This window comes from Astatotilapia calliptera, chromosome 12 (assembly GCF_900246225.1).
Source record: "Astatotilapia calliptera chromosome 12, fAstCal1.2, whole genome shotgun sequence".
NCBI lineage: Eukaryota > Metazoa > Chordata > Actinopteri > Cichliformes > Cichlidae > Astatotilapia > Astatotilapia calliptera.
In genome coordinates, this window is record NC_039313.1 from 20,945,280 (window position 1) to 21,006,227 (window position 60,948).

The 60,948-nt window shown below is 41.0% G+C and overlaps 2 protein-coding genes across 7 annotated transcripts in view; both read right to left on the reverse strand.

Annotated features, from left to right (window-relative positions):
• The window catches only part of LOC113033260 (drebrin-like protein A), a 38,134-nt gene extending 30,105 nt beyond the window's left edge, over positions 1-8,029 (reverse strand). Inside the window, exon 1 of the mRNA XM_026186894.1 lies at positions 7,657-8,029. Coding sequence (XP_026042679.1) covers positions 7,657-7,748 — 92 coding nt within the window. The 5' untranslated portion in view covers positions 7,749-8,029. The remainder of the gene's footprint in view (positions 1-7,656) is intronic.
• Positions 8,030-15,052: 7,023 nt separating this feature from the next.
• Positions 15,053-54,317, reverse strand: rhobtb4 (Rho related BTB domain containing 4). 6 transcript variants are annotated; one of them, XM_026186232.1, is made up of 12 exons: positions 54,077-54,139; positions 53,207-53,351; positions 32,753-32,954; positions 32,457-32,560; positions 28,678-28,863; positions 27,473-28,292; positions 27,073-27,292; positions 25,986-26,104; positions 21,512-21,662; positions 21,135-21,223; positions 20,879-20,984; positions 15,053-20,355 (listed from the first exon to the last, which is right to left on the reverse strand). In XM_026186232.1, the coding sequence occupies exons 3-12, from the start codon at positions 32,942-32,944 to the stop codon at positions 20,177-20,179; spliced, it is 2,166 nt and encodes a 721-aa protein (XP_026042017.1). In that variant the 5' UTR covers positions 32,945-32,954; positions 53,207-53,351; positions 54,077-54,139; the 3' UTR covers positions 15,053-20,176. The 6 variants fall into 6 exon arrangements, with proteins under 6 accessions (XP_026042017.1, XP_026042018.1, XP_026042016.1 ...); XM_026186233.1 differs by having other exon boundaries at positions 54,045-54,108; XM_026186231.1 differs by lacking the exon at positions 54,077-54,139 and adding an exon at positions 53,422-53,774.
• Between the last annotated feature and the right edge of the window lie 6,631 nt (positions 54,318-60,948).

The following is a 60,948-nucleotide window of genomic DNA, read 5'->3' on the forward strand; positions in this document are numbered from 1 at the left end:
GTCCTCTTTTCTTTTCTCCACTCTATTGCCTCTTTAAGTTTTATAATTTGATGGCTCTGCTTTTCAAAAGACTTTCATCCGGACCACCCTTCAGGGCTGATCTTCCATCTGCTGCAACTCTTGGTCCTTCCTCTCACATACTGTCCTTTATTTTCTTTTAACTTTACCTCATTCATTTGCAGTCCCTTCCCATCCTGCTTAGTCCCTCTTCACTCACCTCCCTCAATTCATTCACTCTCAGCAAACAACCTAGCTTTCCCACCAGGGTCGTCAGGACAACAGAGCCCCCCCCCCCCAACTTTCCACAAGGACGCACAGCTCAATCTCACCGCCAGCAAGTGAACAAACAGGGCAGGAGAAGGGAAAATAGAGTTCCCAGTCAAAGTCTTGCATTCTGTGTTGCTGCGAAATGCTAACATTTAACCCACACAATGCCATCACTATAAACAAGGAGCGCTTTTGTAACTGTGGTAAAGTAGGAGCAGTTGCTTGAACAAGTCGGCAAGCACAGCTCATGAAACCTGACAGTGTGACTGTAGGAATGAGAGCCCAGTGTGTCTTCATTAAACCTGTTTAATGTTGTTCTGTGTGTATATGCATTTGCATGTGTCAGAGAAGTAATCCTGAAGGAAAAAAGAATGAAGCTTTACTCCTTGATGTGGCATAAAAAGCCTAGCTACTATTGGAGTTACTACTAATGAATGAATAGTTACAGTTCTGTGCCTCTCAGTGTTGTGCGTAAAGTTAGAAAACAGTTCATAAAGAAGTTCAATTTAGAGATAATCATGAACGAATCACTACCTAATTACTCGATAATATAGTATCTCCTATGTGGTTATTTTAGTCATTTACTATAAAGTCCTGAATCAAGGTACTAATGAACACCTTTTCCGGATTAGAACCTTACTGGTTTGTTTCTCACCGAATAAAGATTTGTGTGGTAACCAACCTTTAACTAATAACCTGCACAATTTATCGCTATTATTTCCTTTCTCTTCCTTAATAAAGAATGTTTGAATGCAAAATCATGTATTATAGCAGGCATAGCTTAATTTAAAAAATTACAAGGTATAATAAGTAATAATATGTAACTCATTAGAATCAATATGGACCTAGACTTTTATGGCTTTAGACAGTCTAGGCCACACTGGGAAACTTCATAGTTCTCTTCAGACCTGGTGAGGTGAGTAATTTAAGCGCAGAGAGGATATTCCTTGTAAGAAGTTAAGACTCAGGGGTGGAATGGGTTAAGAAGAGGGCATCTGTATACTGTGTAAAGCCAAAAGTCAATACTGACTCATTTTTAGCTTGTACGAAGAACATGCATATACCTGTGCTTATTTGGTAGGTGGTGCTTAGAACAGAAAGGACAAAGAGGAACGCTGCCAGAGGAGGGCTGTCTATTTCGAAATTCTGTTTGTGTGTGTGTGCGTGTACTTGGTAGTTACTTTCTGGGACAGCCACTCTGCAAGCCTGAAGTGAAAATGGATGGATGGATAGATGGATGGATGGATGGATGGATGGATGGATGGATGGATGGATGGATGGATGGATGGATGGATGGATGGATGGATGGATGGATGGATGGATGGATGGATGGTTGGATGGCATACTTAAAAGCAAGGCAGGATAACATCAAAAACAATCACAGATAATAAGAGCCTGTCAGTAACAAAACCATGTGGACGGTTGCCCTTCTACAATTGTTTTTGCAATAATTTAGACCCAAAATTATGGGAAGAGAGGCGCCAGGGTTATTGTTTTAAATAATTCCATTTACAATAGGGACTTTGTAACCGTCTGACACTGCTTGTCGTGTTATGCTTGGCACACTCAAGTCAATGAGCCACAGGAACATGACAAATTGTCTCTCTGTGCACTTTTTTTTGCAAGATCCAAAGCAATGAACTTTAAAACACATTCTTACTTTTTAAAGAAGAACTGTTCTTTTTAGATATTACTTCCGATCATACAAACGGGATAATTTTCTTTTTGCTTTTTATTTCTCCAATAAGGCTCTGCAGGGGTGAATTTTTCTTTGCCTTCTTGCTTAGACCATCCTTAGTAGTTGAGGAAAACCATGTGGAAGCCCATCAGTTCTTTCAGCACTTCTCAATATAAGCATTGCAACATTATAATAGTTAGGTTACTCACATATCTTTAATTTTACTATATGACTGTGATTATACTTGTGAGTTGTGGTATATCACATCATTGCTTACACATACCCCTAAAAGTCCATCGGTTGGCTTAGGACACACACGCCACACTCTGTATTCATTCTCATCCCAATGTTTGAAGAAACACTAAAATACAGATGTCTTTAGACAGCTATCAGACACGCCCTTGAAAATAATACCCTGGCTATGTGCGAGGCCCATTAGCTGAACAGGCAGTCCTCCCTGATGTTGCTTCCATTTATCATAACATGTGCATGAAAAGAAATCATACTTCCACAAAGTTTTTCAGCAGAGTCCTGAAGACTTATATAAAACAATAAGTCATTTGTTGCCCCCACTGCTGTAGGCACAGAAAAGGACAGAGCTCCACTGGAAACAATGGGTGAAATGATGTGAGACACTTGAATGAACAAAAGGAGAATTTGAAAGAAAGGTCAGTTGTAAAGTAGGATTGACAAAATACTTCGAGAGCTTTGTTTACCATGATCTTAATACCAAACCTTTGCTGCAATGGAAAGAAAATCTGTGGGATACAATTTCTTTTATTAAGGTGAGAGCTCTTTACATTGTTCACAACTGACACCTGAAACCAAAATGAATGGCACGACAGTACCTTGAAACATTAATTACCAACATTTTCCATTTTCTGTGTGGCAGCTATGAGTCGCACTTCCAAACAAACAACAGTTTGCACACTTAGAGACCCAAACATGTGAGGCCAAACAGGTAGAATACACACATCCAGTGTCACGGTGTGTAGTCATGTCTCACCATGGCTAAACCCTACCATTACCCTGCAGCTTTGTCTCAGACCCTAGATGACTCTAAACAACATTTAAGGGAGAAGAAAGCAGTTGTTTAGTGATAACTGCTCAAATCATCCCCTAAGTTCATCTAAACAGGGATACATACAACAGCCATTATAGCTATCATTGTCATCATCTTCAAACATGCCACCCACAAACTTGCTCACACAAGCAAGCGACACAAGCTGAGGGTACTGCTCTGCAGAAGCTTCAGCCTACACAGTGCAGTGGAATTGTTTGTTTTTCTAACAAGACAGGAAATTCTGTTGGAATAACGTTAAACAAAAAGCTGATAGGTATGTGCCCCAACAGATCACTTGTGTGTATGATCTTTGTCCTAATGTCACACAAAAAGCACTTCACCGGCTCCAGTTGTGCTCTGATCAGCTTATGTTAGTGTTCAAGTGTCGCCCCCATGGAACCCACCGGATTGGGCCAAGTTGTAGTCTTAGTGTTAAAGGAAAAATAAGTGACAGGATGTGGGTTTCTTTTGATAAGATTCATGCCTCTATGTCACAAACAAAGCTACTCCAAGGTACGGTACAGGTCGCTGTGACAAAGATTATACTGTCACGGTCCAGTGTACTCACCTCTGATGTCCTATTTACAGTACGCTGCTATTTATATTTTAGATCAATGTGTCTTGTGTCAGTGAGCCTGGAAGCAACTGTGCAACCTTTGAAGCCTCATCCTGAACAGTGAAAGGAAAGGGAACCAATCAGACTGCTTGGGTTCCTTCTGTGGGATTTTACAGTAAGGTGACCAGCAGGTATTGTTTCAACATAGAAGGACGTGAGGTAACGTTGCACAATGGCATGTGTGTATGAAAAGCTTGAACTGCTGTGTTTTAGGGGGGTTTTGACAGGTGGGTCACTGTGGATAATTCAGGAACTGAACAAAAAGCAGAACGTGTACAAGGAAGTTTAAGCAGGGATTAGCTTCCTGATAACAGTGTTAACTGTACTTTATTACTATTTACAGGCAGAAGAACCGAAGTGTGCACGTTCACACACATGCAGCCCTGCAACACAGGTGTACTTCATCTAGAAAGTAACTTTAGACTCAGGGACTGTTTAGGTGTCAGTTAATCATACATGAGCCTGTGGAACTTTTGAAGCAACGCAAAAAGCCTATGTTGCAATAAAGGTAGTCCAAGTTATCATCAATAGGAGAATCCCTTCACAGGAGATTAGAGGCCTGGGGAGGAGGGATAATGTGTTGCTAAATGTAAATGGCTGATGCTGATTTCCTACATTTCCCACTGACTTTTGAAATCTTATTAAAGAAATGGTAAATGGACTGCTACTTATACAGCACTTTTTTTTCTAATCCATTTGAACGCTCAAAGCGCTTTCTTGCTACAATGCTCATTCACTTATTCACACTTTTTCTATGCTTACGAGCTTTTAACCTGACATCCACATAATCATACTCCAGATGATGCATCAGGGGCGACTCAGGGTTCAGTATCTTGCCTGAGGATAGCTTGACATGTAATCACAGGCTAGAGGAGCTAGGCATTATTAGAGTACTATCCTACTACTACACACTGCCCCAAAGTAGCAATACAAAGAAAATGATTAATGTAACAATAAGTAATATTCATTTAACAATTTACAAGCAGCAAAAACAGCACGCCAATTACAATTTGGGCAGTTTTCCTGACGAAACTGGATGCCTTTAAATAATAAACGTCACTTGTGGCAAATTTCTATTTCAAAGCAACAATGCTGAAACCTAACACCTGTAATTCTGTGACCATTAACATTTGATGACAGATCGCCTGGCTGTTACACTTCTGCCAAAAAACAGATCACAAATGAAGGTATTACATCACTCAACAATAAGTCATTTCAAACCAAAGAGGGAATTTTTTTTAGCAGCTTAGGAACAATTCCATACCACCTTAATGACAAATATCTCTTTAATGAATGTAAATATTGGATTATCTATAACTAGAAAAACAATCAAGAATCAGCCAAGATTGACTGCTGAATGCTCTAAGCACAATGACTCAGTTACTATGTCACTCTCAATGCTATTTATGCAGCACATTTAACTACATGAAAATTCAATGTATTTTCCATAACAGATAAAAACATAAAAAACAACTACTATAATGAACTCAGGTGTTTACTTTATGTGTCACTACCTAGCTGCAGTCATCCCCTGCAAGAGAATTAAGTGTGATCTGCAAGAATAATGTTGATAAAAAAAACAACAACAATGTGTTAATCTTGCCCAGGGCCACAGATGTCTAGATATAGCCCACACTTTTTCTGATGAAAACACTCCACAAGTTCATATGAATTCCTATCTTATATGATTTGCGTGGCTGAAACAAAAGCATAAACTTTATTTTACCTCCTGCTTGCATTCCGAGGTGCTAGAACAACAACTTTGTGTTGTACAACATGAAAAGCAAAGGTTAGTTATGTAAATTATGACTTCTTACAATTCATAAGATTGCACTGTTGTATTGTAAAAATAGATCTGAACTATTTTCTTTTATTTCTTCCTTTTAAAAGGCATGCAAACACAGCTTCTGAGTAACACAATTGGTAGTCTTGAGTGGTCCAGGAGACTAAGCACAGACCTCCAAGGCTGTCTGTTGAACAGAGAAGTCTGAATGATGGATGCATTGAAATTGCCCGTCTTTCCTTCAGAGTCTCGCCCACAAAGGGTCTGTTTCCCATTCAGGACACAAGGTCATTAGATAATACACACGAGGATCGCAAGGCCACACAGTGGGGCGGGATCATTCAGCACAACAAGCCTCCGCAAAAACTTCTTGACGCCTTAACTCAAGTAGTCTCTGCAGGAAGTATATGCCCATCCAGAAACAAATATACTGATGTGAAAGCTCACATACACATTGAAATTTCACAGATGGTTACACATGCACAAGGATGGGCTGAATAGTTTGACAGTGGGAATCATGACATCATCATGTTCCCCTCCCACCTCGCTATTCAGTCACAGCAGAATTATTTATCCTTTGAAAGCGGGTTAAATGAATGCTTAGGAATGCCCTTTTCTTTCTTTCTTTTTTCTATTTTTCCTCTGTTGTAATCACAGGCATATGCATCCACACATGTTTGTAGATTTGTTTTAGGCACCTGGTTGGCAGAGACCCAATCAAGATTTTGTTATTCAGCGAAGCTGTGGGGGAAATGTCCTCAAATGAGGAACTGCTGGTTCAGTGAAGTGTCAGCATGTCAGGACAAAAAGTTATTCTGAACATGGAAACTTTGAGAGGTTTGCCAAAATTAAGAAAGAGTGGAAACTGAGCAAGTTATGCTCTGGATGTGGAAAAGTGTTTCCACTCCATTCGTGAAGCTGTCAGATTTCAGCTTGTCATGGTTAACTCAAAGCGCTCTGAAACTCATTTCCTGAGTGGCGTTGTTAGTTCCAAATTGAAGCCAGGAAGAATGTAGGAAGAAAGTGGGCGGGGGAGAGAGGTTTGAGGCAGAGGGAGATGAAGCAGGGATGGACCAAGTCTGTCCTCTACTTCCACTTGGGCACATGCTCGAGCTGGGGTCTTGGATTTTTTTTTCTTCGTCAAAGTGAGTGGATGTAAAGCAAGAGAGGGGTAAATTTGCATGTATTTAATTTTAACTTTACTGAGTATAGCCTGCAACAACATGCTCATATCAGAGGATTACAAAATGCACAAGCACACACACAATGTGCATGAAATTTAGAAAAAAAAAAAAAAAAAAAAAAAAGAGGAAGGGGAGTACACAATAAGACTGACACTGTTTGTAAAAGAAGGGTAGATCACCATAGTGACAGATCAGCCAAACCCTATGGCAAAAACATGAGTCAATGAGTCAAGTGTCAGATGCTCAGGTTACATGGGCATGATCTCAGTCCAGCATTCTTAGAACCTAATAAATGTATTTCTTTCTCTTTTCATTAGTCTGTTAAATAATCTGAAAACTAGATCTGACATTAAAAACAACTGATTAAATGAAACTTTCCTAAACTGTGAAATTAGGTTGAATATTGGTTCTTCATCTAGCTACACCCCCCGGCCAGTAAGATTTCTCCTAAAACTTTGTTAGTCATCTTCGCTATTGCTCTACATTAATAAGTCTCGTTGCTCATGTGGAGTTACTCATGCATGCAGTGCTGCCTTTCAAATTAAGAGGCCTCTGCCTGAAAGACAGCCCATGTCATGGATCAGCACATCTGCAGAAAGACGATCCGGCAAAGCCTCACAATTCCTGGGGGAGAATAGCAAAGTCACGGAGATCCAGGTGCCGCGCACCGAGCCACACCAGCAGCCTGGCGTGCGTAATGAACGGCAATTAAAAGTGAGTGCATCCCTTTGGCAATAAACCACCCTGCGTGCACAGGACTTGCAAATACATAGCAGGCTGTGAGCTATCTCTGTGTTGGCCACCTCCATATCCGTCACTGGATTAGCTTAAATCTGCCCTCTTCTTACGCAAGAGGCTGTTTTCCATCTTACGCGCATGGAAAACAAGATGGAGAGCATGAAAGTTTGACTAAAGTTGCGAACTTTACTTGAATTTCTGACCGCGTTATAAAAAATATAAACGCTAACAGAACAACAAAGTCGGAGCTCGGTCTGCTCTTATGAAAAAGGATAAACTCAGGTGTGGCTGGCAGATGCAGATTTGTGTAAAAGCAATATGTGTTACCAGCTCGTGGAAGAACGGGGGTTGAGGATGTCCTCTTTGGCCGTGAACAGCGACAGGCTGTAGGTATCAAGGTTGACCGTTCGCTTGCTCATTGTGGCAAAAGTTTCCAGACCACTCCCGCAGCTTCTCTGTTCACGGGTCCCGATGCGTCTCGGGGTGGGGATTAGAGTATTTTCTGGAGAACAGTCGCAGCAGAAAACTGGGGTTCGGCCGAGACAAAACTGCAGCAAATGTGTCCACGTTCATTCAATGTGGCCCTTTTAGGTCCAAAAGGAGCGATCCGTGCAGCCGCTGCGCACTCACAGCGCGGAGGAGACTGGGACTGCACACGGTCTTTGTGCAGCTGGTTAAGAATACGTTTTTATGGGGAGCGCCCCACCTCCTGTTAAGAGAGTGGAAAGCCTAATGACTTCACTAGCTGGTCACTTGTGTGTGCAGCAGAGGAACACGGCCACTGAGCTGCACTGTTCGCGAAACAAAGAGACGTTTTCATTTCCCAAGTTAATAACTGGGCAACTTGACGAAATTTATTACTTAACTGATGGACCACAACTTGAGGCAATTCAATAAATATAATTATTTTGTTCTAATTGTCTTTTCTCCCTCACTATAATGTTTTTGATAGCAAAAATGGGAACAAAAACGAAACACAATGGGAATTTCTGATGTTTAGAGGGGCTATGGGAGAGTGCAGCAGCCTTGGATCTGTCACTCTCTCTTTGTCTCTGATTCTTGTGAATCGGACACCTCTGGTCCTTGGCAAACTCCGCAGAAGCATTTTACAGTGAAGGCAATCTCTCAATAAGCCAAAGAAGGAACAATTTCATGGGAGCCAAGTGTGAAGCAGGCTGTGGATTACACACACACAAAAAAGCAGAGGAGACTGTTTAAGTATTTAGCTGCTGGGGGCCTGTTCAGCTGCAGCTCAAGCAGGGACGCACACACTCACATACGCACATAAACTGTCCACGAGCTCGTAAATACACACACTGCCATGCATTCATGCACAGGCTCCCACATGCACACTTACACAAGCTGTGAACTCTAAGGCACTCCCTCTTAACATGCAAACACACAAATGGATGTGCACGCACACACATTCACACAGTGGTATTTGCCTTTGGGTCAGTGGCACAGGAGTTTAAGATCTTGGATTATGGGAATGTTCCTGAGCTCTTTAATTTACTTAGCAGTCATTCTTAAGTAATCCAGGACAGATGCAGAGGATAAAAGTCACAGGTTTTTATGTTCTGATGTGTCAGGCTCAGGTTAGGTATGACCACATAAATTTCAACTTTGTGTCATGTTTCCCCCCCTAACATTTAATATGCTTTGCAGTGTTATTCACTGCTAAGGTTAGACCTGGAATGGCTGAGTAATCCTTTTGAGAATACTGACACAGTCACTGCTATCACTGATGAAAAAACTTCCCTGTAAGGCAAAATGTTTCCAGTTTCATCTCTTGGGGTATAAACTTTGCTTTACAGTCAGAGAAGCAGTTAATAGGTCTATAACATTAAGCATATAGATGAGAGACAACTGCACACGTGTTTGATAGAGAATAGCTTTGTGATGTTGCCATCATTTGAATAAACGCTGAAGTACTGATACACAATAGATATGATACTTTTTAACTGTGAAATGTCACTCTGTCACTTTTTTTGAAATGATCTCCCTACAAACCCTGCGTCTGGTAAGCCCACAGCAAGCAGCACACTCAAACTCAGCTTTTTTGGCTAGAATTTGCATGACACAAGGACAGGGGCCGTGACATCGCTATACCACTATTATTGTTACAACTTCCTGCTATTAGAGGCTCTCCTGCCCGTCCAGCCTTTCAACTCTTCAGTGTGGATGTGAACTGCAATGCTGTTATGCTCCAGTTCAGAAAACCTTGGCATTTCCTCTGCTTGGGTGCGGAGGCAGCTGTTGTTGGAGATGATTCTATGTCCAGTGGGGATTTGTGTGTGTGTGTGTGTGTGTGTGTGTGTGTAACAGCTAATGGGGATTTTCTCTTCTTTTACTGAAACTTCTTATCCAGTTGTGACAGACCTTTTGTTCAGTTTCCTGCTTTCCTGACAAAGTTTAAACCCACTGGTTTCCTTAAACTAATAGTTTAAGTGTGAGTGACAAAGTGCTGAGTGGCCCAGTCAGAAAAACATCCTCTATGAGTTTCTTACATTAGTCTTTAATTCAGAATCCACTCATAGATGTGTCTCTTTCTTTTGTGAAATCAGTGATTCTTCCACTAGCTTATAATTGCATAACACAGAAAGCAAAACTAATTTCTGCCACGAAAAAGCAGAGTTTATTACACGTAGTCATGGATAGCTTCAAATCTCTCCTGGAGTGCATCAATGCTTGCGTGGCAGGTTTATGCGTCCTTCGACCCGATGGACGGTGTGAAAAGGTCAGAGATGCATTTAGAGTTAAGGGGTCACAGCTTGAGCTTTTTTCCACCCGTTTTTTTCTACACTTCAGGAGTAACATGTTTCGCATTAGTGGTGACGGAAGACTTTTAGAGGTAAGGACCTGCATGCCCACTCATGTGCGATAGCGTGCTGCCAGATTATTAGTGTCTGTACACTTGCAATGATTTTAAATCGTCTGTTCATGTCATAAATACAGCCTTGTGTTGTAAATTTACTTTTATACAATAAGAGCTGCAGGCATGTCTCCAACCTTTTAACTTCCCTATTGCACTATATTTCATACAAGTCAGACCTTGCTGAATATGATCCTATTTTCTATGCAAATCATTAAGTGTATTAAGCTTGTCCATGCAAAGTTGTTTAAGAAGTTCGTCTTCTTCTCTGACAAATGCTTCACATCTTCAAAGGATGTCTGATAAGTGTTCATCAGGTACTCGAATGTGCTTGAATTACTGCATTAATAGGTTATCATGTATTCTTATGCTTATTCCAATTCTACTTATTATTTTATTATTACAGCGGATCCACGACAATTTAGAATCTCTGTCTCACCTCTTCTTGCAATAGCAATGATCATTTCAGTATTTCGTTTCAGTTTTGCTCATTTTTGATACTGAGGTGAACATAGGTGAGGCTCACGAATTGCAGTGATGAGTGGAACTGAGTAAAAGTTACACAGGTCATACTAAGTGATATGTCAGTGAGGCACATGCATATATCTAAAAGCTGAACTCCAACATGGTGTAACATGAAAAGATAAGTGAGGTTGATTCAGGTTCCTGGCGAGTTTTACGAGCTAAGTAAATGACTGAGCCAGGTAGAAGTTGGAAACAAAAGAAAAGATGGAGTGTTTTCAGCAAATGCACTTGTTGTTTGTCTGAGAAGAAGCGAGAATAGTAGAGCCAGAGCTCGGCATGTGTTCTGTGAATCTGGACGTCTTCTCTTTGGGCTTCAAGCTGAGGTCACTACTCAACTATGCGCCTTCACAACAACCTTGAGATATCTTTCCCCTGGGCTTCAGTGTGAACACAAATGTGTGCATGAATCTAAATGTCCATGCACGTGTTTTGTTCAGTTCTAAATCACATTGTCACTTTTGCAAAGGCTTAAAACAAGCGATTTTCCATATTGACCTGCTATTTTCTCTTTACTTTGTCTCATTAGGAATAAGAGTCAGACTTCTTCGTCGGTTCAACATTACCTTACCTAACTGAAATACAGCACTGTGCAAAAATCATGTACCACAGCTTATTTCTTTTAATTTTGCAATGCAGCAATTTAATAAAACGTGTCTATGCATACATAAAAATATGGTATATATGAAGAAAAACAGAACTGATACAATTCTAACAAACTTGAAAGTCAATGTTTGATATGACCACTTTTATTTTTCACTTGAACTCTGAGCTCTCGTGTAGTTTCTTTGAGACGTGTTTGGGAATAGTTCTCCAGGCTGATGTTAATGAAGAATGGCTTCCTCAAAAATCCCCAAGAATGGCTTCTTGACACACGTCCTTCCAGCGAGACCATTTCACTGACCATACTTCAGTGAACAGCAGATGATTGAACTGAAGGGTTAGATGCAACTGTCTACTGCGGAAACTGTTCATCTGCTGTACATATATATATTTATTAGGGCTGCTACTTCTTCTGTTGTCCTCATTTACCAAGATAGCCCAAATTTCTGGATAATAGGTCTTTGTGAATCACCCTGTTAGTGCAAAAATGCGATTTTATTTCTCTGAAGCTGAGGTGTCTTTGTGTCAAGTTGCTACAAACAAAATGCCCAAAGATACAATTTCACAGTGGTTGTTTGCTAAGTTGTCTGCTATCCGTGGACACAGAACTGGTTCATCCCTTGAGTCAGGTGTCTTTTCTCACTTTGGATGAATCATAGATCATCAAAACAAACATTTTGGGACCAAAATCTAAAGAATCAACAGTGGCTTATGACTTTTGGACAGTACTGTATGTCAAGCCTAAACAAATGACAGGGCTTTGCAGGACTATATAGAGAACATACATTTGTGTTTAAAATTGATTTCCATGACTGCTTGCCGAAATAAAATAGCTCTTAAGTTCGTCGACAGTGTGAGAATGATATAGGTTTCATGAAATTTGCTTTGAGAGGCCCTGATTTGAAGATGTGTTTAGGAATTTGGGAGGGGGTGGGAGTTTTGTCTGAGAAGCAGACCTTGGGGAGAACTAGACAAACATCATATAAATGAAACATACTCTGAGGAGGGCAAAATAAGGAATGTGCCATCACTCAATCATTGTAAGTAAATTAAGTACATTTGGTTGTAAAGGTTTTCTGCATTAAAAAAAATAAAATCGTAATATAATGTAAGTGAGATAATAATGTAAGTGTGTCATTGAATATTTAAAAGCTTAAAAGCCCCAACACCCACATTTGATTCACAATAGAACATAAAAACATATCAAATGTTTCCACTGATGCATTTGACTTTTTCGTGAACCATATTAGCAGCAACATGTCTCAAAGAAGTTGACAAGGGGTCAACAAAAGACTGAAAAAGTGAAGTAACTTGTCTGCAAACTTTAGACACAGTTTGCATATGCATATGATCAGTTTATAAAAGTGGGTTTTAACCTTTGGTCCACTAGCAGTTGAGGTGAAGACCCAAGTCAATCAGTTTGTGCTCTTCTCCGCTGAACAACAAGGCATTGTGCTTTAAATACATCTCATCTTATCTGCTGCAAGAGAAGCCAAGGAAATGAGAGCCAGATGTGGTGATGTCAGCACACGTCTGTGACTCTAAAGTAGTGCTCAGTGATGCTGTGGTGCAAAAGCAGGGGCAAAGTTTGTGGGAAATATGAACACAGCCCACAACTGACACGGCATTAAAGGTCTGTAATCAGTGTTCAGATTGATGCTGGTGACCGTGGAGGTTGAGGTTGCTGCTACAAAAAGCTCATAAGTTCCTTCGTTTTATAAGGAGATGAAAGGAGAACTGATACACGTCATTGGCTGTTAAAATTTGTTGGTAGACAGCTTGACTGGTGAGTTTTAAAAGGCTGTGATTGTGACTTGCACGCACTCACGCAGGCACAGATCAGGAGTGCAAATGGATGTGGAAATTTCGCTCCCTGCAATCACCGCGTCGTCTTGTCACGAAAGTTAAAGATCATCAGCCAAATCGCTAAACGCGTTTCTGTGGCAGCCTCGAGTTTCTGTGGCTTACTGTGATCCCTAACCAGACGTTATTAAAAACCTCAGCTCGCATCATCTTGATCTTGATGATGCTTGTTCAGGGGTTCGCTTAATGACAACTGCTGATTCAGTCTTTCTTTCATAGAACACTTTAAAGACACAAAAAGACTTAAGATAATGATTGGATGTTGGACAGAATTTCAGGTATTTATTGGACTAAATTTAGCCGTGACATCATGAAGGTCTTGCTTCAGAAAGAGCTGGGATCAGCCGACACATGGAAGATTGTGCCAGAAACTCCAGACAGCAGCCACATCTTTTTTTCTTGATTATAAAGTTTACGGCTCATTCGAGACACAAAACTATTTTATTGCTTTTCGGTTGACTTCTTTTTAACACATACCTATTTCTTTTCGAGGTATTGTGTCTTCTTCTAATAAACCTGTGCATTTATTTCTTTCCACTAGGTGGCACATGTGCACCAAACTGACGTTCAAACAAAGCCAAAGATAATATAGAAAAGGTGAGAGAACGGCTTAAGGTTTGTTTTGTTTTGCTTTTTCAAATTTAATAATGCAAAATTCCTAGAATTTACTCTAGTGGTCATTTATCTATATCATAGCGCATTGGTTTTAAAATACAGGCAGGAAAGGTCTGAACACTTGGAAACAGAATACTGGAACTCTGCTTCCTCAAAATAAAGCTTTACAGTGGGAACATCACATCACAGAAAAGCGGAAAACCGTGTTACTCCAGCCCCAGCACTATTTATGTATTTAATAATACACTGGGCATCAGATTAGTTAATACTATGAGCACTATGACGTATTCCTCCTTGAAACAGATGATTGTAAAAATTTAAAAGAAATGGCCATCAGCTTGTTTTCAAATGATGTTTTTTTTATCACTCATTCTCATTTGAGGACAACTCTCACTGTTTAAATAAAGGCTTCAGTTATAGTGGTACCAGCCAGTTTATTTTTACTTTGTTGGTTCGGAGCTGAACCTCCATTTGCGGCATAGATTCAAAAAGTGTTGGAAACACGCAAACGGTTTGTGTGCAGCTTGTCGCGCTGTGTGTCTGCTAGCTGAAGGTCCAGCTGCTGTCCTGAATGTCATAGCAGAAACTGAAACTCACACCAGGCAACATTTTTATAAACTGCTATGAGCAGGTGCAAACTGTGGCAGCTCTTAGCCGAAAGGATTGACACTGGGTGTGGGCTTCTGCTGCCATAGCCCATCATATGTTTTGTGTTCAGAGATGCTCTCCTGTGTAACTTGGTTATAATTAGTGGTAATTTCAAAAATTACACTTTCCTTCCTATCAGTTCAAAGCAGCCTGTCCATTGTCCTCTGACTTCTGACATAAAGAGTTATGGGTGACAAATTAGTTTTTACCTAGAGAACTGCCACTGACTGGATATTTTCTCTTTCCGGGACAATTCTCTGAAGATATGGTTTTTGGGAAAATCCCAATACACTATCTTTCTGTCAGTCTTGTTATTACAGACTCTTAATAGAAAAGAAATCCTCTTTATGTTGGAAATCCACTGAGGAGCTTTATCATGAGAACAAACAAACTAAAAAAAGAAAGACCCACAATGACGTCCATTCCAGGAAACAGCAAAAGATTAATAGTTTTAATAAAATTCATGTCAAACATTAAAATACTGAAATGGCAAAAAAGAAAAAAAAACCTTTTCTCTACATTTCTTTTTGAATTTATTTTTTATACAAATCACAGTGGTTCAAAAATATTACAAAATTTTCATTTCAAAACATTTTTTGCAAAAGCAGCAAAACATTCTGATTGTTGTAAAAAAAAATTTGAAAGCCCTTAATAGTTTGTGAGTGTGGTGTGCTCTTTCTTTTGCCTTTTATTGTAATAAACACAATAACGTACGCAGTACATGTTATTAAGTCGTTTGAGTCGATGGAAACAAAAGTGCATAACAATACTATACAGTATATATGATCCACAAGTTACAGTATAGACCAGGGGGTTAATTCACACCATGTCTCTCTATATGAACACCTCTCTTTTCTTATACATGAATCTAATGAAGAGATACAGTGTGATGAGTAGTTAGAAGATGACAGGTTATGTCCAGCTGGGACGTGTATTAAATTTACAACACTTTATTGTACTTTGGAGAGTACCTACCTTCATTAAAGCATAATGCAGAATAATACAGATGTCACAGCTAACATCTGCCTTCAATCCAAGCAATCATTCACAGATGCAGTTCCCCAAATAAAAGGATACTGAAATAGTGGAAGCAATAGAGTGCACTACAGAATTTGTCTTAAAGACAAAGATTAAGTAGAGAAATGGAAAATTAAATGATATTTTGATTTGGATCAATAAAAACTGGTGTGTATATATATATGGACAGCATACTCATCAGACACATAATAGTCGGCTACATAATAAAATGTGCAGGCACCTGAAAAGGAAACGTTACTCTAAATTGCTGGTTTGCTGGGTTTCTTGGTTTATTTATGTCATCCGCTGTGTAGCTTTTGATGACGTCACTTAGAGAACTTGAAAAGCTCTCTATGTAATCACTGGAAGAATTGACTCCAATAGACTGTAACTACTTTTTGCATGAATAATAACATTAAAGAAACATAGGTCACTCCACATAAGCTCTAAGATGCTGCATATCAACCTACATTTATTTCTGCGTTCACATGTGTGTTACTTCTTGGCTTAACTGACTTTACTTTGTGCCCGGGAGGCTGTAAGTGCTGTGCCGTCAGCCTGAACAGAGCTAAAAGAGTGAAAATTCACTAAAGGCACAGGAGGAGAGAGACACCAGACACCAAAAACAACAACAACAACAACAACAACAACAACAAAACCCCAATCCCCCCCAAAAAGTGTTCTCTCCATCACCAGGTGTTACATTAAAATAGGGAGCTCAGGTCTCCAAGGAGGGAAGAACTGCTCCATCTCAAATAGCAGAGGAAAATGTGACAGTAAATACACTGTGATCAAGATAGATAGAGAGATCACGACAATACAAAGGAACTCTACCGCCAGTGTGACAACACATAACTTTTGCCTGTAGGAGTCAGTGTTGGGCAAATGTTGAGCTAAATAAAATGAACAAAGCTTACAGTTTTGGCTCTCCATCACTCCCTCTCTCAACTGCCTCTGGCCTGATGCTCCCTTTCTCGATGCCCTGTCACCCCAAATTAGCTTTCAAATATAATTACTGTTATCAATATTAGTGTTTTTTATGATTTCTATTTTATACATTTCCCACAACCCTGTCAACCTTCAGCGTTGTGATCCCCAAACAGAGTGACAACAACAAAAATTAAGAAACTGCTGTATATGTAACATATATCTAACTGCTGAAACATGCATCATGCCTTATACAATTCCTCTGTCATTACATGCAAACTAAATCCAAACATTACTCTTGGCTTTCAGCCGTTTAGCATCATATTCTTACACTGGATTATAAATCCTTGATTTCAACTGCTCTCTTTGTTTTTTTCAAGATTAAAGAAAAAAAAATGACAGAAACAAGCTTCATTAAGTTTAGTAACTACAGTAACAGCACACATGGAGAGCTGTAACACTGCACCACAGGAACAGATCCTCTGCATTATTTTATCACGCTAACCTGTGTAGTGTATCATTTAGAGCTGGATGCTACCTTCAGCTGTGCAGAGCTAATTTAGCCAAAAGGGCATGTGCATAAAGCCACATAGCGAGGAAAAGAGCTACTGTGGAGTTCAATGCGTACAAGACCTTAAAGAAGCTGAAGAAGTTGTGTCGTCCATCTCGTCACTGAGATGTGGAGGATTTGAAAGACTTGAGTGGAAAAGTCATGCTACAATCTTCAGGTTTACAAACAATCTTACACAAGGATCAATCCATGCTAAGTGCAGAAAAAAGAGGTATAGTATAGACACACGAAAAAGTGCATTCCAACTCAAATGTCATTGTAATGACAAGGGTAGGCCAGAAATTAACTTCACTCCAAAAGTGGTTGCACCCTCCCAGCGCACAGGCCAGCCAGCGCTAATTAATAAAAAGCTTTGCTTTCTCAAAAACAGTGGTTTGGAAGTTATAATGCAATTGGTGTTGTTGCTACCACTCAGTCATCTGGTCAGTGGAAAAAAACGTAACCATGACGTGAGTCCCGATTCAGAGAAAACACCTTACTCTAAGGCCAGCATATTCTACTATACTAAAAAAAACGTTTAAAAGGCCATTTGTCTGCATGAAGTAAACAGAAGGCCAAAGGATTTTGCACAGGCAATCGTCTTAAAAATCCTTCAATAAGAATAATAGCTGAAGATGCATGAAGGATCACCACAGAAAATTTTACAGTTATGATCATGGCCATTGTCTACAGTGTCCTTCATGTCGCTGACTGCAGAACCAGTCTGCAGCTTTAAACTAAGAAGCTGCTAAAATCCCACTTTAGTTTCCAGTTTTGTCCATCTATAAGGCACCTGGACCAAGATAGGCTTAATGGGGACATACTAACCATTAACACCATTAAGACAAAAAGATTCTATGAGAAACTTAAAAGTAAGTTAATCAAAAACAGTCTTTCCTCTTCTTCAGGTCTCTTTTCTAAGTTCTCAAAGCCATGCATTGGGATATTTTTAACTATCTATGCATTTATTCAGGATATGTGTAATCCTGACTGAAATATGCTCACTTTCACTCTTTCTGGAGATGAAACAGCTCAGTTTGCACTTGAGTCTCATGAGGTCCTACTCAACTTCTACTTCAGGAGCTGACAATGACTTTGCACGGTAGAACAGACCAGATGTCTCACACAATCTATCTATCTAGTGCCTGGGTAAAGCTGAGGGGCGCAAACCCACAAATAGAACAACGTGCTAATAGAAATTCATCAACACATCTTTTTTCTTTTTTTCCCTCCAAAATCAGTACGAAAGCCTGACAAAATTAGCACCCTCAACAGGAAAATCAGATTTGCTCTCATACGCAGCAATATACTGACAAGTTTCTTGAAACAACGATCACGCCTCCGAATTCAATCTTGATTAACGAAGCAACGTAGATCACGTTGTTTTTGAATCAGAAAGCAGCAAAAAAAAAGGTTTGTAACTGCTGTGGGTTAAATCAGACAAACCACACAATCTAAATATCAATGACCTATTATGACCTCTTACAGACTGTTAGTAAAGGAAGAAGAAACAATAAGGGTTAAAATGCTCCTATGTCAAAATTTAAAACCCCTCCTTAAATTTCTCCATTCTCTTTGCAGGTAAACACAAAAAAAATACACAGGTTCTTGAGTGTGTTCTTCCGAACACCGTCTTACTGTGTCTTCAACACCATTTTCAAATTGAGCAGCAGAAACGAAGGCAATGTTCAGAAGTGACGGTTTTTCTCCTGACACCACAGATTAGAAACACCACCCATCCAAAGGATTCAAATATTTTTCTGCCTTCTTCTTCTCCTACAATCACTTTCACTTCTCTCTTACATCCCTTCTTCCTGAAAAATAAAAATAAAAAAGAAAGAAAGGCAGGAAGGAGGCAGAAATAAATAGAAGAAGAAGAATCACAGCTTTGGTATTAATAAATCTGGTGATATATAGTTGTTGTTTTGTTATAAATGCACTAATAACACTGCAGGTGCTGAAGTTTTGTTTTTTTTAACACTGCAAGGATTGAAGTTATACTGGCAATCTCATCAAATGAAAGTATAGTGCAGAAGACACAGGCCTAAAATCCATTAGTGTGAAAGATAGTGTCAGGGCCCTGAGCAGTGCTGCCCCTAGTGGTGTAGGGGTATAAAGGCAGGCTGGCTGAGGTGCTTCAGTGTAACATAGTGGTCGTGGACGTTACAAGCGCAGTTGTTTAATACTGAATCCATCATTCCTCCATGGCGGAGGTATCAAGTAAGGCTGGCCCTCTTTGCCCCCTATTGCTGTGGTCATTCGAGGGTTTCGAGCTTTTTGTTTAGTTTTTGTTGTTTTTTTGTGGCTTGGTGTGCGCAGCAAAGGATTGGGAAGTGCACGGGTGGGTGATAAACACCAAGAACCACCACTTCGGGATCACCGAAGGCTATGATCAATCCTCTTGACAGGAGCATTTTAACGTACTAATTGTTTTAGAGTTCCCCCTTGCCAGCAAACCTCGGCTCTAGATTTACAATCACATCTCGTGTGGTTGTGACGGCAATCATCAGCTTCCTGGAAGTAGTATGCGCCATTTCACCTGATAAAAGTTTCCTAGAAGGCGCCAAACATAAAAAAACAAAACAAAAAAAAAACAATGTTGGAATAATAATTACATTGTCAGTGTCAATTCCTGGGAATACAGTGCTGGTTTTTTTAAGGGGGTGGAAAATGGGCATAGGTCTGTGTGTGCATGCTAACAGTCTGTATAGAAGTGAAGGCAGAGGTAAGCTCCCCCAAGAGAAGCCGCAGTGGTCAATGTGTAATAGTCATTAAGGTCAATGTGAAGGATGGAGACTGAGAGAAATAGAGAGCCCTTGCTCCCAGTCCAATCACTCACGCGGCTTAGACACTGTGAGTGCTGGTGGAGGGACCGAGCTCTTCTGGAGGGACAAAAGGGGCTGCACTGCAACCTCAGGCCATTATCAAACAGGGCGTTTGGGAAGCACTCAACTTGGAAGCATCACTCGATCACAATATACCGCACACATACAATCACACCTCCATGCACATACCCATGAGTTGAATCCACACGTGTCACACAGGATAGCAAAATGCATTTGTGTGGTCACCCACACTTATAAAGAGGCACATACATTCCCCCAAACATGCTGACATCCAGGCATATTAGCTCTGAGGGTCATTTATCCACTAATAGAGGGGTTCGGGGTAATTCTCCTCTATATGTGTGGAGTTGGATGGGGAGGTGCAACTTTCCAGGTTGGGGCGCTTTAAGAGACATGTGGAGAGGAGGATGGATGCCTCCAGAAACACCAGCCCCTTTTGGTGTGTTGCTTGCGCAAGATCTCTTCTTCACGTTCACGTTCCTTCTGGGAGCGCAGGTAGCGATCCTCTTCCTTCAGGAACCACACGGGTGGCCAGCGCTGCTTCTCAAAGTGCCTCTGGTTTTCTGCAGAGAGCAGAGCAAAAAAAAAAAAAGGCATGAAAAGAAAAAGTCACTGCAGAAAAAAAGCAACATGAAAACTCTCTGTGTCATTTCAAGATGTGCGCTGATGGAATTAAAGAGTGGTCGAGATCACCTTTTCTGAATAAATGGACATTGTTTCATTTAATTGGTTTCATTTATTCAGTACGGAAATAACACAAAACTTTGGTTTGGAATTCAAATCCTTTTAAAAAGAAATTATTTTAATTGTGATATAACTGACTGAAAACGTTTTCTTCGTCAAAAAAAAACAGTAGGTATGCAGCCTCAGTGCTTATCCAGAAAAAAAAAATATTTCAGCCCTCCCACTCCAACCAAATGTTTGTGATGATCAAGTCACACTGTGTTGCAGTCCATTAGCAGTGTGTTTAACCCAGAAAATGTACATTCTTGTAGCACTGCAAAGCAAAATAAGGTCCCTACTTTTTTCACTGAGAGAAAAGCTACGTGTCTAAAAGGGATTTGAGGGAGGCAGTTTATTCTTTACCTGGAGATATGGCCTTCATATCTTTGGGAAACTTGCGGCAGATGCTGTTATAATTAGTACAGATGTGATGGAGACACCAAGCTGATAGCTGCTTTGCGTTGTGGAACTGCAAAAAGAGAAGCAGAGAAGAAATGAGGAGTTACAGAGCTGAAAAAAATAGCATCACTATAAAAATATGGATTCCCCCTTTAGCAAAAATGAAAGTAATTCAGCGTCATTAATGAATTATAAATAATTTGTTATTTAAAGGACAGACCTGTGCAAGTTCAAGGTAAGCCAACACCTGCCCATCAATGTCAATTCCTTTCACTGCCAGTCGGAGAAGCTCATCCACAGCGTGCTGCTCTGAAAATGCATAAAAATGGAAACAATCATGTCAGTATTTCCCATTTGCATGCAGCACTTGCACATGGATATCTTTTCTCCCAGTCCTAAATTCTTAGTCTTTAAATCTGCACTAGATGCAAACAGAAGGCTATACGTAAAAATGTTACAGAGTCACTGATAAAAGGAGCAAAGTGCAAGTGATAAAACACTATCAAACGCATGTTCTGTCACATGAAGTGAGAACATGATATTTAAATGAGAGGACGTTCCTTCCTGTGCTCTCAATATGACAGAAAGGATCCCTACCGGTGAGGGCGACGAGACGTGGCAAACAGAGACGGTTGGCCAGAACGATTAGTTCCATGGGCTCCAGACCAGGACAAGGCGTCAGGAGGCCACAGTACAGGAACTCCAGCACCCCTCGCATACAGGCTGTACTGGTGTTAGGGATGGAGACCTGGAAATTTATCATATAAAGGGTAAACAGATCAAAAACAAGGCATGAGATATAAAAAATGCATTGCAGACATTCATTTTCATTAGATATATCCCAGCGGTCCCCAACCCCAGTACCGGTCCGTGAGTCGTTTGGTACCGGGCCGCGAGAGCTGAGGCTCAGGTGTGAAATGTATAGTTTTTAGGGTTTTTATCGGTTTTCAGCGTTATTTTGTTATCGTTTTTATCGTTAACTCGGTTTTCCTGGGTCTTTTCACGTGTGTTATGAATAAATCTTCTTTTTTTCGGTACCGGTACTAGTTTTATTTTGTTGTATTTATCCGCGACACCTTAAAGGCCGGTCCGTGAAAATATTGTCGGGCATAAACCGGTCTGTGGCGCAAAAAAGGTTGGGGATATATCCTCACATGAGTGGTCCTTATGTCAAAAAACACTGCATATTTGTATGTGTCTTCTGAACTTACAATTTTTGTGTTACGACAAAAAAACATGTTGGCAAATTCTGACATGTGGATTGTAATGTTTAGTAAAGGGTAAGGTTTCAGTAATACCAATGAAAGCAGCGCTGTAGGTATCTGGAGGTAAAGGGCAGAGGACATACTGTTCGCATTCCCTTTGATCTTGGCTCAGATGAGGGCTCTATCTGGCTCGTGATGTAAGCAATAGGGCTAAATCCAGATAAACCCCACATACATACAACCGTGCAATGTGGTGCACAGGGAAAACACAAACCTAGCCTCAATGTGCAGACTAAGACACTGACACAGATGAGACAGACTGTGGCAGCGTTCGTCAAAGAGATATACTATGTAGTTCATCTCATTTAGCCACACTCTGTTCTAATGATAAAATAATCTATGACATTTTATCTACTAACTGTTATCAACAAGTTAAGCTAATAATGAGAAAAAATAGCACTCCAGATTCTCACACTTAAAAAGCAGCCTAAAAAACAAGATACTTTAGGCTAATGTTTATAGTTGGGATATGGAGTCTTTTTCTTAAGCTAATTCTTAAGTAAAATGTTCAGCCATATTGACACTGACGCTGCCATAACATCACTTAGACCGGACCATGCTCCTCCTCCACCACTTTTCGGTGGTAAACAAACACATAAAAGCAAAACATCTTAATTACTGCAAGGCTATAACCAGATCCACAAACTAGATGACCGTCTAAGCCTGGGAAGGACAGGAGGAAGGATTATGAGAGTGATAACCTGACCTCTTCAGGAGCACTCTGCCTCAGTGTACCCACTGAGGCACTCACCACCCTTCACTCCTATAGCCAATTAGGAGAATGTCAGCTTAGTGTGACCTGTCGTTATGATAAAAAAAGACACAACGTAGAGCTATGGGTGGCCTCCCAGCTGGATCAGGAAGAATTAATAGATGGACAAAGTCACAGGTTCCGAAAATGTATGAGTACGATCTGTCGGCTCTACTCTTGCCATCATAACTGTTCATTTGTAAGTTTAGTGAAATTTGCAATTACTTGCAAAGCTGCAATGACTAAAAATAAAAGTGCAAATGACACATTCAGGCATGATTTCAACCCTACTCTTCTTGTTATATACAAAAAGGTAGTCAGGAAAAAACAGCGTGCAGCATCACCATAAATGTGACAGAAAAGGGTTAAAAGGGAGAAATTTTTTTCTCACAGTTAAAAAAAAAGGAGTATGACAGAGCTGCAGAGGCTCTCACACTTGATAGACTAGTCTTTTCTCAACATGTAATACTCCACCAGGATACACACTCCCAGGGTGAACACAAAACCACAGACACACACCTAGTAAGTAATCCATGGGTGTACCATGACACAATCAGCGGTCTATCCACAGACACAGCAAACCACAAGAGGTGTCTTTTGACTTGTGCCTTTTGAACAGTACACAATAGAGAAAATTACACCCAGATCACCTTTGAATTCACAAAGAAAAGAAAATCCTTAATGTATGAAATCATTGTACCAATGTTATACTAAAACCAATGCCACAAAAAGTGATGGGGATTTTAAGCACATTTTTTTGTGAGACTCAACTTAATGCTGCTCTGCACAAGTCAAGAATAGCTGTGCAATCGCAGTGCAGCATGAACACCGAAATGTGTGAGCACAAAAATACAGAGAGGGAAGTGTGCCATGGGCATAAAAATAGAGAAACACATCTCTAATCACATGATGCTCTCCCACTTAGAGTTAGGGATTATTAATTTATATATATTTCACAAATATATAAAATACTTACTTCAAACTAATGTGATGGTAACATGATAAGGCTGTTTATTAGCAATGTATTGCCTGTATAAAATGTATCTAGTAGATGCTAATAAATGTGCATTGTGCATTACCTAAGTTTGAAATATAAGTTGTTTTTGGATAACGATAATGTATTATCACCAGATTAATCAGATTCTTTCTTGTCATATTCAGATTTTTAAATTCATTTTTATAAAAATATCACATCATGTTAATATGTATGTCAAATGTGCTCAATGTTCAGGACGATGTGACTAAAGCTAGATCATCTGCTGTTTTAGGGTTGAGCAGTTGTATTGTGTCATGCTCTTAAAGTTCTGCTTCTATTTAAAGACCAGTGTTTGGGGTTTTTAATAGTGTGGTTTAGCATTCACTTCATATGCGCAGCTCACAGGAAGTAAGACACATTAGAGCATGGTAACTTATGGTCTTGTAGCAAATTTGAAAGAAGCAACTTTAAAAGTCAGCAAGCAAAGCAAGAAGTGCACCATCCTGGTGAGATAAACAACAGCTTACAAATTAGGAGTAAAAAAACAACAACATGTATTTAAGATAAAGCAAATCAGCAAGCAAATAAAATAAAATAAAATAAAACAAAACAAAACAGCTGTTCATAAACAAAATTGCTGACAGCATCATTGTCCGGTCAGGCTTTGAATCTTTGTGTCCAGACCACCTGTCCTCTACGTGCTGCCAGCCTCATGCCATTAACATGAACTGTTTAGTGTAACCATAGACACCAGCAGCCCACCACCAGCAGCAAACACTGCGTCCCCTCACTGATCCCGATGTCCTGTTTTCACTAGTGAAAACAATAGCTGCAATGGTTGTTTTTGCACACAGACTCATGTGGTGTGTTCCAGAAAGAAATCCCATCCATCTGCATGTGCAAACAACAAAAAAAGCAATGCTTTTCTTGACCACAGCTTTATCTTTACCAATTGCTTCAGTTCCAGAAAACTTCCAGAACTTCCAGGGGATTGGGTAACCTAAACCTGCTGACCTTGAGAGTAACCATACCCAGTGGGATCTGGTTCAGCAACACTGTCCGAGGAGTATCAACTCAGTGACAGCCTTTAACTTCCTCTCTGGTTATGTCAGACACATCCTGCACCCAGTAACCTCCTGAAGCTAAACCTCGGGTGATTGCAGCATAAGAAGTCTGACTAAATTTTACTACCCAGAAAAATTTTATGAGAATTTCCCTGGGGCTCACATAACCAGAGAGGAAGTTAAAGGCTGTCACTGAGTTGATAGAAGATGAGAAGAGTTAGTGCAAAATGTGAGCCTTCAACCTATTGACACAACACGATACGCTGTGGTTCGCGTCAAACCACAAAAAACAGGAAGTCAGACTCAAAAAGTTCACGTCTGTGTCTTTGTATGACTGCATATTTGTTTTTATGTATACAGGCTATAGACATAAATAGCCAGCTCTAATATAATCAGTGCAAATCATTACATTTTATGGCAAATAATAATGCTTGTATATGAGTTGGGATAAGCCAAGCAGTACTCATGTGCAGGAAATTTGTGTATACGGAGGTGCGGACGTGTGAATTATTATGTAGGTCAATTCTCATGAGCCGTAAAGAGTTTCAACCACATCTACAAGTAAGTAAAAGGTTTGTAGGGCAATCTGATAGCATGGCTAAGATAGCATAATAAAGCTGGTTTTCAAAAGTTTCTAAAAAATAAAAGAAAAAGAAATATCTAATATAGCTCAAGTGTTCTTTGCATCTCTTTTCTAGAGAGCTTATCCATTTAAAGGTTGTTGGATCATATCTGCTACAAATGGGCTTTGGTACACACATAAATACCCTGTTATTATAAACATAAATTATTTAATATTAGTTAGGCTATTAGCCATAAACTGGCATTTACAACATTTCTAATCAATTTCATCTAAAAGGTTTTGGAACATTTCAAAGTGGCCTTAAAAACGTTTCTTGCTAGTTGTGAGTTACTACTGGGAATTTAGCAGGATTTAGGACACGGACACTCGATCCCTTCTCAAAACTTAAAGGTAACTCCATCCTCGACTTTTTCCCACTTTGTCTGAGCTCACCTCCTCAATGTAACTTTCCATGAAAGAGCCACGGAACATGGCCGCCATCCAGTCGCAGCTGGAGATAAGCAGGGGCTTGTGGCCTGGGAGACAACCATCATCCAGTCGGAACACCACATCTAAAACCGGGGCGGAAAAGAGCGTTCATCTCGTGGTATGCCACAGAAGCCCAAGCTACAGAGGGGGAAAGACGGACAAGGCAGACGCCCAGACACACACAAAGACACACGGAGACAGACAGGAGGCCAGACAGACACACACAAAGACACAGGTAGACAGACAGAGAGATAAATTGACGGGGGGACAGAACAGCTTTTGACATAGAGTAAGGGAAGGAGAGTAGATGCAAGGATCACAGAGAAAAATCCTGTGCAAACAAGAGCTTTGATAGAGGAAATGTTTAAGTGACATGAAAATACACTAGCTTCTCCACTGCGGTTCTTAACGTGCCACATGTTAAACTACACCTGTTTTTAATTGAACATTTAATAAGTCATGGGAACATTTCTGCAATTTTTAGATTATTGAAAACTTAGATCCACTAATGTTAATAACGAACACGACACAAACAGTATAGAAAGTAATGAAATTGAGCAAGGGTTTTTTTTTTTTTGTCAGAAATGTCAGATGTTCACCATTAGCTGGAAACACTGTGGCAACATGCATACACAACAGCTCAGGAGGGAGGGACGACAACACAACACAAATACAGGATACACATAACACCCAACACAAAACAATGTGAAGCAACGGTCAGTCATCAAAATGTTTTGACTGTGATTTTGAAAAACATATGAATGCATTTTGCATAGCAAGTACTACATGGAAAGAGAATGACCAAATGTAACACAGGGTGTACATTTTCAGAGAGTGAAAGAGAGTGCTGTTTCCTGTCTTCGTCACATGGTCTCCTCAACAACCTCTCGTAACCCTCATTCACTTCTCTTGCCCACACAGACATACGTATACCCAAACACAGACAGACACAAAAACACATACTGATGCATATATGGAAAGCATATACAGTACAAAAAGACCAGTGTTATTGAAAGCATCAAGCCAGTGAGCGGATGGCATTGTGGTTTACCAGCAAATGTCCCCTTATTGAGACACTCCTTGATGCGGTTGGCTCTGCGGACGTGGAAGGCCTTGGTGATCTCCTGGTTCATGAAGCTTTCTCTGTTCAAAACATTGGCCACCATCATTCGCAGGTCAAACACCTCAAGTAGCTCCGCGATGGTGGCGACCTGCATCAGATCTCCTCGACCCTCATCCAAACTGCCGGTGTATAGGTACTGAAGCACAGCCTAGAACAAAAACCAATCAGAGAGGTCAAATATACAGAGCTTTGGGAAGATGAAATCTTTGTTTGTTTCTTTGCTTCTTTTGATTATCTAAGGCTTTAGACTAAAATAATGGTGCAGAATATCTCACATATTCCGATCAATAAAATTATTTTCTCAGTAACAGTGTTTTAACTTTATCACCTTGAATGGCTCCTCCTGTATAAGTGCATCCATGGCTACCACAGTCATGAGTCGTGGGTGTCCAGTCACGGGATCATCTATGTGCTCCAAACAAACACTCAAGAACCCCCTTCCCCATCCTGAAAGTGCTCGCCCAGTCCCTAGTGCTCCCATGGAGTACTGGGCTCGAGAAGGAAGTGCATTATCACTCTGGGAAGTCCTCAAAGAGCCCTGCTGGCGCAGCTGGGGTTGATTCAGGCCTCTCACTCCTCCGTCAACCCCATCTTTATCAATATCTAGGCTCTTAGTACGTCCAGCTTGCTCCTTGGCTCCTCTCCGGCTCTGCTCGTCTTCCTCCCCGCTCTCCGATTTTTCCTTGCTCTCCTGTTCCTCCCCCCATGGCCCGGTACACGATCCACCGAGATCAAGGGTGAAGAGGTCATAGAACTTGGAGCAGGATGTAGCCAGATAGACTTTGTGTGCAAAAACTCGAGTAGTGCCACCTTGCAGAAGGAAAAGAACATCAGCACACAGTGGCTGACAGAAAAGGGAGTCGGGGCCCTCGCCGTCTGTTAGAGGCGGGTCTGGGATGCCCACTATGGGGCGTGGTGGCCGAGGAGGCAGGAATGGCGCCTGGAGGAGGGGCCTCTGGACCTTCTTCAGGTGCGACTTCCAGAACTGCAGATGTCGACGGGAGATAAGGGCAGCACGGATTGCATTGTCAAAAACATCTTTGACACCGAACTGGGCAACGATGCTGGTCTCATAGTAGGGAATACCAAGTTCTTTTGCCACCTCGTGGCCTCTCTCTGGAGGAAGGATATCTGTAGGTTTGATGGGTCTGTGAGTGAGAAAGACATAACAATCATAATGATGACAGCAGTCAGATAAAGAACCGCAAGCAATATAATTAGGTGCACAAAACAATGCTATAAGAAAGCGGTATTCATCTCAGTGCTAGTTTTAAGAACAGCTAACATGATGTCACTGATGACATCAGTGCAAGCCAATCTTTTTCAAAAGAGCAGAAAATTGACCGTTTTAACCGTTTTAACTTTTCTTCACAACACAAAGCAAAAACGCATTAAAATTGCCTCATTTATGGTGATTTAGTTCCTGCTGCTGATTAACCAGGCATGCACATCACATGCACATCTCACTGAAGCCACAGGGTCAAGGTTCCCTCTAAACCCGTCTGTTAATGCCTAATGTAAAATGCAACTCACTTGGCTAGCGGTCGGCGCGCCCGGTTAACAGCATCCAGGTCGGCGTAGCGCAGATCCAGCTGGCAACCAACCAGGATGATGGGCGTCCGGGGACAGAAGTGCTTGATCTCCGGGAACCACATGGTGCGGACGTGGCGCAGGGAATTGGGATTAGCCAGAGAGAAGCAAAGCACCACTACATCAGACCTAAAAGGGTGGCGAGAGCAGGGGTGAAAAGAATATCAGTGATCTCTCAAAAGGCAAAAAGAGAGGAGGGCTGATTTGTTATGTCATGAGCAGAAGATGCCAGTCATCAGAAGACATGTGGTCTTTGATGGCATCAAGGAGACAGAGATAAAAAAAGGAAATGAAAAGGATCGGTGCTGATTCAACGGACGTCTTGTCAAGTTTATGCTTAAAACATACATGTGTGGATGAAGCTTTTTTGAGCTGCTGCAAGGCACTGCAGGAGCATGGACGGTGCCAGTGAGAAAGCTGGGGTCAGAAGACGTGTGTGCGCGAGTGGGTCTGTGTGTCTGTGATTCTGGGCCTCTGGGCTGCTGATTTGTCTGGCCTGCCCCTCTCTCTCTCTCCCTCTCTCCCGCTCTCTCTTACGTAAATCTCCATAAGCCCTTCAAGGCTACATGGACCACAAAGAGAAAGCTAAGAATAGATCAAAATACACACACACACACACACACACACACACACACACACACACACACACACACACACACACACACACACACACACACACACACACACACACACACACACACACACGGAATTTCATTTTCTCCTTTTCTGATGTGTTTGAGCAGGCAGACGGCAGCACTTACAGCTGTTCTCCAGAGTTGAAATTTCTGTGACATGTTGGTGCAGGCATTTCTCTTACTAGGTAATGTTTGACTGAGCTTCGTGCCAGCGGGATGGATCATTTAGTGCCTGTGCAATGCTGACGAGGCAAAAATGCTCAATTGCTAAATGATCTGCTCCTCACAACAGCGCAACAACACAGGACTTCTGATCCCAGCAGCACAAGACTACTAAAGACTTATGTAATTTGTGCACTAGATTAAGCATCGCTGATAACTTGAAGATAATTAAATATACATATGTTCCAGTTTTTGTCAGGCACACATTGTTCATCAGACAGTGGGAGAAAAGCCCATTAATGAATCTGAGAGGATCATTAAATGCCACTTAAACTTGTCTATTTCCTTTGGCAAAATACCTTTGCTCTAGAAAATATGACCCACTTTAATGAGCACACAAAGGCAGCACTGTAAGAAATCCAAATATACTCTGACTACTTGACTAAAACGTGAAAATCTTTTAACAGGAAGCATCCTTGAAGAAGAGGGACAAACAGCTTAATTTACAAGTAACACACAAAGGCAGCTAACCTGACGTCCCCTCTTCTTTAAAGGAAATGAAACCGAACTGCACTAAATCAACTGTGACATTTTCGGCAGTGCAGACACGGGTTCCATAGTCCTCTTTACTTTCACTACATAATCTCTGCAAAGCTTCCACTGGCAAGGATGTAATATACAATACTGAAGTATTACATCACTGCTCATGCTCTGTCTCTCTCTCATACACACACACAGGAACTCCCATTTGCACTTTGCACAAGGATCATTGCCACGGCTTAGGCTATTTCAGGTCATGTTATGTGTACATGCATCGGATCTCGTGGTTTGTTTGTATGTTTTTCCATTTAAGATCTAGGTCTTGCTGCGTGGTCAACTTTACTAAAGCAAGTGGCACCATATAAATGCAAACTGTAAAGTCTTTTTAATTTGTTCATAACAAGTTGTAGTGTCTTCATTAATGCTGTTGCTGGACTGACAGGCGATCCTATTAACACTACAAACATAATGTAGATTATGTAACTAATCTAGAATATAAAAATTGTCAGTACATAATGGCTTATGACGCATTCAAATATAAATGCATAAAAATTTGTTTTCTTTTTGGACACGTGATATATGGACCAACAGGTCATCCTTTATATGGATTATATTTTTCTCCTATCTGCATTTTGTGAAGACCTGCCCCAGTCTGCCTCTAAATGTACAAACAAAGTGGATTTGTATCACACTGGCAAATCATGCTGGAAGTGCTTCAATCTCTAACTTTTTGTTTTTTTAAATTTCTGAATCTCTGCTGAATGAAAAACTTTTTAACTTGACCTATTTTCACTCTGTGTTTATTTTCCCAAACTGAGTGTTCCTCTTCTAACAAGCCATGTGACAATCTGGGTATCATTTGACAATGTGATGTTTTGAGTTTTGATATCAACAAAAGGCTGGGTTAGGAGGTAGCAAAGTGTCAAGGGCACAACAGAGCCTTATGATGTAAATTCGGTTAAGGTAATGAGAGAGGAGGGGGAGGTGAGGTGAATCAGAGGAGCCTGAGGACAGGATGGAGAATAAAGCGCGGCTCAGATGAATGGAATGGGAGAGAACGAGGATGAGTGGGAGGGGAGCCAGTGACACCGGGCACGGAAAAACAGCTGAGCTGGCGTTGTGTTTTTATCAGCTGACTGCAGGCTGACAAAGCATACAGGGCATGCAGACAGACACATGCACACACGCACGCACACACCAAAACATATACAAATAGAGGCATATCAATGTGCACATGTACAGACACTTTGGCCTAATTTGTATCATAGCAGCAAAACAAGAACAAAATGAACAAATGAACTACATGCTACTTGACAATAAACACACCTCAATAAACACCTCTCACTCAAACACACCTGACACAGGGACAAGGTGACCTGATACACAAAGTGCATACACCAGCCTAATCAGTGTGATCCCAGTGTTTTTTTTTAAATTAAATTACACTAAATTGCAAAACAGATCTAAAACAAATTCACATTTTCTGTCTTTTTCTTATTTAATGGTTCAGGTTTTAAAGCGTAAACCATCTGAATCTGGCCTGAGACATTCTAAAATAAGACAACTCGCCAAAGAATATCTTAAGGAAACTTTATTTTAACAAAACGAAGGCTAATGACCGCAATGACTCGGCACTTCTGTTTAACTTACCTTACGTATGACTGAGGGAGGGATCTGGGTTTGTTTGCTTTTCTTAAGGATCTTTTTTAAGGATCCACCCATTGTTGGTAAAACATACAGCAGAGTGCAATATAGAGTACAGCAGCCTTTTTAAGCATGGTTAAAATGTATCCTTTCTTTTTTTTATTGTTCAGTTTGATGTCGCTGGCCAACTTTTGCTCGGTGTGAATCGAATTTCTATCTGCTGAATTTTGCTTTGGCAATAAGTACTTTTGCATTTCATGCCAATGAAGCAGCTTTGATAGAGGCACGGGAAATAAGAGGATGTAGCGATGATCCAATCACATCTGAGGGAGGAGGGATGTAACAGCTTGAGAGCAGAGTTCAACTAAAAAAGCATGGCAGCTGGATTACACAAAAAGCAACTTTTGGGTGAGGGAAAGTTACACTGACATGTTTCTGTGGGTGTAATAGATTGGTTGCATTCTGCTGAAGAAGCCAACAATGAATTTGGTGATATGTTAGCCCACGTAAATTGTGTTAATGCCTTACAAACTACACAGCCAACACAAAGCAATTCCTTGGCAGCGCCAATTAAAATGGGAAACTAGAACAACACGCTTTAAGATAGTTAACCTTGTGGTCAGCCAACAAATGGTGTTACCGGGTCAGTAACAAAGTTGGGGCAAGCGGATAGCTTCAAACGGTGTTTGTGTGTATATGTGTGCGTGTGTGTGTTTTTTTTCACTGAGTGTATCTGCTCACCTGCCATAGGCAAAACGTCTGTCTTTGTGATGATCCCCGAATGTGTCCCATAACCTCAGGGACACACTGACTTCATCCACTACATCACGAGATCTCTCTAACACCTGCAACACAGACAAATATTTCTAAGTGGCCTGCACAACATTTTCAGTGTTGATAATCTTTACTTACTTTTTATACATATGTGTAACTACTATAGCCTGTGTTTCGGTCTCTGTACAATGCCCAGAACTGTACCCAAATCTGTCTATGCAGCTCTTTCTGAACTGTGTTTGACTCTGTGTGCATGTACCCACCTCCTGGCATACACGGTACTGGTCGATGGCCCAGACGGTTGGCACGTGGGTGGCAAGCAGCTGATACTGTGTGAGGGTGGCATTGCAGGCCCGGGCACAGATTAGCCTGGTCTTGCCTACTGCATTATCCCCTACCACCACACATTTAATGGTTTCCACATTGGGCCGCTCATAGTCTGTGTCTATATCCATGGAGAGGGCCCTGGAAAACACGAGAGAAGAAAGAATCAAAATGAGAAGTGGTTAATTCAACAGTCATGAAAAACAAAAATAAAACAGCATTTGATAAAGAACCACAGGAAGAATGACACTGCATTTTGACACTGACAACAACATCAGGCACAGTAGCCGCTAGCTGTCGCCCAGCCCAGCCTAGGGGAGCTTTGTTAAGGATCTAAGCCCCCATAGCTGTGCTGCCCAGTGTATTCAGGCTTCTGCCAAACCCCTCAACAGAACACATGGTTCACAGGCTGAGCAAAAGAAGGACCACAGAGCTATTTCTGTAACAGCACAGAGAGAGAAACATAGAGAAGGGGGAGGAGGTGGATGGACAGAGGAAGAAGAACGAGACTTCCCTGGAGTTTACTATTCTTTTCTCCCCTTTTCTGCTCCTCTTTTGAATCACTCAGAGCATTTTCATTTTAGAGAAAACATAATACGAGATGATGAAATCTAAGTTGGCTGTGCAAAAAAAAGGGAAGTATAAACCCCCAGACCTTTCTAATGAGCATTTTTGGTCTTTCATGCATCATCATTCGTCTTCTCTTGGCGTGGCAGCCATGTATGACCACCTGTCACCTCTGTACTTAACCTTGGTGCAAAACGGAAGTACTGCACAGGTCACCTGACTTCCTCTTTTAAAACCAAACATCACTCTGAAAAGCTTACCAAAATCCCCTTTCCATAAACTGCTTACAAACATTTCTGACATGTCAACACACATGTTAATACCCATTTTAAAACTTTCCTGGAGAAATCTGTGCTATTACAAAACCGACACCACTGCCACACCACACCACAGACGCAGTTCAGTCTGTAGCCAGCTAATCAGTCCATTCGGGGTTGCGACTTATTCAAAACCCAAACCAAGGCCCCCGTAAATAGAGCATCTGAAACATTTATAAAGGCTCTGGTTTGTTGTTCCAATGACGTGGATGCCAGTGCAACACTTCGGTCCAGCAGTGACAGACACCAGCAGCTAAAAATGGCATCTATTCATCAGACACATGAGCCATGTGTGCGCCCTGCTATTCAGCCATGAACTGCTCTCAGTGTAGCCATACACCTTCACTTCATCTATATCACCGTTGCTTTATTTCCCTCGAGACCTAAGACATCGATTTTCTTTGTCAACAACAACAAAAAAGGCTTGACGTTTTCCAATTTCCTGTCAGAGGGGGGTCCCGTTTACGTCAGCCAGGAAGTACAGAACAGAGATTCTTTTGTTTACCTGAGCTGTCAAAGAAGCAGCTTCCTGAACCCTCCATGTGGATTTATGACTTTCAGAGTTAAAAATATCCTTTTCCCTTGCCACCTTAGCTGTCACACCTTCAGACGCACGTACAACAGGTAGAGGAGAGAGATAGAGAAAGCAATAAAAAGATAGTGCAACCTGGCAGTTACCTAACAGCTTTTTGGCTAATGGTGATGGCAGTAGGCTTCTTAGTGCTGTTTTTAGAAAACTAAACAAGGATAAAGGGCCAACTGTGAATCCTGACTTATTACAAGTGGTTGTCAGCGATATGTGCCAAAGGACATTTGAATTGAGTGTACCAAAAATGGCGGTGACAAACGGGGGATCCAGACGTGATGTACAGTACTGTTAAATCCTCTCTGTTTCCAATGAAACAGTGGATAGCCAGAAAAGAATGGCAAGATAGAAAAAGCCAGGGAGGGGATTATTAGTATTAGAGAGAACGAGAGGCACTGTCAGCCCAGCATTAGAACCAGAAATTAATGCTACAGGGATCAAAAGGATGGGACCGGCAATAACCAAGGCTTTTCAGAAGAACAAATCACAAATTTTCCTGCTGATGCTTTGATATGTGTGAATATGTGTGATTCCGTAAAAAAGGAAAGAAAGTTAAATACAAGGGAGATATCAGAGTATGGCGTTAAATCCTTTACTACTGGCCTGCAGGACTATTTAAGTCAGTGTGTGTGTGTGTATGAGAGAGTGCGTGCATGTGCATGCACGCACTGATATAACCAGAAGGCAGCGTTGGTGGTGGCGTGGACAGTTTCTCAGGGGGATCAACAGTACCTGACTCCCAGATATCATCCTCCATCTGAGGATCTTCACCGAGGCCCCAAGCAAGTTCGGTCATGTGTTGGTTAACAAGTGTAACACAACTGTCTACTCATACATCACTGCGCTTGGCAGATACACACCTGCTCACAGGTTTATATTTAAACCTCCTAAGCGTTCCTAGACTCCAACAATTATTTTTAATTGCATGACTGGAGGATGAACAGAAGCCAGAGACTATGGAAGCAGAAGACTTGTGCAGCTCAGAGGAGCGGAAAGTGTAGCTGTAGAGCTCAGGTTTCATTTTTAGCCAGTGAACTATAGTGAACTGTACACAGATGTCTAGACTTCATCTGCTGGCCAGTGCGATTTTTCCATGTTAGCTAGCAAAGGTGTCTAAAAGGACAAAGACAGTTTGCAATGTAAAACAATGAGACAATGAGTCACTGTTTTATTTTTTCGCTACGTGTGCATGTTTTTCTGACACTTTTAAGGACATATCGATATTGCGTAGGCATCAGCAGACTGATAGAAACACTGTGACAGGGACTCAAATGCCCACTCAACACACAAACATGACCCTTCTAGTTAATTCTGGAATGTCATGGATTTAGTCAGCGCGTGCACGCGTGCATGTGTGCAAGCCTGCATGCATGCCCAAAGAGACAAGGAAACTCATGCATAATGTGCGTCTTTGTATAGCTTTTCTTTAAGGCCACACAGCCCTTAAAGGAGAAATGAAAGAAGATAAACACATCTTGTCATCTTCCTGTTTAGTTTATCTGTACACAAACTCACTGGCTTTTTTCCAAATCCTTCTATTTATCCTTCTGTCTGTGTGGGTTATTTGTTTTATTCCAGCCGTACCCTTTCTAGCATACTTTTGGACCAGCTGACAAAGTCCCTCACTTTATTTCCACTCTGCATTTATTCCCTAAATATAATGCTCCAGTTCACATTTCTTCCATCCTTCAGTTCACTCATTGTCTTCTAGTAACCTTTCTCCATCTCCCTTGTCTCCTCCCACTTTTTCTCCCAACGGCACACTTTCCTCCACCCTTTTTCTTCAGCAGTGATCTATCATTCTATGACCTTTTTGGATGTAAGTCAAGGAGCAGTATTAATCAAATATACACCCCACCCCCCCTCCCCAGTTTCTCTGTTATGTAACACCTATAGTGATCCACTGGCAGCAACCAGTTATCCCAAAACCTTAACACCCCACCCCCCCATCTGCCTCTTCTTCCTTGGGGCTAGAATTCATCCCGATGCCAGCGTTGAAGCCGGCTGCCACTGTGCTCTCTTCAACCACTCATGCAAAAAAAAAAAAGAAGTGAAAAAAGAGTGACCCCAAAAACCACCCATTTAATGCATGGGTCAACACTTGGCCACTCACACAGAGCTATGGGGCTTAAACTATCACAGGCTTGGCTGCATACACAAAGTGCTCGTGTGTAATTGTCTGCAGAATCTATTTAAACATGTGCAACCATGTAAGCTTCCTTTTAATAACAGTTGTTTTTGTCAAAAGTTTGCTCTCTTGCAAGAAAAAAAATGCTTACTCATTCATTCTTGTGTATGCGTTTTAGGTTTGTGCACTTGTGCATCTGTGTGTGTGAGTTACAATTGTGTGTTTTGTGGGTGTTTGAGACACTGACAGCCACAGGCACAGCTGCCATAGACTGGTTACATAACCTGGTCTGTAGTCTCTGCTAGGCTCCCAGGATGGCTGACAGTAGACCTCAGACTCACTCACAAACTCGCAGAGTCATGCATACACACATGCATGCCTGCACGTACTGTCTTACCCTTTGCAGATGGTACTGGTATTAATGCACGACCCACGGCAGGCGATGCTATGTATGCATCTAGCTTAATGATTTAAAGGCTGTTTGGGAGCCAGCCGCACGCCAGCTTAGTTGAAAAAGCCTCGCTCCTCTCTCTCTCTCTCTGCTGCAGTAAAGATTTTTAAACACAGACAGGCCAACCCTTGTGTCTCTGAGTTCTCCTATTCATCCCTGCCAGTCTTCCTTCTACTCTTCTCCATCTATACTTCCCACCACTTCTTTCCTCTCTCATCTATCTTGCTGTCCTTCTTGCTCATTTTCTTCCAATTTCTAGTTCACACCCCTGTACCTTTCAGTATCCACTCCATATACAGGACACTTTTACATCTAGTCTCTCAAAGCATGTCTGTCATTCACGTCTCTCTCATCTCTCATGCTTCGTCACCCATTCTCACAATTTTCTTTTTAAGACTATTCTGATTGAACAAACAGGTAAGCTGGCGATTTAATTGTCATTTTCCACTGATCTTCAAAGTGCCATCTGATGGCTTTGACTTTTAATTGCATAAAGAATCCAAACACCACATACAAAATACAGTTGTTATTAGCATAAATCTATTACCTTATCATTGCATACAACTGCATACTGTTTATCTTTAGCCGGCTCATTTGAGACTGATATTTCAAATAAATTGAAACATGACACATTGTCTTTTTTGTACATGGTTTGTTTTTCTGGCAAAAAACTCACAATGTGATTGTGATTTTTCTAGGCACCTGAGACAAAGCAAGTACTGTAACTTTAAAACAAAGGACTTGGTGACCTAGATATTACTACAACTTTACTGATGTAGAGATGGATTAGGTTTGTCTGGGAGAAAATAGTCCAGGCCATTCCTGTGGGAATGCAACTGTGGTTTAAAACATGATGTAAAGCAGGGGCTCTCAAACTTTTTTGTGGCTAGTGACCCAACCCCAGCTCTCATGAATCATATGCTTAACTCTTTGCCATCTTTGAATTCTAAAACCTTTCAGCTTAATACTTATGGTGCATGTCATTTGACGTGTCACAATCATATTAAGAGTTTCTATTGACCCAAAGATAATTAGGGTGGGAGGAAAGTAGTCCAGCAGTACTAATCTTGTTTAAAAATGCAACATACTTTATATTTTCCGCACCAAAGCACACGTTTATGTTACATATAAAAGCAAACCATAAAGCATCTGAGCAATTCTAAGCACTATTTACCTCTGTATATCTTCCACTACAGCTTGTTACAGGGATCAGGACATTCAAGCCTGCCATATAATGCTGGCTTATTCTTCCATGTGGGTTTATCAGCGCTGCAGAATGTTATCTTAAAGCTGTTGACAGAGTCGAATGCTTGGGCACAGTGCCTAATCAGGACAATAGGTTAAGCCATTTGAGTATACATAACGACAACCTTGATCTTTGATTCATTTCCTACAGTACTGCCATAAGATTTAAGAACAAAATTCTTAATAGCCAACAAAAACACATCTCATCGTCCGTGTGTTAAGGGCGGATGACTGGTAGGACGCTGGTAGAGAGACGCACAGAACAGAAGATCTGATGCAGTTGGTGTTTCCACAAATGGCTCAGCTACAGTCACACAGTGAGCATTATTAGACATCACTTGAGGAGGGAAAAAAATGATGCTGGCCAAAAGACAAGGATTGCACAATATCGTGTGCATGCCAAAATGTTTATGCAACTAGATATGATTAATTGCTAATGACTGGAAATGAAAACGAAGTGAGATAAAAAAAAAAAAAAAGAAACTCCCAGAATATTATTTATTTATTTCCAGGTAGGAGTGAGAAGGTTCTTCATCAGACACATAGCTACCTGCGAAGCACTGTCCCTCAGATGACGTCATGGCCCACACGCTCTTATACACACACACACACACACACACACACACACGTGTATATATATATATATATATATATATATATATGTACACACACACGTGTGTGTGTGTGTGTGTGTATATATATATATATATATATATATATACACGTGTATATATATATATATATACACGTGTGTGTGTGTGTGTGTGTGTGTGTGTGTGTGTGTGTGTGTGTCTACGGTCCTACAAGGTCACATTTATCTTCTCAGGCTGCACGTTATCTTTTGTCCCTGCTTCGATCTGCACGCTGTCCCTGTAAATACTGCGGTGTAGGATCCCTACAGTCATCAATGAAAGAACCTCGTGTGCTCCGTATCCCCGCAGCCATTCATAACCACCTGGCTCATTCATAGTTTCTCGTAGAGACCGATTCAACAAATCAGTCAGTCTTGTGTTTTGTCATCAGAGTCTATAAAGATAAAAGGCATGAGTCAATATTCACCGTGCTGCTGTCTCTCACATAACGATGTTATAAAAAAGGGCAGGTACAATCCTACATGCCAAATGATGCACTGATAAGTCTGGCGTAATGTGCCAAGCCCAACCGCTTCACTACAACACAGAATCATAATGTCAAAGGAAAAAAAAAATAGGAAAAAGAAAAAGTAACATAAGTCGGCAGGTGTTTTTTAAATAACCCCGCCTTGTGATATTGTAATATCTCTGTCTGAAATATTAATATAACACGTTGAAATAAAACAGGCTCCGTTATAATTACGATGATGTTACAGAGATGGAAGAGGTGATTGAAACATTATGAACAGAAAACAGCTGTTAATGAATCTCTGGAGTGTAAAAGGGAGGAGGAAAAAAAGATGTTGGGGGCTTTGTGCGGATTGCTTTGTGCACAGCCAGAATCGCAAGAAGAGCATGTGACCGAGTATTCCTGCAGGAGGGGTCCCTACCTTCCGACGGTTCCGGAATTGACCCACATGCCACTCTGGTGGTGGTTGAGCCGGTCACTGAAACCGGACAAAGACGCACGGAGAGGGAAGATGCGATCTCTGCGATCCCGTTGTTTGCCAAAGAGCACAGATAACTGCAGACAGGACCTTTGCCCTATCACATCCTCCTCTTTAGTCTACTTCCCGTCGCTGCCTCCTTAATCCAGCGCCTCACAGAACTCAACAAGAACCAGCTCGCTGCTGCAGACTTAATATAATGCTTTGTTATCTTCAAACTGACACTTTGGAGGATGAAATGCAATCACAACTGGCTGAAAGAGTCTTCTGGTCTGAGCCACCCCCTTTCTGTTGTTGTTTCCCCGGCTGATTTCATCAGAGGCACGCCTCCACGACTGCGCGTCACGACACAAGTCTTCCAACTTCTCCTGTGCTGCGTTCAAGTTCCGTTGGAAAATTAGACGTTTGCACTCCATCTTTCTGAGGATTTAGACACACAGCTTGATATCCCGCAAACTGACATTTTTGGAAGAAGACTTGAGAATACGGAAGACGTCACTGATGACTAAAAGTGGAACTTTTGAGCTGTCTATTGATTAAAATATGAAATTCTGCAATTAGCGTTTTTTCTTTACTGCGCTGTGTGATTTCTGTGAATAAGAACAACTGTCAAACAGCTCCGGGATGACCATTACCATGCAACAGTGGCTGAGGAATTTAAAACGCAATTTAAACGCACTAACTTTATTACTGTAATACTTTAATAGCCTAAATCTCGAGGCTTAAGAGGAACACTTAAGGCCTCCTCAGCGATTAGAACACGCGGGCCAATCATGTCCTGTATATATCATCGTATCCCCGCCCAGAAACTATGTTCTTTTCATCCTATTAACGCAGAACGGCCCACAAAGCGTGCTGCCTTTGGCAGATACAGCCCTTGCATCCACTTTGCACTGCCTTTAATCACTACCTAATAATCAATCATAGGTAAGCACGGGGTATTTTTTTTTAATGTTATCCACGCAACTGTCTGCATGTCAGTGGGATTTAACTACGTTTCCCCTTTAACCCTTGCAAACACGCTCTATCCAGGTAAATAATGCAAGACTGTTATTATTACTCATGGGCAATGGAGAGAAATTTTCTCCTAAGGTTACTCCGGGTTTTCAGGCATAGCAACTACCACGTTGCAACTGTAACCTACTGCTACTAAAGCCAGTAAAAAAGGAGATCACAGACTGGACCAAGGAGAATACATAGCGTTTGCTATCATATCTTCCAAGATCTCAGTGTCTAAGAATTTACTGCTGGAATGCTGAGCTTTGCTTTGTCAGCAAAATACCTCCAGTTTTCTTCAAGCAAAACTATGTTTAATTTAAACTTTAGCAGGTTTGCTTTCAAGGCAGGAGCTTTTACCAGTCCATCTGCCACTCACTATAGTCATAGGCATCATTTTATCTTTCACTTATTTGACACACTTAGGATACTGATACAGTCACCAATTTGATCATGTGAATATCTTTGAAAGCCAGTCTGCCAACTTTGTTTGGAGGCTGTGCAAGACTGAAGACGGACATCTACTGGCAGAGTTTGGTACTGTAATCTCTAAAACAAAGGCGGCGCAGGCTCTTACGGCTACATCAAGTCAGTGCTGTCACTCGGAGCCACCTCAAAAGAGGCAGCTTACATCTTTGAGACAGATTCTATATCGCAGGTTAGCCATGGGTGTCACAACATACTGAGTTATATTAAGCATTTTAAAGAGAAGGTCAGTGTGTTATTTGACCTAAGTGCAGCAATCATATATAAAATGTTTGTGTTCGTGTAGATTCTTGCACATCACGCACACATGCAGACACAACGACAACAAACAGGAATCAAACAGGAATTCAATGCACAAATAGTCAGACGGTACGTCTTATATCTATCTTTCCAATGCGGTCTTGAAGCCCTGAGAAAATACTGCCCCCTGACCTGGCTGGCATGGCCACAATGAAACAGCATGAAAGATGGGCTGGAATGCCATTGGAGAAAGCAGGGGTTCAACACCACTGGCACAGAGAGGGCTTAGGAAATGTGGAGAGCCCCCCCCCTCCCCTACTTTTTTGGGGGGGAGAGGTGTACTTGTGAGAGAACTCTTAAGCAGCACAATTCTGAGGTGATGTCTGGCCCCATTCAGCTACAGTAAAACAAAAAGGACTGTGTTTTGTTAGACAAGCTTTATGGGTCTTTTATTAACTGTGTGGGAAGTTTAGTCCCGTAGCTTTTACACTTTGGTGAGATTAAAGTTGGGAGAATGGGTTGAGATCACTCTTTTGGCAGGAATGCTTCGGCAAAGAGGCGTCTTGCTGCTTGGACAAATGCTCAGTTTTGTCTGCAGTATATTTAGTGCTCCTCTGGTTTAACCAAAGGAAGGAATGGCATGTTGAAATGCATTTATTTCGATATAATTCATTTTGTTTAAGCTTAGTAAAGTTCAAGACTAATATCTGTTTTATTTTAACTGCAAGTAAGGGGTAAGGTTTGCTCTTCAGATGTATTGCTAAGGGATAACAAACAATAAATTTTCGAATCAATTCATTTCAGATGTTTACTCATAAAGAAATTCAAAACGAGCATTTTTTGGTAGTGTTTTCTTGCGTTTATCTCATCCCCTCCTATCCACTCCTCCGCTGACCCTATTCTCACCCTCGCCGCACACTCATATATCCAACAGGCCGGCTCACCCCCTGCCCCAACACTGTGCTGGAACTGTTCTAAAGCTGTCAAAACACCCAGCTTCTCACACTCCCTGTGTCCACACAGAGTTCGCTTTAAGTGCACACCCTCCCAAAACTCTAACAAACACACACACTCTTAACAAAAAAACAGCCTATGCAACCTATTCACTGACACAAGTAGGTCAGAGCTCCAGTGGGTCTTGCAAACAGTCCACCATCACCCTGGAACTGATAACGATATCAAAGATTAAATTCTACCTTCGGCACTGACTCACACACACATATCAAAGCACACACACCAGCAAACATTACACTCCATATGTGGATCTACAGGATGAGAGCATTCACTTGTGTGTCTAGCGGGATGATTTTGTCATACAATTTTGTTTTAGAGGTGAGGGACAAGAAAAAAAAATGTGGCATTTGCTTCTCTGGGAAGAAAATTCAGATATGAAAGGTCAAAGGTGAATCTGGAGTAAGTGAACGTTAGTGAAACGAGCTTGTGGGAAACTGGCATTTCTACAGTACATGATTGATGGTGGGAAAATATTGAAAAAAAAAAGCTCATAAATTCAAATATGTCAGTTTTTTTTATTCCCACTGTTAAGCTCTGTCTCTTTTTTCTCTCTTTCCCTCACACAGACACACACATACACAGAGTGGCATGGAGAAGTGGCTGAGTGTTGCCAGAGCCGGCACCCTGGCATGAAATAGAGTGTGTTTTGTAACAGCCGGCCTATTTGGCGATGGGCGATGGCACAGTGTGAGTTTACGTGAAAAACATTTAACGCTAGATAAGGCCTGAGACAAAGTATAAAATGAGGCAGACAGGCAAGGGCGCAAAAGAGGAAGTGAGGGAGAGAGGCTGGAGGAATTGTTTACTTGCGAAGTTATCAGTAATATGCCTTATCATGAGCCAGCTGGAAAACTACATGTGTGGGACCAGTGGTCATTGCTTTATTACACGCTAATGAAGACAAGTCACTGCACTGCTTGTGACCGAACGAGTGAAACCTTTAAAGAAAGCGACAATTGATTGGTCAGAAGATATTATAGACTATTAAAATGCTTAAATGGTGTTTTGTGTTAGGGAGACATACTTAGTTATCTTTTATGCCTTGTAAAACAAAAACTAAAAAACAACAGCTATATTTAAACGCACACACACACACACACACACACAAACACACACACACAAACACACACCATGTTGCTTGATTCAGACACGTTAGCATTTTTGAGACTGTTTTTTTTTTTCTTTTACATGCACACTCGACCACCCCCTCAGTCTCTGGAAGGAATAAATATAGACTAATTTGTTTGAGCTGCTAAATTGCTAAAGTTCAAGTTCTGCAGCAGACCCAATATAAGAGGTAAAACTTTCTGTTGACATACTTGTCTGCAGCTATTATTCCCCCAGTGTCATAACATGTGGGCCGGCAGCTTGTTGAGTCTGACTGCTTGGCTGCAGAAAAATGTTCAACGACTTTAATACAGATATATTTCCAGGTCAAGTTTGTGCTGTTGATGCTGGTGGGCCATGATGGTTGAATATGTTGGGAATGTGAAGTGTCTTTAGGACAGGGCGAGAGGCTGGGAAAAGGAAAGAGGAGGAGGGCGGCACCACTGAGGGTTTATTGTGGGGAGAGAGGGGAAGGTCTCTTTGTTTAACTGCCTGCTGTCTGTCTGAGAATAAACAGACCTCTGATTATGATATTAATGCCAACTTAAATGTTTCACAGTGTGGTGCCTGGCTTTCGCAATGAAGTGCCTGGAGTGAAAAAGAACACGGTGCTGTATATTCCTCGCTGTCCTCAACTAGCAGCCCTAGAGTGCCAAAACGACCCAGTTAGAGCAATGCGGCATCTAGCGCACCCAACCACAACCCCATAGCCCATCGCAACCACCGGCAGATCATATTCAAGTCAAGTTACTCAAGTCTCTCTGTGGATATAGTGTCTTTGGCACAGCCTCAAGTACCCAGTACTCAGTTCTAAGTAAAAACACTTCAGTGGCAAATTCCAGTGATTCCATCGGCTTTGTGTTTGCTGAATCGTTTTCTTGTTTTAAATTCCTTGCTTGTAAGCCTATTTTATCCAAAATCACAGCCTGAGACAAAACAGCAGTGAGTGATAGCCAAGGTGGATATGGGGTTTTGACATGCAGAAGAGTGAAAAAGTAAATTCTTGAGTGGCACAAACCTTCTGCGATAAAGACAGACTATGCATCTGCCTTTGAAGTTATGTACTTCCTGCATTCTGACTTTGGGGGATTGAGGTTGCACAGGCATGGCTTGCTGAGCTCCAGTGCATGCAGTAACAGATAAAGATTTACAAAAAAAAAGTTGGCTTTTGGTTCAATTCAGGTTTACAGGAGTACGTGCACGGACAGACAAACAGCCTCCCTGATACTCTAAAAAGGCAACCTTAAGATCATATATGAATGCAAGGAAATACACATGTACACTCTCTGCTGGACAGACACACAGGTCAACGGAGGTGCCTCTTAAGCTGTAGCTGTCAAGTGCCAGGGCTAATCGTATTAAGGCTCTCTTCAGCCGTTGGTCCAAACTCTTAAAGTGATAGTTCAGTTTGGTGGAAACTTAGCCCTATTTCTAACCTAAACATATCTGTACAACCTGGGTGTTTTTTAATTTTACCAGGGCTGGCAGCTTTTTATATAAGGCGTCTCTCAGAAAACCTGAGCACAGCTTGATACATAAAGAGTCCTTTTTACTAATTTGTGATAAATGGAGCATATATTATGCTCCAGTAAAAAAAAAAAAAAAGATTACTTTAGTTACCATGACAGGTGATGGCTAAGCCGATTAGGACCCTAAGGATTCATAGGCTGTGCAGGTATCAGGGTATTACACTAGTGGAGATGAGTTAGGTACTTAGGTCAGGGGGGCAGCAGGAAATTATGTGAAGCTGGGGTGTGAGATTCAGGTTAAGGAACGACACAGAGACAGATATGGAAATGGGGATGGAGGCTGGGAAGGAAGTAGGACCAGAGCTGGAGTAACTTCAGAAGCTGAGGGCAGAATTTAGGTTAGCACAGGAAACCAGTGTCAGGAGGCTTTAGCCTTGAAGGAGATTGACTCCTTTAAGCAAGCAACATATTTAGCATGTCATATAATTTAAAAATACACTTAAGAATAGAGAACAGGCCCAGGTTTAGTACACCATGGTTGATATGATTGATTTTTATTCTCCTTCCTGCCTTGAACAAGTTTAGTGTATAATCCATGAAAAATTTTCATTGTCAGCTTGAAATTGATATAATCCTTTTGATATACTGTCTTAGTATGCCCTTTAGTAAATCCATCAGCAGGGATCAGTGATGATCTTATCGGGAATTACTTGGAAAGTGTTGTATATAGGATACTGTGTTACTTAATTTTAATAATATTGTGATGGCAGGGAAAGAGTAAGCAGATCGGTTGTTAGAATTACATTTTTATATCCTTTATAAAAGAGGAAACGCCACCCATTAAACAGGCATGGTGCTGCAGGCGTAGCACTTCTCGGTGATCCGTTGGCACATTTACTTAAAGAGATTCTTTTTTTTCTTTCTGAACAAGTGTTGAACATTAGTGTGAGATTACAAGTCCAAGAGAAACCTTTCTTTATCCTTTATCAAATGGACTAAATATTTGTATTTATTGCATAGGTAACTGTGGTTCACCATGGTTGCCTTGTTGATAGTCACTGCAGTAACAACATTATTTGAGAAATCTATTGGCAGGAATGAGAGAAAATGCCACCAAACACTAGAAATTAATGATGCATTGTAAAAGGGAAAAGTATTTAGTGCTTTGTAATAGTTTTATGGGAAATATTTAGGCTCTCTCAGCCTTAACGCGCCCAGCCAAAATGCATGCGAATGCAGATATTTATGTTGTGCAGAGTGCTATGCACTATACCGGGCATTTAAGAGTTTTATTGACCAGCACTTTACAGCAGATCAAAGGATGGAGTCTCTTTCGCAATACATGCAATCTATAAGTGGGTCTTGACATTTTCCCTACTACCCGTGGTAAGGTTAGAAGTATTAGTGACCTCTCTGAACCACATATAAGACTAAACTTTGGAGTGAGGTTAAGATCAGATAACTAACAAGAAAAGGGGAAGAAGAAGGAAACTGGGCCCTTGAAAACTGCATGAATAAAAAGAAAAAAAATATATTTTTGATTTTGTTCTTTATCTTGTACAAAAAGAAAAAAAGGTCCAATTCAAACTGCTAGGTTTAAGAATATTTTGAAAATGAACATTAAATTTAATGTTTCAAAGTTCTAAACTTGTGAGACAATAGGACAGAGAAGGGACAGAGGCAAAGGAAATGCTAAAGTTGTGAGGAGAGAGATGTATTTGGCCTCAGCACAGGTCAGTCAGTATTCTCAAAACAGCCTGATCAAACAGAGAACGAAGCCAAGACAAACACCTCTGGACTTCAGTCTGGCACAGAAAAGCAGAACTGTAGGCCCGCCGAGATCACACTCCACAAAGTCAGTACATCAACCCTGCTCACTCTGCAAAATACTGTGTATCAGAGATTCCTAATCTATTTGGCTTGCAAACACCACAGCTTAGGAAATTCTACCTATGAAAGCCCATACCACAGGTCAAACATGTCGGCTGGATTATGAGTTTTCATTATTTTCTTTTAATAATCAAAAATATTCCAACTGCTATGTGTGGCATTTAATTTGTTAAATTGTAAAAACATATAACTTTGTGTGTTCTCTTTTGAAAACTGAAAGATCCTTGTCAAATATTGTAAATGAGCGTGTTAATGTAACATTTCTATGTTTGATATAATGCACATTTTCATCCTCGCTTCCATTTTTCTTGCAATATCCATATTGCTATCAGCCTAATGCAGTATCCATCTGCTTCTATTTAAAAGACACTTGCTTACATAAAGAAACAGATATGAAGATAGAGAGGAGGGGAAGAGCATAAGTGTAAACAGCAACAAAAAAAAAATCACAGGGAGACTCAGAAATAGTCAGATAGCCACATTACAGAGCACCATGGCATAACAGGAAGGCCCTTTGTTGTGTTTACTTCAAATAACCTGCATATCATTTATCTAGTTGCGCTGCTCTGCAGAGTTCCTCGCATTGTATTAGAATTGAGAAAACAAAACAAAAACAAACGAATTGTTAGGTAAAACCCTTGCATCTCACAGATAAAGCATTTACCTCGATAGCAATGCATTTTTAATTTTATTCAGTTCAGCCCATTGAGTGGGTTTTATAATCCCGAGTGGTCAAAGCATTTTCTCAGGCAGTGCAGGTGGCATGTAATCCGTCAGCTGGCCTGAAATCTCAAAAAAAGAAAAAAAAATCATCAAATGAAGAGATATGATTTTCACCTAAAAGCACTAAATTGGAGTATCCTACACACGCTGCTCGGCTGTATCGCAAAGGAGGTCATCATGCAATCTCCAAATGCAGGAATGTCATTAAACAAGACAGCAAATGTGTGCGCAGAAACAAAGCTGATATCCCGTGTACAGAGGCATCCCAAAATAGTGATGGAAAAATCTATACTAGCGGTTCCTTTTTATTTATTTCCACACCGCTGTGCCATGGCCTGATGATACAACCAGCATGCAATTATCACCACGCACTGTGACCACATGTCATTAATTTGCTAAGCCATAGCACGGCCACACAAGTTTTAATCGTTTGATTAAGGGCGTGGGGTTAGGCTCTTTTGGATGCTCCACCATCAATGATACCAGCTAATCCTAGCCACTTGTGGGCACAGGTCATTTCAACCAAATAAATGTTAAGATGAAGCACAAAGATATTCTCTTTCAAAGATGAAACTAAAAGACAGCTGACCAGAAAACCATAATGGAGCTTAACAAGACTCAAGAAGTCAATATTTTTGTATAACCTGGCCTCTGATGTTGTTGAGTGCATTGCTATTAAGTATGTTGGGCCATTAAACAGGAATGAAGATAATAAAATGATTAAATATTTATGTTAACTCTGGTGATGTATTCCAGTGGGACAGAGAGAGACAGAAACAAAGACCGAGAATATTTCATTGCCAGTCAGTGCAACAATTTCCAAACTGTCTGCTTTAAGAAGACCACAGGTGATAAACCAGATTTTATTGTCTAACCCTTAAATTGTATTTTGTGATCCGCTGTGTCTGACCTCAACCTACATGACTCAGTGTTTTATTGTTTTTCCCCTCAATAGATTTAAATGAAGGAAAAGATCCCTGTATTGCAATAACTAAAAATAGAACATGGCTTAAAATGTCTAGCCACACCACATAATATGTGATGAGTCAATTTCCAATTTTCATGAGGAAACAAACCACAGACACTGCAGTCCTGCATACATCGCGTTTGCTTCTATCAGTTATCATATCTGATTAATTTATTCTGGAGTGTGTGTGTGTGTGTCCTTGACTGTGTGAGAAAGCGAGACAGACAGAGAGCCGAGAGAGCATCAGTCAGACATGCTGCATCATTCTGAAACAGCAAAAAATTGGGCAGCGCTCGAATAAATGGCACGTGGCGGGCGATCACGGGGCAACAATGTGTACGTGTCAAAGAAGACATGCAAGGAAACACCTTAAATACAGCCAACCGCACAAGCACAGGCAAAATTACAGATTAAAAATCCTGTGGTTTCATGGGTGGTTCAGCCAAGACTGAAGCTGGTCTGACCTGGATTAGCAGGAACGGCACCCTTGGGTGTTCTGCTCTCTGAGAATCTGCGTTTGGCTATTACTAGACGAGACAGATACTGTATGTATGTGTCAGTCTGTTTATGTCTATACAGTGTGGTTTGGAAATGTTGGTTTTTGGAGTTTAAAAGCTTCACTGTGTGAGTCATTGTTTCTATATTTGTGGGTCTTGTGTTTGACTGCATTAAAAGATTTTTTGGATGCATCCCTGTGATGGGAAAGCTGCTAGAATGACTAAAGAAATAACTGAAAAATCATCTTTACACTGCAAGTGTCCTCTTTAAAACAAGTGGGGACAGAAATTGAGTGGAGGACAATGCTAAAATGAGCAAATATGTGTGCGAAACTTCAGAGAAACTCTCCTTTTCTTTATGTCACTTTCTGTAACCCAAGGAGAGCTTCTGGCAATGTAGGTGCTAATTGGTTTTTGTTTTTTTCCCCCCCATCCTTAGTTAATGAAAGCCAAATTGCTGTTATGAATGGATAGACAGGCAGGAAAGGAAAGATGTGAAAACAAACAGGAAGATAAGGAGACAGAGTTCCAGGCTTGCAGGCATCGAAAATAAAAGACGCTAGAGATTACTGCTGTGTGAGCAACACGAGCTAGATTTATGGAGCTGCGCGGGCCCATTCGGGCCTGGGAGGTGCTTAGAGCGTCCTGTAGGCGATGCAAGGAGACAGCCACACCCACACAACTCCACACATATACATCAATAGCCAAAAGGCAACCTGTTATGATATGCAATGTCATTTTGTACTGCAGAACACGCGCACTCCAAAACATCATCGCAATTTGGTCAGTCATATGATGCTGGAGCCAGTTCACCAAAAGGGATCGGCTTTCTGCCACAAATGAGAGGAGCAGATGCTAAAGAAAGATTTCCAGGGGTCAAATTGCATACAGCCTTGCACACATGCAAAACTATGCATGCATAATCATGCACAGTTGCACAGGAAGATGTAGTCGTCACAGTGATAGAGCCGTACGACCAGGACACAATCACAACACAAGCATGAACATAAATAGAGACGCAGTACAGCCAAGCCACCAAATGGTGCCACTTGGTCTCGGGAGAATATCTCGCCATCCTTTCCTGGATGCACATGCAGACACACACGCACCCAAGTTTCCACACAGCAAAATAGAAACAGGACAACAGGTTACAACGAGCAAGAGATGTGATTAAATAGAGAAATGGAGAAACTATAGCATGGGTTGAGGAGTGTAAAAGCAGAACAATCTATATGTGTCTCTGCATGCCAGACTGTCAGAGCCACTGTTAGCTCACGGCCGTTTCAAATATCAGTCCACTAGTCTTTTTTTTTTTTGGAAGTTTCTTTTCAGCTATAATTTTAGGTGGCCCTAACCTACCTCAGCTCTCTGGTAATCTGTCATTTTGCAGCCACACAATGCAGTGGCAGGCAGCGTTTCCTGCATGACGGGCACTGAATCCAAGGCACATCTGGAAAAGCCAAAATCTAAAAGTTAAAATACCACAAACAAAATGACTTTTGCAGCATAAAACCTTTGAAACCAAAAACCTTAATCGTATTCTTTCAGCAGTGATGTTGTGTAATATGCCTTCCTATCAGTGCAGCGATCTCAGATCTCTAGACACAACCCCTGTCAGCCCCTGGCCTCAATCCAGCCTGGAGCTATCTGAGGAACCACAAATGGACAAAGACACCCTCTCTGAATTCAGCCAGCTCTCTTATCTCCTCTCGTTTGATCGTGTGGTCCTGTCCCACCCCGGTCCGTCCTTGTTGATGATACAACACCTTCTTATCCAAGTCTCGCACAACTAAAACATATTCCCTCACGCACAGACTCTCTGGCCTTGCAAATGTGTGTTTTGCTTCCCGTATGCATCATATAATGTAGACATTCAGTTTTTTGTACAAAAAGAACTTTGTTCAGATGAGCAGTTTCAATCTGTAAAGTAATCGCACCAAGCCACACTTGCAAGTACAAAGAAATCAGCGAGTGCTAGGGACACGGTGCAGCTGATTATCATAAGGCAAATGTTCAACATGTGGAAAGAGATCATTTCTAAAGGGATGTTTTGTTTGTTTTTTGAACAGATTGTGATGAAGAAGAAGAGCCAGTTGTTAACTTATCTGGTTTTTTTCTTTTTTCTTTTCATTTCTTCTAATGAAATCGTTCCTTTATCAGCTTCTTGGTTCAAACAGAAAACAGGACAGATCTGAGAAAAAGAAGGGTTCTGCCTTCATGTTTACAATAATATGGAATAGGACTCTGTCAGAATTTCTCATTCTCACTCTCTCACCCTGCTTTACTCTTTCCTCCATGGCCGAAACCTCTTCGTGTCCCTCTTCTTTGAACTCCTGTCCTTTTTCTTCCCTCTACAGCTCAATTTCTCCTATATTAATTTGATACTATCTGCTTCTCTTCTCTTCTCCCAGCAGACAAAGGCCTATGTTCTTTCTCACTCTGCATTCTGCTCTTGCATACACATTCTTTGCTCACTGACACGCCATTTAAAACAACAACAACAACAACAACCAGAGAAGCAGCCAATAAGAAACAAACTGTACAATTGGCATCGCCAGCACAATCCCTTCTCTTATTCTCTTTTGCCCTCCCACCCTCCCTCTCCATCCCACCACCACCACCTCCACCACCACCACCATGTTTTCTCTGTTCAAAACTTACTAAAGAGGACAAACATCATGTGGTGCTGGGAAAAGAAGACACTGTTGCAGGATGACTGAGTCTCTGTTATATTTTCTCCATTCTGTGTGTGTGAAGAGTTATGTTGAATTCCACCAGCGTGTGTGTGAGCGTCACTTTATTACTAGTTACATCTAATACACCTACCACACACACACATGCACCTCACAGACACCAACTATTCAAATTGTTCTTGAGCCGAGGTGCAGGCTTAAAGCAGACTATTTGTGTGTTTTAGTTCTGTGCATGAGCATGTGCGCGCATGTGACTGTGCATGTGCGTCGTATTGCCCAGATCACACAAAGACACTTCTTCTTATACGATTCCCAGCTGTGTGGACTTGGCGCGCTAGTCAGCCATTCGACAGCCAAGAATGTTTGGTGTGCAACTCTACTGGAAAGCCCCAGTTACCCACACACACTTACTTAAACACACACTCACAAACACATATGCACCGCATCTACTGAGACATCCTACTCCTCTGAGCAGACGCAGGGAAGGGCCTCACCCCAAAAGGAAGAACGGTTCAAATTCCACAGCTGATAGAAAAAACACTGAACAGCGAGGGAAAAGTGGAGGAACTGATGTCAACTTTTGTCACACCATCCCTACACCCACCACATTTTCACCATGCTTCTATTGTGGTTGATGAAGGGGGGGAGGGAGGGTGTTTAGACTGTTGTCAGAGAAACCAGTTTTCTTTCCATGCTTTGGCCAGTAACTGCAGCGAATCACTGTTTGGCTCTGTAGACACTAAGTGACTCCATTCTGCAGCTATTCCTTTAAGCTTGACTCATGTATCCAGACTTCTGCAGGTGGTGAGCACATCTAATTCTGTATTTAACCAAGCTAAGCAAACTAGCAGTTGCAGGGAACATCACCATATGGCAGAAGAAACTGGGATTTACAGTAGAGCACAGCTAAACAAGATGATCTGTGCAGTTCTTCCCCCTTTTTACCACAAAAAGAAAAGTGGGAAGAGTATGAGGTAGAACTTCCACTTGCCAAAAACAAAAACCCAAACTGCCCTTTTAGGTAGGTCACAAAGTTTCATCAGTGCTGTGCAAATCAGTGTTTTTGTGTGTACGTGTGTGTGTGTGTGTGTGTGTGTGTGGGGGGGGGGGGGGGTTCTATAGGAAGATCTACAAATAAAAAGATAAAGTAAAATTTCAATTACTTTTCAAGTGTTTGTTCAGTACACCCCCTCTAAGATAACTTATGTAACCTCCCAAAAAGCTTTCGGAGAAGTTCAAAACGGAGGCTGTTCTAGTTCAGCCTGCGATATGTCGATAGCGCAATACACTGAACAGCCCAAACTAACTGAATCGTTATGCAACCCTTTGCTGTCTGTCCACATGTGGTCTTGCACTGTGAACTGCTCTGTAGCGAGCATACAGATTAAATGGCATGGCAATACACGTAGCATGTGCAACAATCCCTGTAATCTCCTACCTTTGAAACACATTCGCTTCTGCAATCAGTTCAGGGCTCTTTTATTTCCCCCCTTCGACGTCCACTTTAAGTTCACACCTCTCCGCTGCTCTACTCCATTCGCTTTATTCTGGGCAGCGCTCGTCTCTCGCTTCTCCCCATTAAACTGCAAGGCACAAACAATTGCGATCACTTAAGAGCATTCCTCGGGATGACAACATCTAATCATAACTCACATGCTTTAACACTTGCTCCTCCGGTTCAGCACTTGAAATTCCTCAAATCATCGCTTTCGTTTCGTGTAAAGATCTGCCAGAGCTGACAGAAGAAAAATACTCCCGACTGTTGTAGCCGAGAGACGCCAGGAGAAATGCAATTACACGGAGACTGCTGCATATTGCAAAACCTGCAGACATGCTCTTGTTTGCAGACCCCTGCTATTGTGCTCCGGGATCTGTCTGGGTAGTTGTGAGCCTGTGGTCCTGATGCGAGTTTTTCCACGTCCCTTTGTTGTTTCTGTCACACCTACAAGGAGGGAACACACGGAGGAGGGGAACCTTGCCCCTGCTTTCTTTTGTCTGACTGTTTTTACCCAGCAGAATCATGGCTGAACTACTCTATTTCTTTTTTTTTTTCTTTTTTTAAATTTATTTTATTTTGTTTGTTTCTTAAAATATTACACTTTACGTCGCAGACGTACGAGCGTCTCTGGCATACATTTCATCCTCGTGGCATCAGCCCCGTTTCGATCTTTTCTGTCTTGATTTATATTTCTTCCATTTTTATTTATTTGTAATCCGCCTATAACTAAACAGCATATCCCTAAATAAAAGTGCATTTGCCCTTTGTTCTATCTCACCCGCACTTTTATCTTTTAGTCCCCCGTCTCACCGAATCCCTTGCCAGAAGTTTGGTCCTTGCTGGGGAGTAGACTGTCGCCGCTGTCTCTCTCTCTCTGTCTTCTCCTCCCCTTTCCTTCCCGCGTTGTCTTTCCCAGGCGGTGGCAGAACCCAGTTGTGCTTCACTCCAAACCATCCTGCATGGACAGCACGCCAGCGCTTATCAACGAGCACAGTGATGACTGCATCACTGCTTGTCACAAGCGCCACACCCATCCATTCATAAAGCAAAGCGAGTGCCAGCCTCCAGACCAGACTGCTCGCTGGGTGAGGAGGTAGTAAAACAACCACAGTGCTCCTTAAGGGGAAAATGGCTATAATATTCGTTTAGAAAGTCATGCCTTATATCTCTGTGTCTAAGGTGCTGAATTATGAATTTGTAGCCATTTAAATAAAATAGATCTCACCGTGTGAGTATGAAGTGATGAGTGTTTTACCATAGTAAACGTGATGGTTGGGGAAAAAACGTCAGCACTACGCAAGCATCGTGGTCTTCATAGTGACTATAGGATGTGTGAGTTTACGTCTTTTGCTTAGTACTGTTTATGTATTCTAGTATAATTAAAATTGTAACACCTAAATAAATAAATAAAAAATCATTTTAAACACTAATAATCTGACACGTAAGATGCAGAGTCACAAACTTAACAAGTGTGTATCCGGGATCAAAATGAAGGTCAAGTTCAAAGTTGGGTGTTTTGTTTGATTCATGAACATAGAGCGAAGGGCACTAAAGAGTTCAAGGTTGCTTTCAACTTTACACCATATAACACAGTCTTTCAACATTTTAATGTATTTGTAACTCCTCATAGATTATCCTTGACAGCTTTATAAAATATTTTCTATAATGGGTGTTGCAGTTGGATTTATCCCACCCCCTCTTGCCACTTATTGAAATATTTTGTCAGAATGATAGATAGATAGATAGATAGATAGATAGATAGATAGATAGATAGATAGATAGATAGATAGATAGATAGATAGATAGATAGATAGATAGATAGATAGATAGATAGATAGATAGATAGATAGATAGATAGATAGTAACATAGCTGACTTCAGCATATGCACCTGAACAAGTCTGTGTGTGGAAGTCCATGTAGTTCATAATATGGCTGAAACTGTTTACACCTTTGTTTTTATTCTTTCCACTACTCACCCAAGTTCAAAACTATTTGGGGGGATGTTTTGGCGTAGCAAAACACTATTGTAAGGTCTTGTATAGTCACTCTTTGGAGAGGATGTTGGCTACAGAGCCATTGTTCCACAAATACAGGTTGAAGTTTTTTCTGAGTAGAAACAATTCATCACTAGTCAATCAGCTGCCATTAGTGCTCTCCGTCTTTGTTATTCAGACACTTCAGTTGCCCATTTAGCACTTGGTTCTGTCAGATAGACATTTTATTTTAAGAATTAATTTTACCATTAGGTTCAGTAGTTTGTTTGTTTTTTTACTAGTGTTTGGGATAGTGTTATCAGTATTATCACCACTGTATGGGGTATTTATGGGGGCAATAGTTAAAAAGTTAAGGACAAGTATTACGATACAAAACCAAACCTGTTGTTAAGGCAGCAGACTCATAATCTCAATGAACGCCCAAGCCTCAGTAAACATATGCACCAAATATCTCTTCATTCTTCTTGTATTGACAAATCTAACCATTAGCACAAGCAAAAATTAAAGACTGTATATATATGGTCTACATTTTTTTTTCCAACATTAGTCAACTCATTTATTTTTTTCACACCTAGTTGTATTTTTTTATTTTAGCAACAAGGTGAGCCAACAGTCTTCTAGGAACAATTCACCTTCTTTGAACAACCGTGAAGATGTAAGGCTAAATAAGCAAAGCAACACGTCATTTGGGTCAGTTTGTGTAACCTTCAGGATTTAAGATTCAGTATTTTCACTGCCACTGTGTTTAAACATAGTTGTGTGAAATGCTTAAAATTGGGAGCTTTTATTACAAACTGGATAAAAGGATAAAAGTCAAAAGGGTACACAGTTCCAGTGATAATAATATGAATAACTGCTAAAAGTTAAATAAAATGAAATAAAATGGTATCAGTCCTAGCTTACAACTTGTACTTGCACTTTCATCAAAACAAATCAAATCAAATTTGAAAATATTACAAGTGTTTATAAAAATACACCTTTGTGTGGAAGGTAATGTACAATATAACACAACAGGAAAAAATGATCACTTCAATTTATTCTTCACCATAAACTTGTTTTTTTGAATAGTCAGTGAAGTATTTGACCCCCACCTGTCATCAGCATTTCTGTAAATAGAGGTCTTTTCTCTGTATATTCTTTTTTTGGCAAAAGCATAAATGTCAGGAAATTGAGTGAGTGTGAGAGGCCCTTGTCTCTCACAGATTCCCTAAAACTCCTTCTCAGCCAGGCATCTGAGCTGCTATTGTCTTGTGAAGGGAAAGGAACTTGCCCAGGCTTGCTCCTACCTCAGCATGCATGCAAGTCCTAAGCAACCGTCCTCAAGCTATGGCCAGCAGATGCTCACATATGTGCAGGCGGGTGTTGTCACATCATGCTGTAGCCGCACTCTTAGTACACTTGGGAAGAACCACTACTGTGAATTATAACACAAACACAACACATGCACACACATACAACACACATCTGTGAACACACATGCTACAACTTCTCTGAACTATAATACGCATACACAAAGTCATTTATTTTCACTCTAGTCCCTGTACCTGACCATTTTCAAAGAAATGTTTGACCTATGAACCATTCAAGCATAAAAAGACATCTAACCCAAGGGATGAATCAGTGTTGTGTCTACTCATAACAGACCGCTTAGCAGGGAATCTATTTTAAATTGTATCTTTAGCTCTTGTTACTAGCAGCCCTTCACAAAAACGCAGACTTTGTACCCATTTCAATAGTTTGCCAATGTTAAACAGTTATCAAGGCATAAAAGAATCATTTTACCAACAAGGTGATTCCCAAAGAGCTATTAGCCAAAAACTAGACATTCTGGCTTGGCGGGAAATTTGCAGAAACTAGACTGGTGAAGAACATAGGAAAGAGTGACAGGCTTGAGCGACTACAGCAAATAAACAATGTTGGAAAGTCATATCCTTAAGAAACAGGGAAAAAAATCCAGCAAAGACCTGACACACTTCAGTTGATCCATCTAGTGTTCACTGAAACCTCACCAGAAATAGTGTCAGTAGAAGGGCTTTGCTACCAAGAAGCCATTCTTAAGAAAGGGGAAAGGGGGAATAGGCCCAATTACACAAGAACTGGACTGAAAATCAGTGGCAACAGGTTTTATGGAGAGATGAATTCAAATTTGAAATATCTGGTTTAAAATCATTGTTAATATGTACAGAGGGGGTCAGGTGAGAGGTACAACGAGATAATGTTATTCACCTCATCTGTCAGTGGTCATAATGTTATGCCTGATTGGTGTACATTCTTAAGCAGTAAGGGTGTATTTTGTTTTTGGCTTACTTTTTATTAAATAAATAAAAACAGTCTAATTTGTCATGTGCAGTTGTGTTTACCCACCTTTAAAACCTGGTAAACTCCAGATAGTTTTTTGTTAATGTCCTGATACAAAAACCCTTACAATTGAAAGAGGGTAAACTTTCTTTTTCTACTAGACTGCAGATGGAAATAAAGATGGCTATAGATACAAATACATGCCACACTGAAGGTCATGAGACTATAAGTGTATTGAATCTGTCAACTTCTCTGCTTTAATTGGGCAAAACGTCTCTTCTCTTCCTAATGGTGTAGACGGGTCTACCAAACCTTTATCTCAAAGTGTCTTGTACAGCACTTTTGAATTGCCAGAGGCCTCTGCAATAGCACTATTTATGCAGCTGCATGGGCACAATAGGGGCATAATAGGGGATCCACATGGTTCATCTCTCACTCTGTCCCTTTCCTAAAGGGGGGAAACTGCTGACCCCAAAGGTCTGAAAGTCCTATGTCAGCTATATACAACAAACAAAAACATTTTGCCTATGTGTTGCACCTCCAATACATAAAAATATGCCTTAACAATACGATACACAACTAGCTACACACTCACAAAAAAGTCCTGCACAGATCATTTGCACTCAGCAGCTCTGTCCCTTCACTGTAGTATGTCAGGAACCACAATGGCCTTTGACACCAGACATCACACCGAAAGCTAACTTTAGGCTGACGGACCACAATGGGCTTCTCGTTGCCACAGAGCCTCTGCTTTTTTTCTGCTTGATCTCGCACAAAGCGGTGTTAGAGAAATACCAATTGAGCCTGAACAATTGCTCACAAAAGGGGCACTGACTTGGTGTTTCAAGCACTCTTGCTAAAGATATCACATTCTAGACCACGTGTTGTGATGGCAAATTACAACTGTTTGACTATGTGCTGCAGTTATTGTTTTCTACTCGTAAAATATTTAAATCCAGGGGATTTCAGAAGAGACTTACTGCTTAAATTCTAGATGATTATAGGATTATTTTTTAATATCTTCTCAGTAGAACACTTCTCAAATGTTTTACATGGACAGCAGCGGTCTGCTTTAACATCAGTGGAGGGGATGCAGAGTTGCAGAGCAAGTTTGGAGCATATTTTCAATATTTACATTTACAAAAATATATATAATTAAACTTTTCAGCCACATGAAGTTTGGACATCTGTAGCAACTGACTCTGCAGAAAGTTGGCGAACTCTGCACTATGCACCTCAGCATCCAGTGACCTTGCTTTTGATTTTATGTGGCCTACCCTTTCATGGCTGAGTTACTTTTGTTCCCAATCGGTTCCACTTTGTTATAATACCACTAACCGTTGACTGTGGAATATTTGGCAGTGAGGGAAATTCACAACTGGACTTGTTGCGCATTTTTCAGGGATGAGGGTTTGTTTGTTTTTTTTCACCAAGTTGTTATATGGTGGGTAATCACAGTGTGTTTGTATATTACCAGTATGTGAACAGTCAGTTTAAGAGAAAATAAAGGTGACTTTGAAAACTGAATAAGTGTACCTCAAACAAATGCTCATTACCCCATCGAGTTTGTAAATATTTTGCTTTTTCTCTTTTTGATTTTGTGTTTTTGGACATGCGCATATGCATGCTGTACCTGTGTCATCTGTTTAGAAACCTCAAAAAAAGGGGTCAGGGGTCAATTTGTTGGTGAGGACAAAGATCAAAGAGGCAATGACAGAACTCCTGCTATGTGTTCTTCCCACGTTCTCTCCAAGCACCTCCATCAAGGATGAAGGGTAGCATTCGGTCTGGGTCCGTACTCATCCAGGTTTGGACACCTGGCCTCTTTGGCCAGAACTCCAGGCTGCCCGTGTCCCTTCAGAGCATCACTTGGGTGCTATGAATAGATACAGGCGTATGCTCGCTGCTGTCAGCTGGGCATTGGCACGTGTGGCTCATGCAACGCAATGCTCCAGACTGGCGTCACTGCACCGACAGCACATTCAGGTCACCATGGAAACAGGGATGAGCACAGCTACCTCTGCCCTAATATTCATTGGCTGCATTTTACAGACAAACCGCAATTTCTTATTCTTTATCTTTATCTTCCTGTCTTTGTTTTCTCACCTCTTTCTTAAAAAAATAATAACTATATCCCTCTCCATCTATTTTTTTACTTATGACGCTCAACGGGGAACTGGAGGTTTGAGATTCTACCAGAGGGCGTTATAGTAACCAAGTTTTAAAACCTGGGTGATTTTTATCCTTATGGCTCTAAATTAATAGTATGACTACAGGAAAGTATGGTGTCATGGCAGTCCTCTCTCTTGTTTCCTCTTTAGCATGCGCTGTGAAGGTGACCACCTTAATGAAAGGGTGTGTGGGTCACTGCATTTTTCACTGAGGGACAACTGTTTTCTCAGGAGAAATGAGCAGATTGCAGTGTTTGTACTTCCGCTTCATTTGCCACTTTGTGTTTAATCACATATCATTTACTGCGTACTGGCCAGAAGGAAAAAGGCCGGCTTGGTAGTAGGGACAGATACTGGGTTATCACTGAAGACAGGAGTTACTGGGAAGTTGTATCCTCTGCTGTAAGTGCTCTTTTTCAGTCTGCAGAGAATATCTATGAAACTAGTTGCAGCTTTCAGACTTTTTGAAAGCTGCCACTGGGTCAATTCATATATAAACAATGACAGCTGTTTTTTTAATGATATTTCTTCTTCTTTTTCTTAGCCATTGCTGCAGGTAAAGCAGAGCACAAGAACTCAGCATTTCTCTCTAAACCAAAGATTCGTCTGTTTCTCAGACTCGCTCTCCCCCACATACTGTGAGCAGATTGATATATGATATTGTGGGACTTACTTAAGTGAGTAGTCTTTTACATTAGAGTCACAGAGGCTCAAGTTTCTAGTGAGTTAACCAAAAGCAAGGCTGATATTACGCTGACATAAAACCAGACAGTTAGAATTTAAATCAACCTGACACAAGCTGTTTAAGGTTTTGAAGATGTGGATATGCACTATATTGTATCTAGTAAGATTTTAATGTGTATGCAGCTGTTGCTCCGCAGCATTTATATTGACATACAGAACAGGAAGGGAATGTTTGATAAATATGGTCAGTACGTCATATAGCCAACACACCCAAGACAAAAAGAAAGAAAATGGTCTAGATAGTCCAACAGTATGCAACAGTAAAGATGACCCCAATGGCAGCAAATTGCTGGAAATTTTACTATAACCCTGATGTAGAAAGTAGCTTACCATGGGGAAGAAGCTAATACAGTGTCTAAAGAATTTTTTAAAGTTGCAATATTGGTTTCGCTAAATGTTCTCACCCTAGATAGACTGAGCTTTGTTTAACTTGTCAGGAAAGAACTGCCCAAATATATTTGACACTTGCATAGA

Bases quoted from the DNA above. Each gene is read 5' to 3' on its own strand.
- rhobtb4 (XM_026186228.1), bottom strand. From the start codon at position 54,300: ATGGGTGTGGCGCTTGTGACAAGCAGTGATGCAGTCATCACTGTGCTC. The intron at 28,864-32,456 runs GTGAGCAGATAC...CCACCCTTTTAG, and splicing joins AGACGTTTTGCCTATGGCAG to GTCTGATGTAGTGGTGCTTT. The intron at 21,224-21,511 runs GTAGGGATCCTT...ATGCATTTTCAG, and splicing joins ACGTCTCGTCGCCCTCACCG to AGCAGCACGCTGTGGATGAG.